A 72089-nucleotide genomic window follows, 5' to 3' on the forward strand; every position below is an offset into this window, starting at 1 on the left:
GAGTGATGAAGATGCGAAAGTTGTAGGAAAGGTATTTTCTTCAAATATCCCAACAACAAAGCCAGTTATAGTTTCTGCTGGGATGGTTACTTCAACAGTCGTTACAACGTTACCTATTACAAGACCTATTTCGAAAGGAATTGTAATTGGTAAATCTACATAGACTGGTGAGAGTGGTTCGAAACCAAAAGAAGTAATTGATACTTCAGCCTTGAAATATAAAGGGAAATCGATTGTTGTGGAAAAGTCGAAAGAAGAAAAGAAGGCTGAAGCTGAAGCTGAAATTAAAAAACTAAGGTTGATTCAAAGCATTATGGCTCAGCGTGCTGGTGATCCGAAGGGAATGGACAAAGGTGATCCATCCAAACACTAAAATTACGAAACAACTGAGGCCAAGGTAGCGTATAATCACATGTATTTGTTTGAGAAGAAACCAAAACAAAGTTGTTTGGTCACGAATAATGATGCAAGCCAGCTGGATTTTCCAATAAACGAAATGATGTTCATCATGCCTCGGTTCAAAGCAGAAGGAAATTTTAAAGAAAAGGATGAAGGTACACGCATGAAAATTCGTTTTCATGCTGTTCTTGCAAAAGCCCCTGAGGAAGTGTGGTCATTGATTAAAATCAAGAAAGTGATCAGTATGAAAAAGGATGTGGTATTCGAAAACACAGTCCAAAATTTCAAGTATGTGGTTGCTAGGGCAAATGGAAATATTTGTGAGTTTACTATTGCAGATTTTCCATTAATGAACTTGTATGATCTTATACAAGTTGCATTAATTTTAAAAGACAAATCATTTTCATACCTTCAAAACACAGAACCTGATGAATTCAAGCTTGGGGTTGCTCACATCAATATTTTCATCGAAAATTACTATGAGTGTTTGGCTCTTACAGATGTGGAGTTAGCTACGGCTAAAGGTATGGAAATTAAAGCTCCGATGGCTCCTACGAAGACTCAGGCAGAATTGAAGAAGTATGTTGATGGTGAAATTTGTCTGAAGCCTTTTGGAATGGTCTTCGCAGGAAAAGACAAGGCTGGTAAAGCAAAAAGTTTCTTGTTCCAGGCATGCGAAGTGGAAAGGTATTCAACGTCTCAATATACGAATTTAATTTTTCGTATGAATCACTGTAAGAAGAACAATGAAGGAGATAAGAAAGAACTGAAGAAGATAATCTCCTGGTACACGGAGATTTGAAGAGTAATGTTGTATTCCATCCAGCTTCTTACAAATTAAGTAGTTCGACTTTGATTACAAAGGGGGAGATTGTAAGGGTCGAATTATTGTAATAAGTCGAATTGTATTCTGAACTCTTCGAATGTCTTGTAATGTATTTTACTAAGGCGCTTTTCTTCGAAGCGTTAGTGTCTATGCCTTAGTATATTTTTTGTACGCTTTCAGTTCCCTATAAATAGGGATATTTACTAGAGTTAGATAAGAGTTTTTACAGACCTGTCTTTATTCTCTATAAACATTCGAAAGCGTAATAGAGCTGAAACAAGATCATATTTACATCTGGTGTTCAATCTCGCATTCTTAATTGATTTCATACTCTGATTTGTTTTATACTTGATTCTTTGATTCATCAATATACTTGAATCAGTTGTTAAACACCATGTTAACATCAAGAAATCTGGAACAAAATGGTGTTTACGGCCAAGGCAATCTCCCTTGGCCGTAAACCCTAGTTAGTGGTGCAATGTTGCCACAACTCCTTCCTAAGCCTTGGATCTAAGTCTAGAACACCTCAAGAAAGAACATAGGACCTTAAACACACAAATTGGTACAAAACACCATGAGTTTACGGCCATAAACTCATTGGGCCGTAAACCCATGGACCGTAAACTCATGGGGCCTTACCATTTGGACCGTAAACTCCAAGGAGAGACCCTACAACCCTTGGATGCAACCCTTTTGCACTTCTAACACTTGAAGCAAAGTGTTTTCCATGTCCTAGGGTGTCTTTTCTTGCATAATTAGTTGTTTAAACACTAAATGTAACCGTATATGTGTCTTTTCTAGGAGATACAATCTCTTACAACAAACATTTACATTGAACTATTACAAACATTTTCTTCAGACTTACAAACATTTTCGTGCAAACGATGACACTAAATACTTATGAACTCACCAGCTTTAATGCTGATAAACTCTTTCAAAATAACTTGTATTCTCAGGTCATCAGTAGACAGGTACAGTCGACCAGGTTTTGAGAAGACGGAGCGTGTTCCAGACTCGTCTGTTATTTTGATTACTTGTTTTTGATATCTTATTACTATGAAAGAACACACTTGTATTAAATTATACTATTAATGCAATGGATGATGTTGTTGTTTGTTTACTACTTTACATTGTTATGATATTGTACATGACGTCCTCCACCCCCGAACGTTTCCGCCGTTCCGGTTTTGGGGTGTGACAGATTGGTATCAGAGCATTGTTTATAATGAATCGAGTATATCAACCCATAAAAGATATACAAACTATAAACGCAACGGGATTAAAATACTCTGACCAAGAGTTTATACTTTTAAGTATTAAGGTACTTAACTAAAAGTATACCTAATTACATACCTACATACTTACTACAGAACAGTGTCATACTAGAACATAACAAAAGTATTACGATTGTTGAACAACACAAGTAGGTTTAGAGACATATAGTCAAACCTGGGGGGGGGGGATATAGCCTGATCAACTATATTTTCCAAGGAGTGACTAGCATGTGCCTAAGAATGGTTGTGGTGTTGCAACAAGTCTAAAAACTTACCAACACCACTACAATGAAAACATTAGAACAGAACATAAACTTAAAATACTACAGGAGTATTTTGTGTTACTATAAATTACTTATGTGCAAACTAAAAAGGTCTTTAGTAGTATGTCAATAGTTACGGAGTGGATACGCTAAGGTTACATGTAACTAGGGTGCTATAGACTTAGAATCTGTGACCTTTGCTTTACTTCCTGTTCCTTGTTTGGTTGTGGACTTAGAGTTTGGGTCACTTATTCGAAGGTCTATACTGTCTTGGTTACATATGACTGGTATGCACTACGCAAATGTTGGAGTAACTAGTAAGGATCATATTATAATTATCTTAATTAGTTCGTATATTAATTATTTCTCTTACCCCTCTTCTCGCTTAGATAACATGGCTGAATTCCACCTCCTCGGCAACCCTTACTTTCCCCGCCAAGAGAATGCAAGAGGGATAAATGCAGAACCAGAAGCAGAACCTGGACTCCACTTAGATGATGATCTGGCAGAAGACCTTCTAGAGGATCTTGATCCCGAGCCAGAAGTGGAGAATCTACCCCCAGTGGCTCCAATCCCAAATCCTAACCCTCGTCCGGCTTTTCAAGGCCCAACGCCTCCGTGGGTGGAAAGCTTGGAAACATGGAGCCAAGAGCAGAATCAGCCCATACCATTCAATGTAGACCAAAGCTTTTATGAGCTGAGCGAAGGAGGCTCAGCAGACTGGGTCTTGCCAATCCTGGTCCGCAGAGTTGCCCGAAACGAAATTCAGGGCAGGACAGCTCTCCATCGAATCACGGAAGTTGATGCCAATGCGAGAATGCATACAATCCGCACCATTCATCTTGAAGATGCTCGTGAGAGGTCTAGGAGAGACCACGAGGCCCTGCAACAAGAGCTTGCTGAAACTCGAGCCGAAGTCATAGAGCTCCGAGTACGCCAGAGGGTGTACGAAAGACACCTACTTGATGTGGAGCGTCAGCTGGCTGAACTAAGGGTTCATCCGAGGGATACCCGTCACTAGTAGGAGATGCCCTACCTATCTTTCTTTTGGTTTAAGGAATAGCCTTCCTATCTATTTTCTAAGTAGCACTTTCCTATGTAAATACCCATGTACTGTAAGTACTTTTCGTAGGCCATTGTTCTGTCAAAACTTTTCTACTTCGGATATGATGTAAGACCAACTCCAAGGTCAATTTTCCCTAACGTATTACATCTTAAATATCACTGATATTGACAGTCGGCTAATCCCTGTGGCAATCCTTGTTCAAATACTTTCATTCTACTATCGTTAGAATTCTATCTAAACCTCACTTCCGACAAATTATTGAGTTGTGGTAAATTAGCTCAATGATCACTTCCAATTATTGTCGAAGGTTGGATCATGTTATCCACCAACCAATGATAGCCTAGTTCGAAATAGCAATCGTCTGGTGACCATCCTACTAACTTACTTCAACTCTTTACCAGTATTGCATCATAGGGATGTAGGTCAAACCATCGAGAACAGTTTAATAAAACGAGAAATTACATTTACATGAATGAGTAGAATACATCTAGGACCGACCATAATCACTCACAAACTCCTTTCCTTGTCATATATCAGAATCATGTCGTCATCCAGAAGTGGTCAGCCGAACGACGAAACCCCGATCCTTCATATAGACGCTGCCACCTTCCAAGCCGCGGTAACAGTTGCCGTGGCAGCTGTCCTAGCACAACTCAATGCTGGTAACGCAATCGAGGCTGTAAAAGGTGTTGACAGTTCAAATTGTTGTAACAATCCGGGAAATCAACAAATGATAACTGTCACAAACACCCAAAGCCACAAATCTGAGAATAGGAAACGAAAGTGTCAAGCCCAAAAGGAGCGCAAGAAATCTCAAAGACTTGCCATGCAACAGCAACAAGTGGCAACCCCTGCCCCTTCAGCACCGATCAAACGATATGAGGGAACACTCTCAAAGTGTGAAAAGTGTAATTTTCATCATAACGGAGTTTGCCGGGATTTGGAATGGATGAATTGCAATCGAATGGGGCATACTACTCGTGTCTGTAGGGCGTCGGCACGAACCGTCTTCCAAGCCACTATAGGGCATACTACTCGTGTCTGTAGGGCGTCGGGGTCATCCCGGCTTGCTATGGTTGTGGTGAAACCAGACACTATAAAAGGAATTGTCCAAAAGAGAGGAACAGCGAAAGCGCTCGTGTCCACATAACTCCGACCCGACACATCACTTCCACTACCGACGCTGGTACAAGCCTGATATGTCATATATGTGGTGAGATAGGACACCTCAAGAAGGATTGTCCAATAACAAAGAACTCTGGCGCAGACGGGAAGATACTAAGGATCATTGCTGCAGGAGAGACTACTCCGGACCCACGTTGAAATTCTAGGGCGTTTCGTTATAGTAGACTTATAAACTATTAAAAACTAGTGCAACTCGAGTCATATCTTTTGCGAGATCCCGTCAGTCAAGGGTCTCGTGCTGCGTGTACTTGCTTTTTGTAGTATACCTTGTTCGCAGCAGTAGTCTTGTAAGATAAAACTAAAGTACTGAAACTCTGTCAAAGTTGCACCATTATGTTTTTGTAACACCTTTATGATCTAGTCTAACGCCTTTTATTCCGAGTAGTCCGACATTAGCATGAATCCTGAGTCAATTCGATCCTCACAATGCCAGTCTCGTGCGAACATTCTTTTCCCCGTAATCGCCTTTCTAGCGAAGCCATCATTCCAGAACCCCGAGATACTCATGCGTAGGGTATCTTATGTTTCGTATCCTTCCCGAAGAAACCTCCCCGGTATACCGCTCGTGCAGTACGTCAAGTTCAATCCGAAGACCCATAAGGTTAATCTATCGCTGAGGAATGTATACACAAGGGTGGTATATAATCAAGGTTCTACGGGCTTAGAATTGATGATTCCGCTTTAACTTCTTTTCCTTGTTTGGATGTGAGCTCAGAGAAGAATTATTTATTCGACGGCCTTTTCAATCTTAATTATATACGACTCGTATACGCGAAGTTGTGATTGATGAACCAAATATGACTTCTAATATGAACTTCAGGACGGAGACTGCTCAAGAATACGAGTGATCGCGCTGCTATGCGAATAAACTTAGGAGCCAAACAAATGCCTTTCCCGCCGATCGAGACAAGAGATTCAGATAGAACAGAAGTACCTATCCTTTTCCTTAATTTATGAGTAATCATACTTTCTTTTAGATCTTCACGACATCTAATCCACCACAAGGTTTTGACGTCATAACCGGTACAAATTGGTTGAGTCTACATCGAGCCGACATCATGTACTTTGAGAAAGCAATTCGTCTTAACCTCCCTAATAACGAAACTCTAGTTATCTACGGCAACAATCAAGAACGGACCTTCGTATCATCTCGAGTATTCAAGCCCAGAAATACTTGCGGAAGGAATGTCATGCATTCCTTGCTCATGTTGTCCATATGAGCCAAGAGATGAGGGACAAAAAGGACATTCCAATAGTACACGATTTTTCCAACATCTTTCCAGAAGAACTTCCAGGATTACCTTCTCAACGTCAAAGTCGAGTTCAGAATCGACTTAATTCCAGGGACTACCCCATTAGCCAAATCGCCATATCGCCTAGCACCTGCAGAGATGCAAGAACTGTCCGGTCAACTTAACGAACTACTCAGCAAGGGCTTTATAAGGCCAAGCTTCTCACCCTGGGGAGCTTCGGTCTTGTTCGTCAAGAAGAAAGACGGATCGTTTCGTATGTGCATCGACTACAGGGAGCTCAACAAGCTTACCATTAAGAATCGTTACCCTCTGCCTCGCATAGATTATGTGTTTGACCAACTTCAAGAGGCGAACTTCTTTTCAAAAATAGATCTGAGATCCGGATATCACCAGTTACGAGTGCTAGAGGAGAATGTTCTGAAAACAACCTTCCGAACTCGTTATGGACACTACGAGTTTGTAGTGATGTCATTCGGATTGACCATATGCGCCCGCAGTATTCATGGATTTAATGAATAGGGTGTGTCGTCCTTACTTGGATCAGTTCGTCATCGTCTTCATCGACGACATACTTATCTTACTCTCGTAGTAAGGAGGAGCATAGTCAACATCTTCGTCAGATCTTGGAAACATTGCGATCAAAGAAGCTCCACGCGAAGTTCTCTAGATGCGAATTTTGGATTCGAAGAGTCGAATTCCTGGGTCACGTTGTCAGCCATTGAGAACTGGTCAGCACCGAAGACGCCTACAGAAATTCGACAATTTCTAGGCCTCGCTGGCTACTATCTTAGATTCATTCAGACCTTCTCTCCAAATTGTGAAACCTCTTATGACTTTGACCCAGAAGGATGTGGCCTCTGACTGGGAAGAGAAGCAAGAGAAAGCGTCCCAAACGCTGAAGCGAGCCTTATGCACCGCACCGATACTATCCCTCCCTGAAGGGATAGAAGACTTCGTGGTCTATTGCAATGCATCAAATCAAGGGCTTGGTTGTATTCTGATGCAACGAGGTAAGGTCATTGCCTATGCCTCCCGTCAACTTAAGACACTCGAAGCCAGCTATACGACACACGATCTGGAGTTAGAGGCAGTGGTAATTGCTCCAAAGGTCCCGAATGATCTTCGGGCCTTTGAAATTCCAGGTGGGAGACCGAGTTCCTATGAAAGTCTCACCCTGGAAGGGCTTGATACGCTTCGGAAAGCGTGGAAAGCTAAATCCAAGATACGTAGGGCCCTTCGAGATTCTCGCTAGAATCGGCCCTGTAGCTTACAAACTCAACCTACCCCCACGAGCTTAGTAACGTACATCCTACTTTCCACATCTCGAACTTGAAAAAGTGCCTATTCGACGAGACTCTTGTAATCCCACTCGACGAGATCGAGATCAACGAGAGCCTCATTTTCGTGGAAGAACCTGTAGAGATCATAGACCGAGAGTTCAAGCAAACAAAGCAAAGCCGTATCCCGATAGTGAAGGTTAGCTGGAATGCCAAGCGAGGACCGGAATTCACTTGGGAGCGCGAGGATCAAATGAGATTGAAATATCCTCATCTTTTCGCTTAGTTATTTGTAATAACTTAGTTGCTTAAACTCTAATTTCGGGACGAAATTCCCTCTAACGGGGGGATGATGTGACAACCCGAAATTTCAATCTTGTACAAACCATTCAATCCAATCAAAGTTAGACTTGTTCCTGCTAACTTCTAGCAATATGTTGAGCCTATTTGAGCATTTCGAGCCTAGTATATCCAAGGAATGAGTGGTAGGAAGTGTCCATTGAAGTTGTAAACTATCAAGCAAACCATAAACCCTCTAAAGAGGTGTTTATGGCCAGGAACCATGAGTTTACGGCTGTAAACCCACGGTGGCCGTAAACACCATGCTATATATATGGCCCTTAGTCATTTTTCCTCATTTCCACCATTCCAAGCCCAAGAACTCGGAATTCTCTCTCTAGGATCTTGAGACTTTTGCTTCCAAACTTCAAAAATGTAAGTGATTCCTTCCCTCTATGTGTTAATACATCTCTTCTTCTTGATTCACTCTCGAATTCATCCACAAATCTCATCTTTTGAGTCTAGATCTTCAAGATCCTCAAGAACACCAAGAACACTTAAGTGTTTTGGGCCGAAAACACCCCCATTTTCCTTCAAAACGTAAGTACACTACCCTTAGCTTGTTATATACTTGAATCAGTTGTTAAACACCATGTTAACATCAAGAAATCTGGAACAAAAGGGTGTTTACGGCCAAGGCAATCTCCCTTGGCCGTACACCCTAGTTAGTGGTGCAATGTTGCGACAACTCCTTCCTAAGCCTTGGATCTAAGTCTAGAACACCTCAAGGAAGAACATAGGACCTTAAACACACAATTTTGTACAAAACACCATGAGTTTATGGCTGTAAACTCATTGGGTCGTAAATCCATGGGCCGTAAACTCATGGGGCCTTACCATTTGGGCCGTAAACTCCAAGGAGAGGCCCTACAACCCTTAGATGCAACCCTTTTGCACTTCTAACACTTGAAGAAAAGTGTTTTCCATGTCCTAGGGTGTCTTGTCTTGCGTAATTAGTTGTTTAAACACTAATTGTAACCATATATGTGTCATTATATGATAAATAGGATCCGAGTTTGTGCTCAAGTCTTCACTTGACACCTAGCATTCTATACCACTCGTTCATCCAAACCACTCACTACAGGTGAGTTCATACCCCTTAATCAACCTTTTAAATGATTTTAAATGCTTTTATGGGGGGGAATACAAGTTGAACTAATATAGTTATTATATCAATCACATGTGATTAATAACTACCAAACAAGTGGATTTCTTACTTTTCAAACGGTGTTATCAAACAAACTACTTCAAATCGTTTTATAAACTCTTTTACATGTTAAATACTTTCTATTAAACTTGTTCTTATATGCCAAACTGCTTTTAAATCGTCTTATAAAATGACACCAAGTCATCAATATTTATATAAGCTCTTCAAAAGGTTTTACAAAACTTCTTTCTAAACTTATATTTTGTCAAATGCGTATCTATATAAATATAGTTATATAAGTAGGATTGAAAGGACTTAGGACTGATAGCTCACCTTATTTCATGTTCCTTGTTTGGTTGTAGACTTAGGGTATCGGTTGGTTGTCCGAAGGTCGTTTGAATCTTAGTTATATATTATGTATATGTATATAGATATAAAAGTTCCTTCATTCAGTTCAAATACCTTTGGGTAGCAAAGGTATAAAAACATATTCATTCATACAAACAACATTGCTAGTAAACTATAATAGGTATAGTTTAGGAAGTTACTAATACTATTACTAGAACAATGAAACATACAAAGAGTCAGTTCATATATGATTCAATACATACTATTATGATAAACTAAGAGAACATACTATACACCATACAAGAGAATATACTATACACTAGTACAGAAAGAACATTACTACGTTATGACTTACTATACAAATACCGATATACGATAATTTAATGTGACATACTATTTAAGGATACAACACGACAGTGTTGTATCATATTGTAACCAGAGTCTCGTGGAGGGAGAGCGGGCATCTTGTGTATAGATCTATACGGGACAGACACTCCCACACCCCGACTGCTAGCTACAGTCCCAGTCGATAAGGCCAAGGGGTGACAAAATGTCACCTCACTACATATGACACCGGAGGGTCATCTTTTATTCAGTCGTCGATCAGCATGGTTACATACGAGTTCATATTTAAACCTTTAATTAACCAACTTGGTATTAAAGGCAAAAGACTCCCCTAGGGGTATTGTACATTTAATACTACCTGGAGTCTGTATTTTATCACTTTATAACCAGCAGTGTCACTGCTGAGGTAAAACATTATTTTCCCTATTACATTTACTTTGTGATCTTATCACATACTCATTAATGTATAAACTATATTTAGTTAATGATAGTCATACTTGGGAAAATACATACTTTTACAAGAAACAAACATATAGAACATTTTGATGCCTTGGTAGAAGGCTACTTTTAGTAGAAAATATAGGATTTTCTAGGAGATACAATCTCTTACAGCAAACATTAACATTGAACTATTACAAACATTTTCTTCAGACTTACAAACATTTTCGTGCAAACGATGACACTAAATACTTATGAACTCACCAGCTTTAATGCTGATAAACTCTTTCAAAATAACTTGTATTCTCAGGTCATCAGTAGACAGGTACAGTCGACCAGGTTTTGAGAAGACGGAGCATGTTCTAGACTCTTCTGTTATTTTGATTACTTGTTTTTGATATCTTATTACTATGAAAGAACACACTTGTATTAAATTATACTATTAATGCAATGGATGATGTTGTTGCTTGTTTACTACTTTGCATTGTTATGATACTGTACATGACGTCCTCCACCCCCGAACGTTTCCGCTGTTCCGGTTTTGGGGTGTGACATATATGTCAAGAGGTCAGTGGGAGTCTTAGAGATCTTGAAAAGTTTCAAGAACTGATCAAGACTAACCCCGTTGTTTAACACTAGCACGCGACTTGAGGTTTGTAACCTATCGTGTTGACTTATTCTTGTTTCTATGCCATTCCAGTTAAAGTTGACTATGCATATGAGTTCTATGAGTTCTCATCTGTTTCCATAAGGCAAAGCATCTTGATCAATGAAAGTTCATTGATCAGCATGGGTGATCTGGTTAACAACTTGGAAGACATGGTAGGCCCTTGTGCTGCCAAGTGGCAAGAAGTTAAGATTAAGCAAGTTCATTCCATATGAGTTTGGATTTGTCACTAACCTTGTCTTGTGATTATGGTTATGAAAAATTCACATGGATAGGAACACATACACCATAAAATCTATGTGTCATAAGGTTTCTCTCCACTTCATGAAAATAAGTGTGAGGAAATACTTTCACTAAGTAGATTTAAGGAGATAGAAATTGTGATATTTGCATTCTCAAATTCGATTATGATTACGGCATCCCTCTTCATAGTTCGAATTGTGAGAAATGGAAAAAGGTCTAAACATTTGAGACTTATTGCTGTAAGTTCTAAAATTGTTTAGACACACATGTGAGCTATCTAAGGAAATGTGTATGAGTTTGAGAAGCCTAGATAAAGTCTTATCAAAGCATCTTGTATCAAAAATCTGAACTTTGGTAAGAAAGTCAATAAGTATTGATTTCTAGAAGTCTAGTAGATTTATGGATACATGTCAAAGCTAGTGGGAGCATAAGTGTTATGCTATTAAAGAAATAATTGTTATGCTAGTGGGAGCATAATTATTATGGTAAGTGTTGCAAGTTAGCAATGTTAATTATAGAAAACAAAGGTTTCAATTCGCAAAGTTGCAGGGTTTGAAAAGTTGTTTTGGTATAATTAAGGGAGAGGAACTTATACTTCATTTCACTTCAATTCGACATAAGGATTTTCTATGTATGGAAATGTTATAGCAAGAGACTGGTAAAGTATCAGGTCTTCATGTAAGATATTATGAATCGTGTCCCATATGCTTCAGATATAGGATCGGTTGTATGTGCTATAATATTCTCCTGTTCTAATTTTCCAAATGCCTAGGGCATTAAGAGGGAAAAAGGACTAGAACCAGATATGACTAAAGTTGTTAAACAATTGCTAAGAAGAATCCAAGGTTCGCCAAAGATTGGTTGCTTATGGACAATTGGAAGTATAGTAATGAATGGACCATATTGATATGATTCTGAATAGATAGGATTCTATGAAGAATGGATAGTCATATGACAATTATAGAAAAGTTTCCATAATGGGAGTTGGATATCAAGAGTCTATGAGTAAGTTAGAAACTTTTATGCAAGAAGGATGTTCAAAGGAATGTTCTTTGAATATGAGACTTTGTATCTATGGAATTGTCTTGTAACAATCTCCAATGGAAAGTTTTGTAATTGGCAAAGTCGTTGTGACTTGTGTATATAGTCATTACAAAAGGATCACTGCATATAAGCTTAGAATCTAACAGATTACAGTAAGTGGGAAGGACTTGGTACTCTTACACTTACGATAAGGATTTGGAATTGTGAAATGAGTGTCATTGGAAATGTTTACAATTTATCTAATGCACAAAGTAAGGAACATAGGAAAACATAGTGTGCATGCTTGGAGCATGGGATAACTATTGTTTTAATTCAAGTATTAAGTTGATAAATCGAAACATTATACAATGAATAATGTGTAATCAATATGGTGATTAAATAAAAGGTGTTTTATTTATATTCAAAAGTTTTGATACCATATTAGATTCGATTATTCTTGTGTTTCAATTTGCATGTTTTGACTTCCCGAATAACTAGGTTATTCAAACTATCCACAATCGATCATACTTTGGAAGTAGGTATTGAGGCAAGACTGTCATGAATCCGTCTGTAGATTGTCTAAGGTGTTTTAGACATAGCACAAGTTTGTTGCAGTGTTCATGAGTACTTCTGGAATAAGATTCGAGTATTGGATTAAACCCACGCTCATTTGTATCACTTCATGGATTTTATCACGAGTGATCATGAGACGATAATATCTTATATTCTTGAAACCAAGACATGTGAGTTGTAGTTTACAAGTCGGTTGCACATTGACATATGTAAACGCACTAGTAACTTGGTGTTATAAAATATATTGTTGTGTATGATTTGATGAGTAAGTACAAGCAAGCATTTGAGTCAAAGTTTATCCATTCCTTTTACCCAATTTGGGATAAAAGCGGTATATGTGGGCCCCTCGATGATTTAGTGATAACAACCCTAAGCGCTTGGCCAAGCCTGGACTGATTTGATTTGTTCAATTAGTCGGTCATCATAAATCGGAAATCAGGAAACAACACATGAATAGATAGAATCATTATAATCCATGTCTCAGTTCATACGATATCTAGAATGGAGGAATATATGATCCCTTATATAATGGACGCGTCATTTGACAAGGTCAGAGTTCGACAGCGGATTTTGAGAGTTACGATTGCTAGTCGGGATTTTGGAGTCGTACTTGCAATAATATTTATTAGACTTATCCAAGAGGGAGACTGTTGGATTAGGTGTCTAAGCCCATAACTATAATTGGTATGTACTTGACCCGATAGTAGCATGGTCCATTTGGGTTGCCTTCACAAGGACAATTTGATAGGATGGATATTTGAGTAAGAGGTTATTTATGATTTATTAATATATTACAAGTATAATATATTAATATGAAGTCATAATATTTAATTAGTATTGATCAAGAATTAATTTGGAATTAATTTAGTGATCAAAAGAGACTAATTAAATTAACGGGGACTGATTATGTAAATCAGTGATATATATAGTGTTTGGGCTATTGATCCATGTTGGGCTAAGTTTTATGTAAGTATCCATTAAGAGTTAGCCCACATGAGATATGGATCATAACCCAAGTGTATGGATTAGGGTTTACCCATGACTCTTGGAATCCTACACTATATATGAGTCATCCCTTAGCCAAAATCGTTGACCCTAAGCATTCTAATGAGTTCTAAGAGAACTCTAGCCGATTTTGGTGGTGCTTAACCTCTCTCTCAAGTCCTCCTTTGTTCATGGTGTTTGTGAACCATTTGAGCCATCACACTTGAGGCGCTAAAGCTTTCTAAGGCCAAGAACTACAAACTACATCAAGAGGTATTCATCTAACTATGAGTTTTGTATTGTATATCCTCCATTGTATGATAGTTAGGTTGTATGCTTTGGAAAATTCAAATTGCATGTATAATTAGAGAAAACATAGATCCAAAGCATCTAGGGTTGCATGTGCACCATAGGAGTGTTATAGTGCTTAAAACCCAACACTTTTTCCTTGTATGGTTGTTTTAATCTTTCCACATTTGCAAAATGATTCTTGGTGGGTATAAAATGGTTTTATAATTATTCAAGTTTTAATGTTTCCGTTGCTTATCTCATAGTTTTTGTAGACTATTTTTTTAATAAAATACCAATAAACACCCTAATTGATAATTGTAGAATTTAGTCGAAATCTCATGTAAATTGAATTAAGTGATTTTGATTGATTAGGCTTGTTGTTCTAATGATTTGAAATCAAATCTCAAGTTAAATTAAACCTATATCACCATGAGTTTCTACAACTGAATCCATTGTGTTTCAACTTGTTCTAGGGCTTCAATCAGGATTTATGAGATTATGAAGGCGACTTCAATGTTTTATTAATAAATTAAATAAAGGAAAATATCATGAATTGAGGCACTATTTAATGAGTAAGTATTGGAATATTGATGATTGGTTTGAAGAAAATAGAGCCAAGTGTTATTTGGAGTAATACTATACAAATCAAGTTTGAGTAATTTTAAACAAAAGAATCCTCAATTCCAAGCCATGGATTCCATGGACTTGAGCAGTATAAAGGATATTAAGAGGTTTAATTGTATATTAAATATTTATTAACTTATTGGAATAGTCTATGGTAGAGTAGGAAGTTATTAAGAGTGTAACATCTCGATTTCCAAGTATTTACATTTTGACCGTTGGTATGAGAATTGTTTGCAAATTCGTCACAAATGGAATTTAAATGAAAAATCCGGATTTGATCACGTACGTTGGGCGTACGTGGCAGAGACTCAAACCCTTATTTTTAGGGTTTGGACCATATTTAATTATCCTTAACTCATTGAGACTCCTTCATTCATCAACCTCCATCTCCCAACTTGACCCTAGCTAACCCTAATCCCTTGTGTGATCATTTTCGACCTTGAGTGTGTATTTTGGTGATCTTGAAGGAGGAAGAAGGAAGAGAAATCGCCTTGGGAGATCAAAGACAAGCTAGATCTAGAAGCACATCATCATTTTTCACCACTTGGAGGTAAAAATCTTTGATATTGATCAAGCTTTTGCTTTATCTTTTTAGCCATGGATTTGTGTTCATTTTGGTCCCATAATATTGGTGTTTATGAGTATGGTTTACTCTAAATCATGTGAGTTGTCCTTTCAGACATTTTGGAGTGTTTAGATTCATAAAAATGTAATCTTGGTCCTTAGTTTCCTTCCATGCATGGGCTATGATGTCTTAATGAGTTAACAAGTTAGGGTTTTTGGTATTGGGCACTTAATAGCCATGCCAGATCATTAAGTTGGAAACTTTATGATTAAGAATGTCATTTAAGGACTAGATCTGGATTTAGGACGAAAGGGCTTAAGGTATTAAGCTCTTTGTAGAAAGGGAAGTTGGTAGACGCGTACGTTGGACGTACATGATGGTACGTTACGTGTATGTGGTCATTGGTCAACAACCTGTAACTTGGTCGAGATGCTTAGTACGCCATGCGTACAAGCTGAGTATGGATGATTCTTTTACTCGAAGGATTATCTGAGCTTTGTTGAATGTGATTGTGTTCGCGAATTAGCTAACTGCCATTATGAGGAGTTCTTCAGCAGCTAATGGAAGGGTGAGGTCGAGAACCTAAGAAAGCCTAGGAAATGCTTTAGTGGGTTTTGTTGCACTGTTTAGCAAGTGCTTGTAGTATTGGTTTGAGAAGGTGACTTGGAAGATTCAGGATGATTCTTTATGAAAGTATGGATAGGTGTGTGGAAGGTAGTATTGGGCCCGTACTACTGAAAGCACAGGATCCATACTCAAATCGGGGAGAGTCTTGGAGAATCTAGGAAGCCTGTGGGATGAAGATTCTTGGGTATGTTATGATATTTTGCATGTTTTTTCGGTATGGTGTTGGGCACTCAGGAATGGGGTTCAAGTTCTGGTTCCGGCTCAGGTGCGTGTACCAATCCAATCGATGCGCGGATGAGGGAGTTCATCTTGTTGGGGATTACGCGTGGTATTTTCGAGTAGGCCCCTGTGAACTTTGGTTCAGTCAAGGAAGGGATTTTGGAGCTCTTGGGTGGTCATCTCGGGGCCTTTCGGGCCGAGATTGTAGTGGGGCAGTTGGGGGCTCATCTGGAACGCAAATCTTGTGGATCCCTAGAATTCTTTAGGAAGGAGAATCCTATTGTTAGTTCTTGCAATTTGGGATCGGAGGTGGGTTATGCACCATGTTTTCAGGAGGGTTGATCTCATGATATGATTGTTGCGGAGGTCTCACGAGCCTTACGCGAGGAGTTACCCGACATCATTGGGCGCGTCATTGATAGATTGATCGCAAGGTTCGAGGGTCGGACCTCTGCTGTTCAGGCGGTTAAGGGGATGATCGAGGTAACCCAAGAACAGGAGATTGGTTCGGATAGGAAGCTGGGGAAGAGGAAACAGACTCATGGTCTGGCTCGACGATCAGAGCAGTTGGACGTTGCCATAGCTAGTGTTAGAAGCCCGAGGGGTCGTGGTGATTGCACGAAGTATAAAGGGGCACATGAGGATGTGCGCAACATATCTAAGTGTAGCAGGTGCTTTTGCGGATATGTCATCTTTTGCTTCGATTTGGCTAAGCGTTATCTCTGGTTTGGTTCCATGTTATTGTCTGGGTTGTAGCGTTAAGGGATGTTATATGCCATTTTGTATGCCAAGAGTCGCTAGTGGGTCGTATTTGGATGAGTGAGATTCAGTTGTTCGGGGAGTTGTTCCAGTTCTTTGTTGGGTTCAGTTCAAGAGTATTGATAGAGAGATCTTCGGTCGAGTCAACAGGATAGTTCTTCAGCGAATTCAAAGTTCAGTGTGTAGCATTTTTTTGGTATAACCAATAGTTGTCCGTGGAAGAACATTTGGGGTCAATCACTACCGTTGCTAGGGAAGGAACGGTAGCAAGTAGATGTGGGTAACAGTTACATGAGTACGTTTGGTCATTGGAATTACCGGGGGAATTCTATAATCATAAGGGTCATAGATGGTTAGAATTCAGAGACTCTTTTGAGTATGGGGAGTTGGGGTGAAGATTCCCCAATTCTGAGCAAGAGGTATGGTCTTTAGTCACCGGCATAAAGGAATTCAGGGTTTGGTGTGGTATCATGGGAATCGTCTGGGGCTATCGGGTTGTTGGGCAATCATAGAGATCGGCTAGTTATGGAACGCTAGTATTGGTAAGCTCAGGTTATAGTCTGTTCATGTTATATGAAGATAATATGCGTTGGGAATCCATCAAATTTTGTGAGATGGGAAAGCATCGACGAATCCAAGCAAGGGAGAATCGATCTGAAATTTCGGGAGTTGGATCGAGTATGGAACCAGGGAAAGTTTCACATCCCAGTAAGGAGGAGAGACGACTCTTGTGGCCGTCTGGATGGAAGTTGTATAAGTGGGAGTTCAGGAAACTTCCAACAGTTGTTCGGCGTCTTCTCTGTGATGTATGGCAAGCTTGTGGATGGATCTGGGTTGAGGGTTGTGTTAGAGCCTCACTGCCCGTTCTTGTATGATGAAGGATTTGGGGTTCGAAGCATGACCCGAACACCTGATTGGATACAAGTTTAGACTCGGGATGAGTGGGGTTGTGGTGGTTTGGCATGGTAAGGCCATGGATGGTAACCATGGTTGGTTTGAAGTGTTGTAAGACTGCGATGGGATCGTAGCATTCACCAGTTTGAGGTAGACTAGTTAGAGGTGGCCACGGGAATAAAGCGAGATCAGTTCATGCCTTGGGAACGACGGTCGGGATTTTCGGAGAGCATTTCTCTATTTTAGTTTGAGGACCATTGGGGTATGAGGCGGAGTCTGGCCTGTGCAGCTCTAGAAGGGTGGGACCTATGGGCGAGGCCTCTCCGTGGTATAGTTTGGGTGGGACCCGTGGGCGAGGCCCGTGTGTGTATGGCAATGCAAGTGGGACCTGGTAGAGACCATTGGGTCAAGGTATTGAATCTTGGGTTACAGGATTGAGTGTGTGGTCAGTGAGTGGCACAGAGGGATGTTTAGGCTGGGTAGCCTTATCATTTGGACTCTTGGGAACCTGGTGGCTGGACCAGGTGCGAGACTGGTAGTGTCAATGATGGTTTGGGAATCTTTATATCTCGGTTTGGTGAGGGGTTGCCGTGAATCAGAAGGTTTCGTGTGAAATGCAAATGTAGATCTTTGGATCTCGGATTATGAGTTAAGTACCGGGTTGGTTTTCAGGTGGGAACTCGCATTGGGAATAACGAGTGTTTATGTGCAGGATTTTATCTTCAGTAGGATATGAAATAGGGTATCTGTATGCCGAGGGAATCAGTTGAAAGGTTCAGGGGTAAAGAATGGATTCAGTTGTGATGGTAGATCAGGCCCTTGTGATTGTATCTTGGGTTGGTTCTATATGTGAGGGGCATCAAGATAAGTCAAGGCGGTATTAGTGATTTGGAACTTGCATGTGAAGTCTCTTGTTATTCGGAGAATATGCTAATTCCCTTGCAGCTTGGATTAAATAATCTCAGAGTAAATGATTTGACCCTGTTGCACAGCTCTCGTCTGATTCTAAACCGTTGCAGGGATGAGTCTTCTACTCGAAGGATTATATGAGCCTTCTGTCAAGTATAAGTGTTCTGCAGCAATAAATGGTCAGTGATTTTGTTCCCGATAGAAGCATCAGGTCAATCAAGGGTTGGAAGTGTTTTGTTTAAGCCTGGACTTCAATGAGGATTTGACCTGGTAGTGGTTAAGTATGGGCAGTCTGTCGGGGAGTTAGATCAATTTGATATTTCAGGTTGCGAGGAAAGTAGAGGTGGTTTTTTGCATGGGATTAAGGATATTTTTTCTTCTTCGGGTTGGAGAGTTCTGCTAGGGTTGGTTTTAGTTGCCTTGGGAAGGTTGTGGTATGCTCCGGGTTGTGGCCGTGTTGCTTGAGTTGTCTGGCATGCCAAGGATGGTAAGGAATGATTTCGAGGATGAAATCTAATTTAAGTGGGGGAGAGTTGTAACACCCTGTTCCGAATCGTTTCCTATTCCGGGGTGGCGATCAAAGATCAGGTATTAGCAGGCTTAGAACCTTTGAGTAATTAAGATGTGGACTCATTTTGAAGGTGGGTGATGTAATTTAGATGATCCGGGTGTTCAGTTTGTGTTTTGTAGCCAAGGGGTATTTTGGGTAAAGTGTTAGCTCGAGCTTTTATGGAAATTGTATTTTTGCTCGGTAAATAGCAAGGAATGTATGAGTTGATTAATGTGTAGAGCTTCTCGTTACCTTTTCATGGATATAAGGATCGTCGAAATCGGGTTTATAACGAACAAGTTATGGCCTTCGGATGAATTTAGGGTTTAAGGAAAAACCCTAGTACACGAGGCGTACATAGGTAGTACACGGGGCCTACTAGTGTGAAATCATTACGTGAGGCGTACATTGGTGTACGCTTAGCGTACTGCGAAGGGTGGATCGAGAGTGTGAGGCCTCGTACGCTGGGTGTACGACGATTACGCGGGGCGTACAAAAGGATTATGAAACCCTAATTTTAGGATGTTGCACCCTGTATAAAGACCATAAGTCTTTATGGATGGCCTCTTTACTAGTCTTTAAGCCTACAAAACCCTAGAAATCGACCCTTAGCCTCCTTTATGGTTTTTTTGAGTCCTTAAGAAGAATTTGTTGGTTGTTTTGCTCTTTGTGAAGGAAGTAAAGAAGATTGAAGGTGCCTTGTTTGGTGAGAAGGTTATAGATCCAAAATCATCACCCTTGTTGCAAGCTTTTTGAGGTATCAAGTTAAAACCTTTTCTTCTCCATGTTGAGATCTCTTCATATCTTATTTTTTTATGCTTTTGGTCCCTTTTTAGGTTGGTTTGATGAGTTGGCACGTTTTAAGGACTTATTCTTGTAGATCTGAGCTTATTATGGACTCCTTAAGCATAAAGGGAAAGCTTTATGGGATTTGTGGTCAGATGCATGCATTAAGTCACCTATTAAGTCCTTTTGAGCTTTAAGAGCTTCATTTATCCTTGCATGAACGTAAAGTTATCAACTTTACGTGATAACCCAACTCAGGGTAGTCAGATCTACATTTTAGAGCAATGTCTTAATGGATTAAGGGTTAAAAGTGAGTTTTTGGATGAATGGGTGAGTACGCTGGGCGTACAAGTCTGTATGCGCCACGTACAAGCCATAAAGCGTGTACGCTTAGCGTACAGCTGAGTACGCCCCGTGTACTCAGCAGGATTGGACTTCGGTGTTTGGGCTTCGGTTTGGGCCATCTTTTGGGCTTAGTTGTTTTGGGCCTTGTTGGGCCATCAGGTTTTGGGCAGATAATTATTTTGAGAGGGCCTACAATGGGAATTGGGCCCAATTTGAAAAATTGGGCCATGATTTGGGCTTTGGGTGGCTAATTAGAATTTGGGCCTTTGGATTGGTGGTTTGGGCCTAGGCCTTGGGCCATGTTGGGAAAAGGGTAAAAATGTCTTTTACCCTAAATTGGACTCTTAGTGTGAGTCAGGACTCATTTACTAATTTTGTGGTCATTTGGTATTTGATAGTGCGGGGATTTTTTAGTGGGTCTGTAGTCAGAGTTTTATCTGTAGGTTTCAGCTGTCTGAGGTGAGTTTCCTCATTGTGTTTAGCGGGTCGAAGGAACCAATGTCGGTCCATGATTTATTATGCTAGGGTGCTAGATGTTTGCGTGACTCTCGTAAGTGTATGCATTGGTATGAATACCGAGCGGGGCTCGATGTCGGGCGAGGTCCGATGGCTGTAGTGTATGCTATTATCTTTGTGATTGTTGCATGTGTAGTATGATTATGTTTATATGCTTATATGTGTATCGGGCGGGGCCCAAAGTCAGGTGGGGCCTAGTGATTGACAAATCTGTAATCCAAGTGGGGGTCAATGACGGGCGGGGCCCCAGGCCTAGTGGGGCGGGGGCCTAGTATGTGTTTACTTATGTATGGTATGTGGTATCTTGGCTAACTCACTAAGCTTTTTGCTTACGGTTTTCAGTTTATGTTTCAGGTACCTCGGTTTGCAAATAGAAGAGCTTGGGATGATTGCAGAGAACACACCACCTTGTTCCACATTTTTTTGATTTACTATGATAACGATGATGTGTTGAAAAGCTTTGATTACCTTGGTTTCATGAAAATTATATGATTTACTATTTTAGTAATTTAAAAATGAAAGTTTCCGGGTCTTATTTTTGGGACGTTACAATCCTCTTCCCCTTGAGGTAATGATTTATTGTTTTTATGAAGCTTTGAGCTTCAATGGTGAAATTGTTAGTTTGGTTGGATTGTTTGAGTTATTAGGATTATAACTCAATTTGCATGTTATTGAGAGTGTTTGGAAGATTTGAACAAGCTTTGTATGTGATTTCCACGGTGGAATCCATATATGGAAAGTTAGGGTTTGAAACCCTAAATAGTGAGGATGATGAATTGATGCAATAAAGATTAAAGTGTAATGAATAAGGTAGTATAAGATGCTTAGTTCATTGGGTAAAACAGATTTGGAGGTTGAAGATGAAATGTTATAATTATGATCAATATCATTTTGATATATAGAGTGGTTAAGATCATAATAGGCTAAGACAAGTTTCGAGGAGCTTGACATGTTGTATGAATAGGCCTTGAGCAAAGAAGATGGATCAAGATGCATCAATTGAATATTGGAAGCCAAGGGTAGTTAGTTTTCTCTAACTAACAAGGTGAGTTATAACTCTCTCTCTCTCTCTCTCTCTCTCTCTCTCTCAATAGATTATGTATGCATGTTTATATGTTACTGTCATTATGTATGCATGTTTATTTGTTATTGTCATTATGTATGCATGTTTAAATTCTAGTGGTATTTTTTGAAATACCCATAGCTCATTAGATAAAGATAATGCATGGCTATATAAATTATAACCTTACGGATGACTACGTTTGTGTGAGTAGATGTTAGTGGTATTTCGTTAAATACCCGTAATATATTAGATGAAATATAGAGTATGAAAGTGTGATTAAATGTAAATGGTATTATGTTGAATACCACAAGATGTTAGATGAAGACAAATCATGATTGTATGTTTATGCTCATGTAAATGAGTATCTAAGTATGTCTAGATAATAATGTTTTTATGTTAAATACCTACAAGCAAATGGATAAAGATAGAGTATTAAAGTGTGGTTAGATATTGATGGTATTGTGTTAAATACCCATAATAGATTAGATGAAGATATAGTATAGATGTCTGACTAGATGTTACAGGTATTGTGCTAAATACGTATATATTAGTAGAAGAAGATTTAGATTAAGTACTTAATGAATTAAGTACTAGATTTAACATTAGAATATCTCTTAATGAGATTATGAGATAGAGTGTAATGTGACATGTGACATGTAAGACTATGGGGAGACCATAGAATTCACATGAAAGAATTTGAGACAAGAATAAAGATTATTCCTTCGGGAATGAGATTATGTTTCCTTTAGGAATAAGATGATGATTCCTTCGGGAATGTAGATTATAATGATTCATGCGGGAATAAGAGTATGTGTGGTTAAAAAAGATTTAGGAAGGTTTCCATGATTGGAACAAAGGAAGAAAGGTTATTAGATAACCTTGCTAAGTAATGTGTGAGGGATTATATGTAGAGGATTTATAAGTGATCATTGCAATCCACGAGGGATGTAGGGAAAGAGATGTTGCCAAACGATCCATAAGGGATCAAAGTATAGGGACTGAGTCGGATGACTGTGCTCCGATAAGATAGAGTATACGATAGAGTTATGTTGTTCCACTATGTGACAGGTGAGGCTATCATATGTGATTAGACCGTTTGGGTCTACGTGAAAGTAGATAGGTAAATTAAGAGAAGATGAGAACAGAGATACAGGATGTGAAAAATCGATGTGAGAATAATGATGAGTTGGAAAGAAGAGAGAGAGAGAGAGAGAGAGAGAGAGAGAGAGAGAGAGAGAGAGAGAGAGAGAAGGTGTGAGATACAATGAGAAAAAGGTATGAGGTGAGAGGAAAAAGTATGAGGAGAGGTGTAGATAGAGTAGAATAAGGTTATGAGATGAGAGGAAGACAGAGTCAGAATATGAGAAGGGGAAAAGATAAATAGTGAGGAAGTATAAGACGACAGGAGAATGGGAAGAATAGAACTGATGATATGATAAGGTATGACAAGAAATGAGATAAGAGTGGACGATATGAGAAGATGAGATTAGAGTTATAGAGTATCAGACGAAAAGAAAAGATAACAGAGTATAAGAAGAAGAGAACTGGATAGTAGAGTACGAATACATGAGAATAGATAAAGTATAACTCACCAGACTTGTGGTCTGATGATGTAGTTTCTTTCATGTGTTGCAAGTTCAGGTAGTAGCCATTGTACGAGAGGAGATAGGAGCACAAGGACTTGGATTAGAAGTAGAATTTTATTTTTAGTATTTTCTTGTTGCTTTGAATTGTGGTTATGATATGTTGTAAACCCGATAATATCCTAAGATATAAAGTGTTTTTGAGATTTAGAATTCCACATTTTTATAGAAAACTATGATAATCCCTAGAAAATTTATATGGAAAAACTCGGGATATTACATGACGAGGTCGTGCTTATTAGTGGTGTTCTTCTTAGTTTATTAAATTGTTTCTTTTCACCTGATAATGAAACATTATTTATTTCATGCATTGTATAAGGATGGTTGTCAACTTTTTTTTTCTAATGAAAATGGTGACATTTCGGTTTATAAGAATGGTTCTTTTATTTTCAAAGCTAGTCCTTGCAGTGGTATTTATGAGAATGTTGTTTGTGTAAGTAAGTTCCATAATCTAATGTTAAACGTTGATTCTTCCAAAAAATGTGTTGGATAAATCATGTTTGTGGCGTTGTCATCTTGACCATATAAACAAAACGCATCGCCAAGATCCAATCGGATGGGATCTTGGAATCATTTTACTTAATTTCAGATGATATGTGTGATTCTTGCTTACTTGGCAAGATGACAAAGTCATCATTCACATGTTATTATGAAATAGACAAGGATCTGTTGGACCTCATCCACATAGATGTTTGTGGGCCGTTCAGATTCGCCACAAAACATGGTGAACGATACTATGACTTCCACTAACGATTTTAGTAGATATGGATATATCTATTTATCAAAGAATTCTTCAGAAACCTTTGACTGTACAAAGAATTTCAAAACGGAGAAGAGAATTAACTAGGCAAGAAGATCAAGACGCTTCACTCCGATAGGGGTTAGAAATATTTAAGTCTTGAATTCTACGATCATCTTAAGAACTGTTGAATAGTTTCACAATTATCTCCTCCCAGAACGCCACAACTTAATGGTGTTGTTGAGAGAAGAAATCGAACACTATTAGATATGGTTCGATCTATGATGAGTCGATCTACACTTCCGATAACTTTTTGGAATATGCCTTAGAGACAGTTGCCTACATTTTAAACCTCGTACCAATTAAGAAGTTTTCTAAAACATCCTTTGAAATATGGAGTGGGACACTTTCTTCTCTAGCACATGTAAAGTCTGCATCTGCGAAGTTTATGTTCATCGCGAGGCCAACAATAAACTCGAACCCATATTAGAGATGTCTTACTTTATTGGTTATCCACAAAAGTCTTTTAGATACTTGTTTTACAAGCCTTCTGAGAACAAGGTGTTTGTTTCTTGAAGGGGATTATTCCTTGAGGGGGATCTCATATCCAAAGAAGTCGGTGTGAATCAAATTGATCTTGAAGAAATTCAAGAGTCAAACGGAGAAGAACCTATAGTTGACACTAGCGTCTGGTCGACAAATCGAAAACAGGAAAATAGGAAATCGCAACACCGCGCCACGGTCACCAATGTACCATGCCACTAGAGTGTTGGCAGTGTGTTGTGTACCTAGGTGACTTGGTGTTCTGTTTCTGTTTCACAACATATTTTAATTAGTTATCTATTAATGATTTTTGCAATTTCACTTCTGCATAGCTAAATGTTACTTCATCAGTTTTCTCTTAGACCGTTTTAGTGTCAAAATCTTGAAGTGGGGATGTTTCTTATCTGATTTGACTTTTAAAATTGATTTCTACATCATTTTAGTCTCGAAGACTAAAGAAATTGTTGTTCCTTAGTTATCTATTAGTAATTTATTTGAAAGAATCTTGATGACAGCCAGCAAGAAGACAAAATGATTGCTCTGATTATTTGATTTGACTGCCAAGAGAGCGCATTTTTTTGTTTTTTATTAACGAACTGTTGTTCTATGCATTGTTCTATGTAGGTCTACAACCATCATTCCAGAAGTCGTGATTCTACAGAAATATGTTATGCAAGTGGATAGACAAAATACAGGATGGTATTTTTGACTCAAGGTTTTGCAATATGTCAATAAAATAGTTTCAAGTGAATTACACATTATCTTTTTATTAGCAATTTATATAGGTCAATGATTTGAATATTTGCAAATTAATAGAAAAAAATAGGATAGTAACTAAAATCATTTCCCTGACTTTTGATGTATTTTTTTATTAATTGAAAAAAAAAATATTGCTTACAAGAAAATCGAAAACATTCTATCAGCACCATCATGCACTTTTTTTTTTGGTAATTTTGATATTATATATTTTTTGCTATATAATTTGAAAACATACATCTTTGCACAACATGTTGTTGGATTTTCATGTGTCTGACCCACCAAACATTAAAAAAATATATATACGTATGATGCATGCAACGCAGAAGCCTTATGTAACTTGTTCGTGTTACAGGGATCATTTATATAATTTTGTCTATTATTTATTATTGTTTTTATTTAATTTATTTGTGTGATTATGATTAGGTTTTTTTTTGATGTTTTGTTCGAATATATTCTTTAATTTTTTTCTTTTTACATTTTTCCGCTTACATTTTTTGACGTTTTGTTTGAATATTTTCTTCTAATTTATTTGGCATTTGTTTCAAATGCATTTATTAACTTTTCTAGACATTCTGTTCAAATAATTTCTTCTAATTTTTTTGACGTTTTGTTCGATTACATTTTTTAATGTTTCTTTTACCTTTTGTTTGTTTATATTTGTTAAAGATTTCATGGTCGCTATAGTCATAATTCATAACTTAATTCAATTACAATCGTGTTTTTTTTGTTCTTTTTAAATTATTATGTTTAATTCAATCATTTAACTGTATAACACATTAAAGGTTGTATAATTGTTATTTTTGTCAAACTTTTTATAAACATTTTTTGTGTAAAAAAAATGTAAAAATGTTAGTTAAACGTGAATACGATTAATATAGATAGGCTAATCGGAATCCAAAACGGATGTCAAGTTATACATAGGCTAATCAGAATCCGTATAACTCGGAACGAACAAAATGTCTAAAAAAAATAACTCGAAAACACTACAATTAAGTCCAACGTGAAATGACATGGTCGCTCTCACAAGGTTGCGAGACAGTCTTAGGTTAGCCTATGTGTACTTAATCTATATTAATCATATTTACGTTTAACAAACCTTCTTACATTTTTTTTTCAAAATATGTTTATGAAAAGTTTCACAAAAATAATAATTATACAACCTTATATGTGTTATATAGTTAAATATTTGAATTATATATATATATATATATATATATATATATATATATATATATATATATATATATATATATTAAAAGTATAAAAAAACCATTGTTGAAAATGAATTACTTAGGAAGTATGATTACAGTGGCTGTGAAATCTTTAACAAATATAAACAAATTAAACGTAAAAAAAAGACATCAAAACATATATTCAAACAAAACGTCATAAAAATTATAATTAAATATTCTAACAATACATAAAAAAAATATTAATAAATGTATTCGAACAAAACATCAAAAAATGTAAGCTAAAAAATATTAACAAAAACATTAAACAATATATTCGAATGTCAAAAAAATCTAAATCATATAAAATATAAATAACTCGAGTAAAAACAATAATAAATAATAGAAAAAGTTATATAAATAGCCGGACAGGGACAAATTACTTAAATAGTCCCTATGACAGTGAAAAGTTACATAAATGGTCCCTGTGACAAGGAGGACACATATGCCATCTCACATGAGACGTAACTGAAAATGTAAGAAAAAAAAAAACTGTTTTTGTAAGATTTTGAAACCACAGGACCGTCTATGCAAATAAATTCATTATAAGGGTTAGAATTGATCGATTTTGTCAACCACAAGGATCAGTTATGTAATTTTGTCATAAAAAAAAGTTAAAAGAGTTTAGGATTTGAGTCTCAAAGTCTCCACAACTACGGTGTAAAAATTTTAAATCAATTTCCGATCCAGCTTTCTGCTGGACACTTTTGCTATCCTAACGAGTCTGCTGTGCACCCGATTCATATATAATACGATGCAAATAGAATATATAATATGTAGTTACCGGAAAATAACCTTTTTCTTCATGAATAAGGTCATGGTGTAATTTAATTTTATAAAATGAGCCAATAAACATAAGGAAACAACAAATTCTTAATCATTCGGGTTATGCATCTTCTACCTCATGCCAGAAAAGTGAATAAACTTTCACAAGAAAGCAAAGAACACAGCACCAATTGACACTTTTTCATCAAACTTTTGAAAAGATTCAATCTTTCTCACAAATGTAAATTGGGTCTTCAATCATCTAACAAAATGATTGGAAAAAAAAAATAGAATGTAAAGAAATTCAAATAAAATATCATAATTTCTACTCAATATTTAATGTGCATCTTCAAGAACTGTTCACTGCCATGCTTAAGTTGCTAACTTCAATCTTTAAAACAAACACACACACACACATTATATTTTAGAATTCCCACTTCCAAGAGTGAGTTCAAGATCATCCACTCCAACATCATGAATCCTCTCGCCTTCCCATGCCTTCACTCCTCCATTCTCAAACTCAAATTCCATCCCTTTACCTTTCTCCGAGCTCGCATCCATGGCAGCAGTGGCTCTAGCCACCGGTTTCACCAAGTTATAAGTCGGGGAGTTGGGGTTTGTCATCACCATCGGTTCATAGTTCTTGAATCGCAACCATTGGCATGAATCAATGGTGGAGCAATCAGATTCATCACACTCCGGGATAGTTGCAGGTGTGAAGCGGTGGGACCTGGTAGGGCTTGTAGGCGCAGACGACGCAAAAAATGGCAAATTGAATGAGGAAATCGATTGTTTTGTGAACGATTCCCAGTTGAGATTGTTGGGTTTAGGAAACTTTGAAGTTGGAGATGAGAGAGGTGGAGTTACAGGGGCACTGTTTGAGATCCGGAGAGGTGGGAGAGAAGATGGAATGGTGTTTCGAAGAAATGCAAATGGGTTACTTGATGGACTTGGGAACGATGAAGATGATGGGCTGCATTGATATGAAGGGATCGGACTCGGAAACGATGAAGACGGCGGACTCGGTTTCTGGGAAGAACACGGCGTCGTAGTGGTGGATGTGCCGCCGGTTTCGATGGAAGGTAGTGGTGGCTTCGAACCCTGTTTCAAATCAAGAATCAAAACTCGTAAAAATGATGATAATGTACAGATCTACAGCTTATAAACCCCAAAATCTATTTCCATAATTCAAGATAAAGCTTCTCAATTCATGAAAACCCATCAAATTTCCCAAATCAAAACAAACGAAATCTCAATTACTTGATCGGAGTGGCAAACCGCAAACCGCTAGATCTAGCTACTGACGACGAAACAGAGATGAATCGATCGAATTGGGGACGAGGGTTTTGCTTAATCCGGGTTAATTTTAAACATAATTCAGTAAAATTAACAAAAAACAAGATTATAATTTATACCTTGCGAAAGGTGGTGCCATCAGGAAGAACAACCCAACCAGCTTCTTGACAAAGTGCTTTCAAAACCTCATTGTTATCACAATGTTTAGGCAAATTGTAGTTCCCCTGTGCTCTCAACCCATTATATATATTCGCCGCAATCGCTCTCCGCCGTCGCTCCCTCCTCCGATTATTCTCTTTCTCTCTCCACGACGGCTTCCTCCTCCCTCCTCCTTCCCCCGCTGCCGTCAACGACGATGATCCCCCTTCCTGCATCATTTCGCTCACTCCCTATCTCTGTAAAAGAAAAAACACCTAGCCCAGATAAAAACTGTCTCTCTTTTTCTCAGGTCTTATATATATATGTGAGTGTGTGTTTGTGGGGATGAAGGGGAGAATTACGTTGCTCTGTGTGTGTGTGTGTGTGTAATTCACACAGTGATGAGTGATCACAAGAAATTTGCTTCTCCCCAACCCTGTGTCTCGAAGTATCTCTGTGTTACTTTGTTTCTATGTGTGTGAATTGTTGGGTTCGTGTTCTTGAGGGGGTGTGTGGGTGTGTGTGTGTGTGTGTGTGTTTGACGTAAAAGTGGTGAAATGGAGAAGAGGGGCAAGACTCATGTGTGGAGGAACCAGGAGGAGTAGCATGTGTTTGCAATCATTTTAAACAAGGCTGGCCTTTGGATGTGTCTTAGATGGAGATGGATGATAATCAATGTGTTAACTCTTCTTGCTATCATTATTTCATTTGTGTGTTTTCATGTGTCATTGTTAATTTGATAATTAAAATTAAATAATTATATTTTTATCAGTAATGTCCGACTAAGGTAGAGCATTCTATAAATAGTAGTTTATTGGGGAGTTTTTTTTGTCGAATAGGTTATTATGAGAGTTTTATTTAATTACTTAACTTATTTAATTTTTTGTAGATTATAATTTATGATATTAAATTATTTTTTTCACAATTCTAAAAATAATAAATGGATATTGAATAATCTAACCATCTTGTATTGGTTTTTTAAAAAACTAACCATTTATTTGTTTATTTATTTATTTTGAGAAAGTAATATCTAATCCAGAGTGATAAGGATAAATTACATAACCCATTCTAACATGCAAACCAGGATATTATTATATTTCAGATTTGGTGGGCAAAAGGAAATATAACATTTGATTCCGATGAGTTTGAGGTTGTATGGGTGAGTTAATAACTCCTTTACTTCTTGTTTAATTTTCTAACTAAAAGTTTAAAATGATTGGAACATGAAAAACAAGTCCAGAATGTTATGTTAGTTATTAGAAGGTGTCTTAATTATGTAAAATTTTAGTATCACAAAAGATCCAAAGTATTAGAGAAATAATTATATTGACAATAGCATGTGAATTTCGTATTCCGGAACATGTCCGGGTTACAAAGAATTTGTCTGGGATAGTTGAACTAGTCCGAAATGTGTAGAACAATACGTTTCGGAGCACCATTTACAATCTGAAATTAACCTGAAAGTATTTTTTTTTTTGTATATGACAATTTTTTTATGATTCTCTTACAATGTCTTTCAAACTTGTCATTGTTGCGGATATTCTTGCAAAATTCACGAACCGACCATTCAGACGTGTTTTGGTAGGTGTTTAGATGTTCCTGTCAAAGTAAAAGGGGATCATTTGCTTTTACATTACGTATTCTGCAAAAAAGTTGTGACACACCCTCGAAACTAAGTACAGGAAATGGTTTTTGAGATCGATGAGTACGAGTTGACGCTTGGGAATAGGAAACTTTTCCTTGTCACCGGCTTCCAATTTGGTGAATTTTTGCAGCTTGGGATTCCGTTCACGCCTTCCGATTACGTGTGTTTTCTACGGTCAAGCTGACTGAGTCGGTAAAATTGGAACATATTATAAACGTATTTGAAACATATCTTCTTGAGTTATAGGACGAGATGCAGTCCTGGTGTGTATATAATATTTGTTGGAGAAGGGGTTTAATGGTCAGTTGACTCCTCAACCGCTGAAGGTTAAGTATTTGGGTTTTGTATTTAACTTTGATGATTTCAACAAGTATCATGCCATTAATTTATGAATATCATTAGTAATGTCTTGAGCTCATTTTTGGGTGATTTTAGCCAAGGTTAAGAAGAGGAAGAGCATCTAGCCCATCATTTCTACATTCAAGTCTTTCCATCAAGCATCCTCTCACATTTTCGAGCCTTTGTGAGTTTCAAGTTCATTGCCTTTTGAGTCTATAAGTTTAGATCTAGGTTTTTATGCTTAAATCCTTCATTCCCATGATGAAATAATGGTTAGAATCCATAAAGTTAGCAACTTTATGGATCTCTCGTGCCTCTTGAGTATTATAAGTTCTAGATTTGGTGGAGTTTTATGACGCTTGCATGAAGATTTGGTATCATTTTTCTCATTTTCACTTAAGTAGTGTTTGGGACGTGCATTGGATATGCATGTCCAAAAAGTCACGATTTTAATGATGCTCTGGAGTGGCTAAGACCCTAGGAAAGATTTGGTTGTTTGGAAAAAATGAATAAGAACTTCATTAAGAACTTCTGTCCAGGGACGTTCTCACAATGTGATACCCTGGATGTCATGACGTGAGGATGGCGGTCCTCGTCTATTTTGGACTTATTGGGTCACGACGTGACCATTAGAGGTCACGGCGTGACCAGCGAATCATGGACTTGACCAAGTTTAACTCAAGGGTATTTTGGGAAATTGATACTAATTTAGATTGGGAAATGTTTTGTTCACTAGGAGGAGAGTAGTGCCGGTTTTCGGAGAAGAGATTCATTCAGAATGTGTTCGGATTGAGAGGTAAGTTTTCCGCATTATACTTACGGGTCGAAGGCACCAAGGTCGGCCCACTTGATTGATATCTTGGTTTTTACCATATGTTGTTATGTCATAGTGATCTGTTAGATCTGTATCCTGGTATATAGGATGTTGCTATGTTATGGTCATCTATTAGATATGTATGACCACTTGTATATGCTAGCTATTGATTGATATTGTATATGTTGATATGTGATGGTGTACCGGGTTGAGGCGGTCATGCTTTGTGCTGAAGGCCAAGATACCTAGGGGGTCCGGGTAGACTGAAGGCCTGTGAGGCGGACCAGTTAGTCCGAAGGCCCGAAGAGCGGTCCAGATAGGCTGAAGGCCCAACGAGGCGGTCCAGTCATGCTGAAGGCTCTGTATGCATGATGTTGTTTGTTATGTTTATGTGGTGGTACTTTGGGGGAACTCACTAAGCTTTGGCTTACGGTTTTAGTTTATTGTTTCAGGTGCTTCTGATGATCGCAGAAAGGCGAAGGCGTGGCCGTACACATCCTCCTACTTTATGGTCTTATGATTTTGGGATACTCTAATATTGATAAACACTTTGGAAACAATGATTTTGTAAATATTTTATGATTTTGGTTTGTTTTGGAAAAGATTAAAATCGTTGTGATTTTGAGTCGTTACACAAGATAATTTGGGATCAATTGTACGGTCAGCTAGAGACAGTACTCAATAAGCTTCATAGGCTAGTTCATGTTGTCAAAGAAAAAACAAACAAAACCTTAAAAATTGACGTACAACCTAAGTGGGTTTTATATGCTTTTAATGTAAAATACATTATTGGTTTTTCAGATAACTTTTATGTTTGCTAATATCCCGATACATGATTATTTCAGATATGGATTATGGAGAGTTTTTTGGTCAGCAATATGTAGGGGTGTAAACGAATCGAACGTTCAGTGAACTATTCGTGAATTTTTTGGCGGGAAATTCGTTTATGTTCGTTTATTTAATAAATGAACAAACATGAACACAAATTCTTGTTCGTTTATTTAAACGAATGAACCTGAATAATGGTCTCGTTTGTGCATTTATGTTTGTGAAAGTTCGTTTATGGTCATCTGTTTAAGTTTATTTATGTTCAATTTCTTTTTTATTGCATTACTAGATTATATGTTCATTTATGTTCATATATGTTTAATTGTGTTTGTTTTTCTCCATTCATTCATGTTCGTTTAGCATGTTCACGAACATGAACAAAGTAATTTGTTAAACGAACGAACATGAACAAGAAAACTTGTTCATTTATCAGTTCGTGATCGTTCGTTTTTTCGGATAACTTAAACGATCAAACATGAACAAGATTTGTTCATATTTTTACGGTTCGATTATAGCCCTGACAATCTGTTTGGTACCCGACAAACAAATGTGATCCCTCGGGCTATTAGATGGTCCAAGCTTAGGAAGTTATAGAAGCAGCAATGTGAAACGTTTTTTTTATGTTGAGAGGGTATTATTATTTATATAAATTGCACATTTTTACCCATATTTATAATTATGTTTACAAGTGATGTATAATTATGTTAGAGGATAATAAACTTATAGAGAAGTTATAGCCGGCAGTGGATGAGAGTCGTGTTTACTAGTGGTCTTTTAGCTCTTTATGGATTGAATCGTGATGTTTTACCTAATACAAACGATCATATGGCACCATCTCTAACAATATCACCTGTCAGGTCACCTAATTATGAGCCTCCAGAGAATCAGGCACATCGAGATGTTGGCAAAGGTTCATATTGATCTGAACCACCACCAACACCACTACTAACTTTACCAACATTAGATCAAGGGAAAAATCATATTGGAGTTTCAAAATCAGCTTCAAGACTGTCAAAGGAAGTTGTTGGAATACGGTATGCATATGTCTCGTCATGTCAAGGTTGTGTTAGGGTTACATGCAAATCCTAAAGATAGGGGTAACATACAAGATAACAGTACCTCACTGGGGTTGGAGATATGTTCCTATTTAACTCATTAGTATACATGTTATTGCATCGTTGATTATTTAATAGTATGGAACCATTACATATTTACATTATCGTAGGGTGACAAGGTTTCCTTCATACAACCATTTATCATTGAGGTTCCCCAGCCAAATTACCAAATTCCACCGTTTGGCACAGTGCCTACGATACATATAGACAATCTACATATGCATGCATCCAAAGAGCTTCCATAGATCATTGAGGTTCCCCAGCCAAATTACCAAATTCCACCATTAGCTCATATGCGTACACGGCGGGAGACACATGTTTATGTATGGTTAAAGTCTTCGTGGATACAGATGAAAAATAAATTCATTCCACGCATACGCTCATTACCATTAGACAGTTATATAAACTACAAAATTCACAGTTTATACGAAAACAAGGATGCATCTATATAATTTCTTCACCGATTTATCATTTATAAAATGGGGATGGAGTTTTGGATACATCTATATCGAGACTTTGACTTGGTCTGGTTGGAATATGATGTAAGTTTTCTATTTATGTTATCATTCAACACTAAACATTCAATTAAGTTACTTACTCCGCTATATACATGTGTTGATTGACAACACATCATGCTCTGGATTTCCTTGCTTATAGAGAAAATGTCAGATGATGCTCAATGGACTCTTGTACCAATTGTTTTCAACATAAATTTACAAGATAGGAATGACATGGTTGATGGGTTCGTTTACCCAGCTTAGTCTAAGCGTGATATTGTATACTTGCGTTTCAATTATATTATCTAAGTAATAGTCACTTATATGAAAATTTTATCTAATGATTACTTAATTCCAACCTTTGGTGTAGCTATATACCCCCATTAATATACCTTATGCCCATAGGTTTTGGGGGTTTCAAATTTCCATATATTCACTCTCACCATGTACGATAGTTACTAGGATGACGACTGTTTTTCAGAATCTCCATCTTTGTTTATAGCTATGTGAACCCGTATCCACAAAATCCTAGTGCCTAGCAAGTATACGGGTACCAAGCCTAGTAATGTAATCCCCATTGAGAGTTTCAAAATCACCCTTGTAAAAGGCACAAAAGTACCACAACAGTGTGACGATAATTGGGGTTATGAGCATAGAGAGTAGCACTAAGACCTGTGTCAAGTCATATCGAAAGCAACTTGCACAAATTACATGTGGTACAAGGAATAATTTGGGGGCCATTTGCACGTTGTATTATTATCTAAACATATTTAAGTTTTTTTTGTAATTATACATCTTTTTTCATAAATCATATAAACATCCACTTAACCATAATTAAACATATAAATATACACACTACAAATGACCAATTATTAACTTAAAATTAACACACTCCAAAAATGAACACTCTATAAAAATGAGCACACTACAACATAAACACACTAGAAAAAAAAACATATGGAATGGTTTATCCGGAATTTCAGACTGGAATCCAGAATAGGCTATTCCGGAATATTGGACTAGACTCTAGAATACGTAATTCCAAACGTTATAATAATTTTACCAAGCCAAAAAAGTTATTTTTGTCGAAACGGATATTATATTGATTATATTACTCAATTTCCCAACAATAAATCTATTTCATAGCTTTTTATTCTAGTAGTATCGATAAATTTGCAGTATGACAAAAAATTACTATAGTAGAGATATTTGAAATCTTTACAATGCTACTGACGTTAAAATACTTTAAGAATATATATATATATATATATATATATATATATATATATATATATATATATATATATATATATATATATATATATATATATATATATATATCAAAGATCAGTTGACAACTTTAAGATTCATGAAAACCCCATAACTTTTTCCAAAACTATATTCCATAACTTTTTTCCCAAATTTTTTTACTAATCATTAAGTCGCTCATTAATACTTCGCTGAAAATATAATTTGAAAAAATAGCCTCTTTTTAATAAATGTACATATATGCAAATTTCTAATGTTCACATATGCACATTTTTCAAATAAACTTTTTTTTTAATTTTTGTAAAGTGCTTAAAAACTAGCGACTAAGGCTTAGAAAACGTTTTTTGAAAGAAAAAAGTCACACAAACAAAATTTTTAGGTTTTCATAAATCTTTGAGTTCTCAAATGATCCGTAGATAAATATGAATTTTTTTTACCGTTTCCTTATGGTGAATAAGCTAAAAAGTAGTCTTCAAATGAGGCGTGATAAATGTTAGATTAAGGTGTCTAAGCTCATAACTAAATTGATATATTATTGTAATTAAAAGCAAAATCCTTTTTGAGTTGTCTTCATAATTAGAAATAACTAGAAATGATATTAGGAGAGAGAAGAAAAATGTTTGTTAATATATTATATGATTAATATATTAATTGGAAATAGATAATTGATTTGTTAACTTATTATGTGATTAATAAATTAATATGAGATCAATAGTTAAATAATTGATTTTTTAATTTATATGATTAATAAGTTAATAAGAAATCAATTAGAAGTAATTTAGAATTAATCAGATTTAATTGGAATTAATTTATGGATTAATTTGAATTAATTATGAAATGGGTGAATTATAATTGTTCAATAGTTCAACAAAATAAACAATTTTAGAACCATCCATGGTATGGACAGTTTTGGAGGAGGTTCAAGGGTTTCTAGAAGTCTCCTGGTTGTAGATAGAAAAGAGTTGAACTAAGATTAAATCTATTATTTAATTAATTCAAATCTAGATTCATCTACAAGTTACCTAAACTACAAATAAGACTCCTTGTTTTGTAATTTTTGTTCATGACATTCCCAAGAAGCATATGAACGAAATTTCCTTTTCCTTTCTCTCTCTCCTCTTTATTCTAGGGTTTCTAGGTTTTGGTGTGAGCCATTAGAGGCATCATACTTTTGGTTCTTGTTTTCTAAAGATCTGAAAGGAAAGGATTCAAAGTTTTGTTTGCTATAACAATACAAAGGTATGTAACCATAATCTTATCATTTTCGAATATGACCTAGGTGATGGGGTTTGAGCATTCTAACACTCCTAAGGTGTACATGCAACCCTAGAAACCTTGGATCTATGTTTTACTAAGATACATGCAAATTTGATTTTTCCAAGGTTCTTAACCTAAATAGCATGGCATGGGGAACTTAAAACATAAAAGCTAGTAGAAGAATATACCTTTCTTGTTGCTTGGATTCCTTAAGAACTTTGTGAGCCTAGCACCCCAAATGTGATGCCTCAAATGTTTCACACAACACCACAACTATTGGAATAACTTTGAGAGAAGTACACTACCACTCAAAATCGACTAGCCCTCCTTGTTCTTCTCTAAGTGCCGATTTTGCTAGCCTATGGGGTCATTATATAGTGTGTCAAAAGTAGGGTTACACCATGTAAACCCTAATTGACATGGCTTTTCATTTCCTCCATGATCCATGGGTTTTATCCTCCATGGAGCATCCATGGAGCACCCTATGGATTTAGCCTAATCCAATAAATCATGGATCATTAGCCCACTATATAAGAATGGATGATTTACACAATCAACCCCATATATTTAATTAGTCTCAATTTTGATCACAAAATTAATTCCAAATTAATTCTTGATCAATACTAATTAAATAATATGATTTCATATTAATATATTATAACTTATAATATATTAACAAATCATAAGTGTCCTTCTTCTCATTTTGTCCATCCAATTATCATGATGCCATGCAACCCAAATCGACCATGCCAATCGGGTCAAGTACATACCAGAAATAGTTATGGACTTAGACACCTTATCCAACAGTCTCCCACTTGGATAAGTCTAATAACTATAACTGCAAGTATGTCTTCAGGAACCGATCATCAATCGTAGCTCTTTCAAAGTCTCGCGGAACTAAGATGACCTGCCATTTAAGATAAGTGATCATATAATCCTCTGCTCTCAAGATATCAGTCGGACAAATACATGGAACAATGTCGTACTTATTGTCCAGCAGTTTGTTTCCCAATTTTCGATTTGTTTGACATAGAACTTAATCGAACACATCAATTTAGTTCTGATAGTGCCCGATAGATAGGTCAAAACAAAATCATCGAGGGGCCCAGATATCGCTTTTAATCCTCCAAGGACTAAAAGTAACATATAAACTTTCAATCATATGCTTGTTCTACTACTTGTTGAATTATACACAAAGGAACGTTTTATAACATCGAGTTACCAATGCGGTTTCGTACAATAAATATATAACCAACTCATAGTCAACAACTCATATCTCTAGGTTTGAAGACTTATATGATATTACCGTATCGCGATCACTCGAGATAAATTCCATGAAGTGATACAAGTGAGCGTGGGTTGAATCCAATACTCGAATCCCCATTCCAGGAGTACTCATGAACACTGCAGTCCCTTTGTCCCAGACAAACTACAGACCCTTCATGACAGTCTTACCTCATTACCTACTTCCAAAGTATGATTGACTGTGGATGGTTTGAATAATATGATATATCATAACATAATTATTTAGGAAGTCAAAACATGCAAAAATTGAAATAATAGTAAACGATTGACAGAAGATAGCAACACTTTACTTATAAATAAACAACAACTTTTATTTATCATCAGACATCAATTACACTTTACAAATTTCAAAGCTATCTAACTACTAAAACTAATATCGTCTTTCAGCCCTATGCATCTCGCATGTTGGAGATGTTTAACCCTACCCAGTCCCTTCGTGAGGGGATCTGCAGGGTTCTCATCCGATGATACCCTTTTTGCCATGAGGAGTCCTTCTTCTATTCGATGTATGATGAAATGGCTTCCGTGTAGCTGTTAGGTTCATCCAAACTTACCAGTGTACTATCACTGATAAGTGTATCACGTTTTGCAGTAATATGGAAACCATAGTAATGCTCAGGTGCATTCCTAAATCTCGGGGAACGTCTCAGAGGTACAGACTCCTCAGTTGGATCAACAGGAGTTTCCTCCTCGGGTTGATTGCTGGGGTTTGAGGTTCCGTCACCACTTGACTCTTGAATTTCTTCAAGGTCAATTTGCCTCCCACTGTTTCATTGGTTTATGAACTCTCTCTCTCTCTCGAAAGACTCCTCTCCTTGCCACAAAGACCACATTATCACTGGGTCTATAGAAGAGGTAACCAAAGGATTTATGTGGGTAGCCGATGAAAATACACCGCTCACTTCAAGGTTCGAGCTTATCGTGAGTCTCGCGCCTCACGAAAGCCTCGCAACCCCAAATATTGATGTGGTGCAAATTGGGAACTTTCCCAGTCCACATCTCGTGACGTGTTTTGGCAACCATTTTGGTAGGGACTAGATTAAGGATATGGGCGGCAATCTCTAAGGCATACCCCCAAAACGAGATTGGTAGCGAAGCTCGACTCATCATGTAACGAACCATGTCCAACAAGGTTCGATTACGCCTCTCAGCCACACCATTAAGCTGTGGTGTTCTGGGAGGTGTCAATTGTGAGACAATCCCACATTCGTTAAGATAGTCAAGGAACTCTGTACTAAGATACTCATCACCTCGATCGGATTGAAGCATCTTAATGTTCCTGCCCAGCTGATTCTCCACTTCCTGGTTAAACTCTTTGAACTTTTCAAAGGTTTCTGACTTATGCTTGATTAAGTAGACATAGCCATATCTACTAAAATCATCAGTAAAAGTCACATAGAAGCGATTAGCATCCCTTGTGGCGGTTCTGAAGGGTCCACACACATCTGTGTGTATGAGATCCAACAAACCTTCACCCCTAGCACAAGTACCAGTGAAGGGTGACTTTGTCATTTTTGAAAGTAAACAAGATTCACAACTATCATCCGACTTTAGGTCAAATGACTCCACGACTCCATCCTTTTGGAGTTGGCCTATGCGTTTCTTGCTAACATGTCCAAGACGACAATGCCATAATGATGCTTTATCCATGCTAGTGGAAGAATCAATACACAACACATTATTTCCTAGGTTATCTACAACCGACACAGTTTCATATACACCATCACAAGGTAATGATTTAAAATAAAGAACATTATCATAAAAAACATTAATGCCACCACATTCATTATCAAATGAAAAAGTAAATCCTTGTTTGTACAAATCGTGAAAGGAAATAATATTTCTCTCCATTTCAGACGAGTAACAACATTTATTCAAATCTAACACTAACCCACTACTTAGCAACAAAGAATAAACTCCAATCTTGGTGACAGATGTAACTTTCCTATTCCCCATGATCAACTTTATCTTCCCATGCTCCACATTCTCACTTCTTCTTAGTCCCTGCAAATCAGAACATATGTGAATACCACAACCTGTATCAAGGACCCAAGAATTAGAATATGGTGAGTTATTAGACAATATAGTGTAAATACCTGCATGGTTGGGTTTTACTTTCCCATCCTTAACATCTTGCAAGTACTTTGGGCAGTTTTGCTTCCAGTGCGCCTTTTCATGGCAATAGAAGCATTCAGCCTCTTTAGGGTTGGTAGAAGGAGTGACAGAACCACTTTTGGTTCTACTTGAAGAGGAGCCATCAAGAGACTTTCCCTTGGTACCCTTGGAAGGGCTCTTCCTCTTCTTCCCTTTACCTTTCCCGATAGCCAGAACAGGGGCGGTGGTAGGAGTTGGAGTGGTAACAACCGATTTACCTTTTAGACCACTTTCGGCGGTCTTCAGAAGTCCTTGAAGTTTGATGAGTGTGACTTCTTCCTTGTTCATATGATAGGTCATTCGGAATTTATCATAACAAGAAGGTAAGGAGTGCAATATGATATCAATTGCCAACTCCTCGGGGAAGTTCACATTCAACTTCAGCAAACGGTCCACAAACCTTTGCATTTTCTGCATGTGGCCCGTGATAGGTTCACCATCTTTCATTCGGGTTGTTATCATGGAGGATATTATTTCATATCGCTCTTGACGAGCACTCTGATGGTATCTTTCCATCAGATCCTGGTGCATCTCAAAAGGATAAAAGTCCTCATAGGACTTTTGGAGCTCGGCTGTCATCGTGGCCAGCATGATACATGCCACTTTAGTGGAATCTCTCTCATGAGTCCTGAAGTCAGCGATCTCCTCTGGAGTAGCAGAAGACTCATCAAGTTCCTTTAGTTCCTTGTCGAGGACATATTCCTAGTCCTCATAGTGAGTGACCATCCTTATGTTCCTAATCCAGTCATTGAAATTAGTCCCATCAAATATGACTCTCCCACAAAGGTTCATGAGAGAGAAGGAGCCGGTAGGGTTTGAGACAGAAACAATATTGTTGGAAGACATCTGAAAAAGAAGAAAGACAAGTTTAGATTAGATATCAAGATAGTCCTTAATAAGACACCCAAATGTAATATTAGGGCTAAGACCCAACACAATATTTTATAACTTAGAAGAGGGATGTTGTAATCCAAGCTATAAAATATTTGAAGGTAGGTGAATAACGATTCACCAATTTCCACCATGAAAACGAAATGTATTATTAGGTTTTAAATGGTTTTTGAAACTCCTAGATTCTTTTGAGATTCATTGAACTTTTCAATGGCATGTTCCAATCTCGATTGTGCCCTTCAAGTTTTGTGACTGGGATGCCGAGGATCACAAAACAAGGTGTGAATAACCATGCAAATTTACTTGGTACTCTTAATGTTTATCACCTAATCGATGTGCCGGTTAACCACACGCGCTCCACCGATCTATGATAAACCTTATGCCACCATTTTCCAACCTTGTTAAATCCAAGTTAGTGTGCCGGTTAACCACACACGCTCCACTCACAACTTAAGCAAGGTGCAATGTGTAATTTCATGGGTTAGCACCAAATTCACATTTTCCTAAAGTAACTAAGATTGGGAATTTATAAAACATTTAGTTACTTTATAATAATCGTTATACTTTTAATGAGAATTAAAGTCATTGTCCTACCCGTTCGGCTAACGACCCTCCACCAGTCAAGGAAGTGGTGGGTGAGAGTGGACACCCATTAAGCTGCCATTTTATAGGCAACAACCTTATACCCCCCTTATAGACCGACTTCGTGAATGAGGCCTACTAACGGTAAAACGACTTGATCTTATACATATATATATATATATATATATATATATATATATATATTATTAACTTATAATACTATAAGTATAAGGGTTGAGTTTTAACTTTTAAAATTATAGGGGTTGGAACTAAAGTTTTCTAAAGTGACTTTACATGTTCCAAAACTTGAGGGCAAGTTTTGTAACTATTCAAAACTTTTCAACTTCATAACTTATGAGTTAATGGTTTATTAAAATGAAGACTCTTCATTTTATGTAACCTATGTGTTCTTTAATGGACTTTAAAAGAAAAGACTTTTTGTAATCCATAACTTGAGGACAAATTATGGATTCCATTAAAACACTTAGATCAAGAATTAAACTAACAACAAGTTTGCACATAATTCCTATGATCTACCGAACTCATATGTATATGAACATTTATATCAACAATTTCAAGAATCATATAAACACATATAAAACTTGAAATTTTGATAATAACCATTGAAAATGGATTAGCATAGTCATTACCACACCAAAAACAGGTTTTACAAGTCCAAAACAGTTTAGGGTAGTGATTCTAGTCCATTTCCAGCAGCACAACTCGAAAATCTGCACACAGGGCCTTCTACTCGTTGAGTGCAAGAACCTACTCGACGAGTAGGATGCTTTTACACTTGGACTCGTCGAGTCCCCCCATGGACTTGGCGAGTTCACTCAGCAGAATGCAGATTTTTCGATTTTCTTCAACAATTTGCATCAAGTATCAAGTAAACAAGCCTTGGCTCTAATACCGCTGATGGGTTTTGAGCATTCTAACACTCCTAAGGTATACATGCAACCCTAGAAACCTTGGATCTATTTTTTACTAAGATACATGCAAATTTGATTTTTCCAAGGTTATTAACCTAACTAGCATGGCATGAGGAACTTAAAACATAAAAGCTAATAGAAGAACATACGTTTCTTGTTGCTTGGATTCCTTAAGAACTTTGTGAGCCTAGCACCCCAAATGTGATGCCTCAAATGTTTCACACAACACCACAACTCTTGGAATAACTTTGAGAGAAGTACACTACCACTCAAAATCGGCTAGCCCTCCTTGTTCTTCTCTAAGTGTCGATTTTGCTAGCCTATGGGGTCTTTATATAGTGTGTCAAAAGTAGGGTTACACCATGTAAACCCTAATTGACATGGATTTTCATTTCCTCCATGATCCATGGGTTTTAGCCTCCATGGAGCATCCATGGAGCACCCTATGCATTTAGCCCAATCTAATAAACCATGGATCATTAGCCAACTATATAAGAATGGATGATTTACACAATCAACCCCATATATTTAATTAGTCTCAATTTTGATCACAAAAATAATTCCAAATTAAATCTTGATCAATACTAATTAAATAATATGATTTCATATTAATATATTATAACTTATAATATATTAACAAATCATAAGTGTCCTTCTTCTCATTTTGTCTATCCAATTATCATGATGCCATGCAACCCAAATGGACCATGCTAATCGGGTCAAGTACATACCAGAAATAGTTATGGACTTAGACACCTTATCTAACACTAGGGTCCTAGAAGATTCATAGCATGTTGTTATTAATTTTAAAGACATAGATCCTTAGGTTGAATGTACCCTTAAGTGTTAAGAGAATTTCCGCAAGTACATAGAATTTGTAACATTAAAACTCCATCATTGGTATCAGAGCTTTGTTCTTACAATTGATTGTGATGAGATGAAACAAAACAAAAAAAAATATTCAAAAAAAGCACGTCGCACTCACTAAAGAATTCGCTTTTTCTTTTTTGGCTTACCTGATTCGATTAGTAGGATTATTTCTAGTAATTATCAACTTTTAACTGTTAAAATCTAAACCATATAATTATAGGTGAATTCTAAACCCTAATTCGAATTTTGAGGAATTATATAAGGAAACCTAAAATTTAGTTTCAAGATAACTAATTGAATTATCCTTTATGGATTTTAATATATAAATTTAATTAAATGATTAATTAAACGATAAATATTAAATCTATAATTTGTTTAAATGATTTAATTAATTTAATTAATAGTTTAATTAAAATATAAAGATAAATCATTAATTGGTTTTAAAGATTAATTAATTGATAGTTAATTTAAAATTATTTTTATTCCTTGAATATTTTAAATGTTTAAAATACACCATATACATATGTATAAGAACTTTAATATTATATGTATAACAAAAGTCAGTCGAATCAATAGTAAGCCTCGTTCACGAAGCCACACTCAAAGAGAGGTATAAGGAAACTGCCTACAAAATAACCATTGAATGGGTGTCCTTTTCACCCACCGATTCTTTGTGTGATGGAGTGTCGTTATCCGAACGGGTTTGATTGGAAATAATCTGATTAAAAGTATAATGTTATAAAGTATTAGAACCTTCTAAAATCCCGTTCTTTGTGGTATAAGGAAATGGCCTATAAAATGACCATTGAATGGGTGTCCTTTTCACCCACCGATTCTTTGTGTGATGGAGTGTCGTTATCCGAACGGGTTTGATTGGAAATAATCTCATTAAAAGTATAATGTTATAAAGTATTAGAACCTTCTAAAATCCCAATCTAGATACTTAGGAAAGAATGTGAAAATTTATGCTAATCCTTGTAAACATATATCATTTCTTTATGAGTCGTTAGCGGAGTGTGCGTGGTTAACCGACACACTAATGTGAGACTATAAAGATGAAATGATGAAACAACTCGTGTTTATGATTGTTTATGGAGCATGTGTGGTTAACTAGAACATCAATGGGAGATCATAAATCGATCAAGGGTGTTTGAGAAGGTTTGTATGGTTATTCACATCTTAATTACGATCCTCGACATCCCAGTCATAATTGGTAAGATCATAACATGCCATTTATGTTTCCATGAAAATCTCAGAAGTTCTGGGAGTTTCTGATGGATTTTGAGCATTCTAACACTCCTAAGGTGTACATGCAACCCTAGAAACCTTGGATCTATGTTTTCTCTAAGATACATGCAAATAATAAATTTCCAAGGTTTACATCCTAACTAGCATGGCATGGGGAACTTGAATCATAAAATGCTAGAAGAATTACATACCTTTTAGTAGTGGTTGATTCCTTGGAGTTTGAGAGTCTAGCACCAATAATGTGGATGCCTCAAATGGAAGTCACAAATCACCACAAAATTTGGAAAACTATGAGAATGTATGTGCACACTCTAGAATTCGGGTACCTCCTTTCTCACACACAACTAGTGCCAAATCAAGTGCCAAAGACTCCTTTATATAGTGTGGGGGACTAGGGTTACATCCATGTAAACCCTAATACCCATGACTCTTCCTTTCCAAGGATCCATGGGTTAAAAGCTCCATGGAGTATCCATGGACTTCCATGCAAGCCTAGCCCATTCCAAATGAGTATTAGCCCACACTATACAAATACAAGAGCCCATATTTAATTAGTCACCTTTTTTATCACCAAATTCATTCTAAATTAATTTAAGATCAATACTAATTAAATAATATGATTTCATATTAATATATTATAACTTATAATATATTAATAAATCATAAACATACTATTCTCAAAAGATTATCCATACAAATTGTTCGGGTGAAGTGCAACCCAAATGGACCATGCCAGGTCGGGTCAAGTATATACCAAATAAAGTTATGGACTTAGACACCTTATCCAACAGTCTCCCACTTGGATAAGTCTGATAACTATATTTGCCTATATGACTTCAGGAACCAACCGACAATCGTAGCTCTTAAAACACTGTTGAACTATGAAGCGCCATTTTAGATAAGTGATCATATAATCCTCTGTTCTCAAGATATCGGCCGAACAAATACATGGAACAATGTCGTACTTATTGTCCAGCAGTTTGTTTCCCGATTTCCGATTTGTTTGACATAGAACTAAATTGAACACATCAATTAGGTTCTGACCGGGCCCGATACATAGTTCAAAACAAAATCATCGAGGGGCCCAGATATCACTTCTAATCCTCCAAGGACTAGAAGAAACAGATAAACTTCGACTCATATGCTTGTTCTACTACTTGTTGAATTATACACAAATGCACGTTTTATAACATCAAGTTACTGATGCGTTTTCGTGTAATCAATGCACAACCAACTCATAGGAAACAACTCATATCTCTAGGTTTGAAGACTTATATGATATTACCATCTCACGATCACTCGAGATAAATTCAATGAAGTGATACCAGTGAGCGTGGGGTTATTCTAATACTCAGAACTTATGAGCACTCATGAATGTTGTAGCAATCATTGCTATGTCTAAACACCTTTAGCCATCTAGAAGCCCAATTCATGACAGTCTTAATTCATACCTACTTCCGACGTATGACTGAATGTGGAGAGTTTGAATTAAATAATTATTCTGGAAGTCAAAACATGCAAAGCTGAAACAATAGTAAATAATTGACAAAAGATAGCAACACCTTACTCATAAATAAACAACTTTTATTCATCATCAAATGTCGATTACGTTTTACAAGTTTCAGAAAAAGCTATCTAATCTGTAAAACTAATATCATCCTTCAGCCCGATGCGCCTCGCATGCTGCAAATGCCTAACCCTCGTCAGTCCTTTCGTAAGGGGATCTGCAGGATTCTCTTCTGATGATACCCTCTTTTCCACGAGGAGTCCTTCTTCTATCTTGTGTCTTATGAAGTAATATTTTCTGTCAATGTGTCTGGATCTCCCATGATCTCTCGGTTCCTTGGCTAAGGCAACTGCACTATTGCTGTCACAGAAAATCTCCATAGGCTCCTTAATAGCTGGTACAACTCCAAGGTCTTCGATGAAGTTCTTCAGCCATATCGCCTCCTTCGCCGCTTCACTCGCTGCTATGTACTCTGATTCACAGGTCGAATCAGCTACCGTCTCCAGCTTGGAACTCTTCCAAGTGATTGCCCCCCATTTAGGATAAAGACCCAGCCCGACTGAGAGCGGAAGTTATTCCTATCAGTCTGAAAGCTAGCATCACTATACCCTGCTACTCTCAAGTCGTCACTCCCACCAAGGGTAAGGATCCAATCCTTAGTCCTCCGTAGGTACATGAGAATATTCTTTACCGCAGTCCAGTGAGCCTTGCCAGGGTTCCCCTGATATCTGTTGACCATGCTCAAAGCAAAGGCCACATCAGGACGAGTACAAGTCATAGCATACATGATCGAGCCAACAACGGAAGCATATGGTAATCGACTCATCTCAGCTATCTCACCCTCTGTACTCGGACTCTGAGTCTTACTCAGTTTGGCATTGCTTTGGATCGGTAATTCTCCTTTCTTGGAATTCTACATGTTGAACCTCTTCAACACCTTGTCCAAGTAGGTACTCTGACTAAGTCCAATTAATCCTTTACTCATGTCTCTTAATATCTTTATCCTCAGGATATAGGCAGCTTCTCCAAGGTCCTTCATAGCAAAACACTTCCCAAGCCAGGACATAACCTCCTGCAAGGTTGGGATGTCATTTCGTATGAGTAGTATGTCATCCACATACAGTTCCAAAAAGCTAACTATACTCCCACTAGCTCTGACATATACACAGGAATCATCTTCGCTTCTCGAAAAATCAAACTCTTTGACTTTCTCATCGAAACAAAGAGTCCAACTACGAGATACTTGTTTCAATCCATAAATGGATTTCTCAAGCTTGCACACTCTATTAGGTTACTCTCCATTGACAAAACCCTTTGGCTGACTCATGTAAACATCCTCAGCCAACTTTCCATTAAGGAAAGCGGTTTTGACATCCATTTGCCATATTTCATAATCATGAAATGCAACAATGGCTAGGTAGTTTGACTAAGTACTATTAGCCTTTTACTCCTATCTCTCAATATCCTTATCCCTAGAATATAAACAACTTCTCCGAGGTCCTTCATAGCGAAACACTTCCCAAGCCAGGACTTAACCTCCTGCAAGGTTAGGATGTCGTTTCCTATAAGCAGTATGTCATCTACATTCAATACCAGAAAGCTCACTATACTCCCACTAGCCTTGACATATACACAGGACTCATCCTCGCTTCTCGAAAAACCAAACTCTTTGACTTTCTCATCAAAACAAAGATTCCATCAGCGAGATGCTTGTTTTAATCCATAAATGGATTTCTCAAGCTTACACACTCTATTAGGGTACTTTGCATTGACAAAATCCTCTGGTTGACTCATGTAAACATCGTCAGCCAACTTTCCATTAAGGAAAGTGGTTTTGACATTCATTTGCCATATTTCATAGTCATGAAATGCAGCTATGGATATCATAACCTTTATAGAATTTATATTCGCTACTGGTGAGAAGGTTTCATCATAATCAATACCCTGAGTTTGAGTGAAATCCTTCGCAACCAGACGCGCTTTATAAGTGTGCACCTTTCCATACATGTCGGTCTTCTTGTTGAAGATTCATTTGCACCGGACTGTCTTACGGCCCGGTACATTGTCAAACAAGTTCCAAACTTGATTGTGATACATGGACTGAATCTCGCTGTCCATAGCCTCCTTCCATTTAGCAGACTCCGGGCCTGCCATGGCTTCCCTATAGTTGTTAGGTTCATCCAAATTTACCAGGGTACTATCACTGATAAATGTATCACCTTCCGTAGTAATATGGAAACCATAATAAAACTCAGGTGCATTCCTAACCCTAGTGGAACGCCTTGGAGGTACTGACTCGTCAGTTGGTCCAACAGGAGTTTCCTCTTCAGGTTGGTTGCTAGTGTCTGAGGTTCCTTCACCACTTGACTCTTGAAGCTCTTCAAGGTCAATTTGCCTCCCACTGTTTCCTTGGCTTATGAATTCTCTCTCGCGAAAGACCCCTCTCCTTGCCACAAAGACCACATTCTCACTGGGTCTATAGAAGAGGTAACCAAAGGATTTTTGTGGGTAGCCGATGAAAATACACCTCTCACTTCGAGGTTCGAGCTTATAGTGAGTCTCGCGCCTCACAAAAGCCTCGCAACCCTAAATCTTGATGTGGTCCAAAGTGGGAACCTTCCCAGTCCACATCTCATGAGGTGTTGTGGCAACCTTCTTTGTAGGGACTAGATTAAGGATATGGGCGGCAGTCTCTAAGGTATAACCCCAAAAAGAGACTGGTAGCGAAGCTTGAACCCATTCAGCCGTGATGTCTTGGGAGGTGTAAATTGTGAGACAATCCCACATTCCTTAAGATAGTCAAGGAACTTTGTACTAAGATACTCACCACCTCGATCCGATCGAAGCATCTTAATGTTCCTGCCCAACTGATTCTCCACTTCCTGTTTAAACTTCTTGAACCTTTCAAAAGTTTCTGACTTATGCTTGATTAGGTAGACATAACCATATCTACTATAATCATCAGTAAAAGTCGCATAATATCAATTAACATCCCTTGTGGCGGTTTTGAAGGGTCCACATACATCAGTATGTATAAGGTCCAACAAACCCTCACCCCTAGCACATGTACCAGTGTAGGGTGATTTTGTCATTTTCCCAAGCAAACAAGATTCACAACTATCATCCGACTTTAGGTCAAATGACTCCAAGACTCCATCTTTTTAGAGTTGGCCTATGCGTTTCTTGTTTACATGTCCAAGACGACAATGCCACAATGATGCTTTATCCAAGCTAGTAGAAGAATCAATACACAACACATTATTTCCTAGGTTATCTACAACCGACACAGTTTCATACACACCATCACAATGTAATGCTTTAAAATAAAGAACATTATTATAGAAAGCATTAATACCACCACATTCATTATCAAAATAAAAGGTAAACCCTTGTTTGTACAAACTGTGAAAAGATGTAATATTCCTCGCCATTTCAGACGAGTAACAACATTTATTCAAATCTAACTTTAACCCACTACTTAGCAAAAAATTATAAACTCCAATCTTGGTAACAGGTGAAGCCTTCCTATTCCCCAAGATCAGGTTTATCTTCCCGTGCTCCACATCCTCACTTCTTTTTAGGCCCTGCAAATCAGAACATATGTGAATACCACAACCTGTATCAAGGACCCAAGAGTTAGAATATGGTGAGTTATTAGACAATATAGTGTAAATACATGCATGTGATGGTTTTACTTTCCCATCCTTGACATCCTGCAAGTACTTTGGGTAGTTTTGCTTCCAGTGCCCCTTATTCTGGCAATAGAAGCAATCACCATCCTTAGGGTTGGCAGAAGGAGTAAGAGAACCACCTTTGGTTCCACTTGATGAGGAGCCATCAAGAGACTTTCCCTTGGTACCCTTCGAAGGGGTCTTCCTCTTCTTCCCTTTGCCTTACCCGATGGCCAGAACAGGGGTTGTTGTAGGAGTAGGAGTGGCAACAACGGACTTACCTTTAAGACCACTTTCGGCGGTCTTCAAAAGTCCCTGAAGCTTGCTGAGTGTGACCTCTTCCTTGTTCATGTGGTAGGTCATTCGGAATTGGTCATAACAAGGAGGTAAGGAGTGAAAAATGATGTCAATTGCCAACTCCTCGGGAAAGTTCACATTCAATATCACAAAACGGTCCACAAACCTTTGCATCTTCTGCATGTGGCCCGTGATGGGTTCACCATCCTTCATTCGGGTTGTTATCATGGAGGAGATTGTTTCATACCGCTCTTGACGAGCACTCTGATGGTACCTGTCCATCAAGTCTTGGTGCATCTCAAAAGGGTAAAAGTCGTCATAGGACTTTTAGAACTCGGCTGTCATCGTGGCCATCATGATACATGCCACTTTAGTGGCATCTCTCTCATGAGTCCTGAATTCAGTGATCTCCTCTGGAGTAGCAGTAGACTCATCAAGTTACTTAAGCTCCTTGTGGAGGACATATTCCCCGTCCTCATAATGAGTGACCATCCTGATGTTCCGGATCCAGTCATTGAAGTTGGAACCATCGAAGATGACTCTCCCACAAAGGTTCATGAGAGAGAAGGAGCCGGTAGGGTTAGAGCCCGAAGCATTGTTGGAAGACATTTGAAAAGAAGAAAAAACAAGTTTAGATTAGATATATAGAGTCCTTAATAAGACACCCAAATGTAATATTAAGGCTAGGACCCAACACAATACTTTATAACTTGGAAGAAGGATGCCGTAATCCAAGCTATAAAATATTTGAAGGTAGATAAATGACGATTCACCAATTTCCACCATGAAAAATGAAATAAATTATTAGGTTTTAATTGGTTTTGAAACTCCTAGATTCTTTTGAGATTCATTGAACTTTTCAAGGGCATGTTTCAATCTCGATTGTGCCCTTCAGGTTTTGTGACTGGGATGTCGAGGATCACAAAACAAGGTGTGAATAACCATGCAAATTCACTTGGTACCCTTAATATTATCACCTAATCAATGTGTCGGTTAACCACACGCGCTCCACCGATCTATGATAAACATTAAGTCACCCTTTGCCATCCTTACTAGTGCAAGTTAGTGTGCCGGTTAACCACACACGCTCCACCAACGACTTGGTAAGGTACAAAGTGTAAATTTCATGGGTTAGCACCAAATTCATATTTTCCTAAAGTAACTAATATAGGGAATTTATAAAAAAACATTTAGTTACTTTTATAATAATCTTTATACTTTTAATGAGAATTAAAGTCATTGTCCTACCCGTTCGGCTAACGACCCTCCACCAGTCAAGGAAGCGGTGGGTGAGAGTGGACACTCATTAAGTTGTCATTTTATATGCAACAACCTTATACCCCCTTATAGATCGGCTTCGTGAATGAGTCCTACTAATGGTAAAATGACTTGATCTTATACATATATATATATATATATATATATATATATATATATATATATATAAATATTAACCATTAATCTTATAATAGTATAAGGGTTGAATTTTAACTTTTAAAACTCTAAGGGTTGGAATTAAAGTATTTAATAAATGTGTGAGACTTTACAAATTCCAAAACTTGAGGGCAAGATTTGAACAATTCAAAAACTTTTCATTTCATAATTTATGAGTTAATGGTTCATAAAAAGAAGACTCTTCATTTTATGTAACTTATGTGTTCTTAAATGGACTTTAAAAGAAGTGACTCTTGGTAATCCATAACTTGAGGACAAATTATGGATTCCATTCAAACACATAATGATACAGAATTAACTAACAAACAATTTGCAAATAATTCTATGATTTAACAAAACTCATAAGTACATGAACATTCATATCAACAATTTTAAGAATCATATGAACACCTATAAAACTTGGAATTTTGATATTAGCCTTTGAAATTGGATTACCATAATCATTACAACATCAAAAACAAGTTTTGTAAGTCAAAAACAGTTTAGTGTAATGATTCTAGTCCAATTCCAGCATAAAAATTCGAAAAATTGCATTTTGGGCCTCCTACTCGTCCAGTGCATGGACCTACTCGACGAGTAGGATGAAGATGTACATGGACTCGTCGAGTCCCCCCATGGACTCGGCGAGTTCACTGTGTAGACAGCAAGTTTTTTGATTTTTCAACAAGTTTGCATCAAGTATCAAGAAAACAAGCCTAGGCTCTGATACCACTGATGGGTTTTGAGCATTCTAACACTCCTAAGGTGTACATGCAACCCTAGAAACCTTGGATCTATGTTTTCTCTAAGATACATGCAAATAATAAATTTCCAAGGTTTACATCCTAACTAGCATGGCATGGGGAACTTGAATCATAAAATGCTAGAAGAATTACATACCTTTTAGTAGTGGTTGATTCCTTGGAGTTTGAGAGACTAGCACCAATAATGTGGATGCCTCAAATGGAAGTCACAAATCACCACAAACTTTGGAAAACTATGAGAATGTATGTGCACACTCTAGAATTCGGCTACCTCCTTTCTCACACACAACTAGTGCCAAATCAAGTGCCAAAGACTCCTTTATATAGTGTGGAGGATTAGGGTTACATCCATGTAAACCCTAATACCCATGACTCTTCCTTTCCAAGGATCCATGGGTTAAAAGCTCCATGGAGTATCCATGGACTTCCATGCAAGCCTAGCCCATTCCAAATGAGTATTAGCCCACACTATACAAATACAAGAGCCCATATTTAATTAGTCACCTTTTTTATCACCAAATTAATTCTAAATTAATTTAAGATCAATACTAATTAAATAATATGATTTCATATTAATATATTATAACTTATAATATATTAATAAATCATAAACATACTATTCTCAAAAGATTATCCATATAAATTGTTCGGGTGAAGTGCAACCCAAATGGACCATGCCTGGTCGGGTCAAGTATATACCAAATAAAGTTATGGACTTAGACACCTTATCCAACAATTTCATGTGACTGAAATTGGTGAAATGCTTCTACCTACCTAAAATAGTTTTGTGATATGACTACGACATCCCTCTTCATATTACGGAATGAAAATATGGATCCTAGCCTCAATTTTAATTTTGGGTTAATAATTAGGGATTAAAATCAACTAACTTGAATTCTCTTTTTTCCCACTTTTTAGATGTTTAATCAAGATAGAAATGGTCTTACTCGTTCTTATGGAAATGTTTTTCCTCGTTCTTCTGGAGATGGTCTTCCACATTTTGATCAAGGTGAAAATGTCTTCCCTTCTTTGGTCAATGGTAGAACTGGACGTCATCTCTCTTCAATTCTTCCACCTCCTCCTTCTGTGACTCTCCCGAGGTCATGTTTTCCTCAAGTTAAAAGATATGAGACTACTCAAGCCCGAATTTGTAAACACCAAGATGGAGACTATGTGTATGCGCATGTTCTGAAAATGAAATCGTACATTGACAAACTGGGAAGAATGGGTGACGTATTCCCGAAAGAGCAGGCCAATGATTTGGTTCTTTTGTTGCTTCCATAGTCATATGGTCATTTCATTAAGAACTTTCGTATCAGGAATCTCGACGTGACCCTAACTGATCTGACCTATATGTTGATAGTTTTTGAAGCATAAATGCTTAACAACACAACCGAAGCAGAAATGCTTATAGGGTCTAATTCCAAGAGTTCCATGGACATTGACAGTGATAATATTGGCAATCTAGAAAATATTTCTCTTCCCAATCAAAAGGGATCGGCCAAGGCCAAACCGTTTGATTGTATGGTAAAGAGAAAGGTTCATTCTAAGATTATTCCGTATGTTGATCCCAATGAGTACATTTCTTTCTACTACCAATTGAAACGACATTAGAAGAAAAGTTGCCCAAGATATCTAAAGGGTCTTAAAGATGGTAAAGTCAATTCGTGTGACTCTACTTCAGGTACATCCATTATCTAACTCCATTATTTTAACAAGTTCCTATACATAGACTGTTAATACATAATGTGATGATCATATTTTGATGGTATTGCATGATATTAAAGAAAGAAGGAAGCTTGAAAAGTGAGTTGAATCTGATCGTGGGAAATGTACTTTAGTCACATGGTTGAATGGTCGGAATTTGGAGCTACTACTAAGGAGTTTGGATAGTTTTAATAGTTTGCTATTACTTATCAGAGATATCTAGAAACATAGTTTTCTTTTATGCATTGTAAGTACAAGTTCCAATTTTCTATTTGAATAAAAATGAAGTTTTGTTACCCTATTTTATATTTCCTTGCAATGACATTTTTTAGTGGATTTCTAATAAATGTAACATTAATACTGGATACTGACTCTTCTAGAACATGCTTATGGCATTGTCATTTTGACCAAATGAAAAGAAATCTTATCACTAAGTTTCAATTGGAAAGAAACTTGGAGTCATACAATTCGAATTGCATGATGCATGAAAATCTTGTTCATTGGAAAATTATGAGAAAGTCATTGTTCACATAATTATGTGAGGAAAGTGAAGGATTGATGGATCTAGTGCATGTTGATGGACTTTTCAGATCCACCACAAGGGACGATAACTCTGTTCGTCATGATTTACTGATGCTTCAGTGAATATGATTGTGTTTATAAGATTAAGAAGGATTATAATACTTTTGAAAAAGGTTCAAAGAGTAGCAGAACGGAGAGAATAATCTATTAGGCAGAAAGATAAAAGATTCTCCAATCTGAAAGGAAAGGATAGTACTTTAGTATCATGTTTTATGATCATCTTAGTAATTGTAGAATTGTATCAAAATTGATCATCAATGAACATCTTAGTGAAAATGTATGAGTAAGAAGAGGAATCGAACATTATTGGAAATGATTCGATCATAGATGAGCCATACTTTGTTCCAATCAAGTTTATAGTTATGCTCTAGTCACTTTAAATTGTACCTTGAAACTTATTTCAAACTATGAAGGTTGATAACACCTCGTAATATGTGGAGTAATAATTCTTTCCTTACTCTAGCAAATTTAGAATTGGAGTTGTGATGTTTTTGTTGATCGAGAAACAAAAGATAAACTGAGTCCAATTCTATGAAGTGTTTTCTTGTTAGGAATTCGCACGAACTTTTGAATATTTGTTTTAGCTCATCAAGGAATGTTCCTTGAGAGAAAAATCATATGCCAAGAAGTCGGTGGGAGTCGTTTTGATATTGAGAAATGCAAGAGTCAACCGACAATGATCCTTTTAGTTATCACTAGCACGCAACCTGAGGTTGAATAACCTATTGTGTTTTTTTAATTGACACATTCTTATTTCTGTGCACTTCCAGTTAAGTTGACAATGCTTATGAGTTCTGTGTTTTTCATTTAACTACAGAAGAAAAGTGCATTGGTCAGTGAAAGTACACTGATCAATATAGGTTTGATGCTAACGACACAAAAGCACTAGTAGGCCTTGAGTTGCCGGAAAGCAAGAAAGTAAGAATAGCGAAGTTCACTCCATGGGGAAAACTAAGTCTGTATTTTGTTTGTCCTAATTCTTGTCTTATGACAATAGGTTGAAAATGAAAGATTCACATGGATAGGAACATATGCACCTTCAAATCTAAGTGACAAAATATATCTCTCTAATTCATGAAAATGATTATGAGGAAATACTTTCGATGACAGATTTTAAAGATCTGATAAAGATCAATATGGATATTGGTTGTCTTGATTGCATTCTCTTATTCATAATATGATTATAGCATCCCTCTTCATATTTCGATTTGTGAGGAATGGTAAGGAATTGTTTGAACTTTCAAGAGACATATCTATCAAGTCTTGAAGGGTTTAAACACACACATATTATCCAAGGTGTATAAGCTTGAGAAGTCTAGTTAGAGACTTAATGAAGCATCACGTAACATAAATATGCACTTCTTTAAGAAAGTCAAAGGGTATTGATTTCTAAAAGTCCATTTGATTTATGGGTACATGTCAAAGCTAGTGGGAGCGTAACTGTTTTGCTGGTATTGCATGATGACAACTTTTTCATGGGAAACATTGTCTCTCGGGAAATGTTTCGCTATGATAAACCTGAAGGAGAGGGCACTCATACTTCGTTTCAAATCTAAAGGTTTAGATTGTATAGTTTAATGGAGCTTGGTAAAATCATATATGAATAGCATGTTGAAATGTTTCAACATAGGAGATTCTATATAGAAATATTATAGAAAGAAATTGAACAAATATTAAATCCGTGTACAAGTAATAATGAGTCGAGTCTCTTATGCTGTGGTTATAGGATCGATCACATATGCTATAATATTCGCCTATTCTAACTTTTTTAAATGCCTTGAGCATTGTGGGAAAATGATTAGAATTTTGTGTGACTAAAGTTGTTAGATAACTATCAAGAACATTCTAAGGTTTTACCAAAGATTGCTTGCTTGTGGACAGTTGGAAGTGTGATATTATTTGGGACGGACCATAGTGACACGTTTTGGATTGAGATGACTCTTGGTTAGAATTGATGGTCATATGGGAATATGGAAATGTTTAGATAATGGGAGATGGTTGTATAGTGTACATGTGAGTTGGAAATTTTAATGCAAGAGAAGTGTTCAAGGATTGTACCTTGATTTTGAGACTTCATAACCATGAAATTGTTCCGAGTAACAAGTTCCAGTGAAACATTCTATAATATCGAAGGCTCGATCTTTGTGACTTTAGAACCTTGACATCACAGAAGGTCAATGCGTGTAAAGATGAAATCCCACTACATCTTAGATAATAATAAGAATTTAGAATTGTGACATGAGCATCATCGGAGTAATGTCTAGTCAATCTGTTCATAAAGGAAGGACCATCGAGAGGCATAATATGCATGTTTATAACATGGCATGACTGATGTTATTTAATTCAAGTGGTTAGTTGATTACTCGAAACAATATACAATGAATAAATTTGTAATTGTTATGGTGATTAAATAATATAGATTTATTTATATCCAATGGGTTTGATACCATAGTTAATTAGTTTATTATTGTGTTTCACTTTGCATGTTTACTTCCCTGAGTAATTTAAATATGATTCAAAATTCCACAGTCGGTCACACTTTTGGGAGTGGGTAGTGAATCAAGATTGTCATGAATCGTTTATAGATTGTCCATAGGGATTGGACATTGCATACAGATTGCTGCAATATTCACGAGTACTTGGAAAATAGGGATTTTAAGTATTAGATAAACCCACTCTTAAAGATTACTTCATGGATTCAATCACAAGTAATTCTAAGATGATAATATCTACTATTCATTAAATGGAGATACATAAGTTGTAATTTTCAAGTCAATTGTGCATTGGTATTGTGTAAACGCATCAGTAACTTGATGTTATAAAACATAGCGTCATGTGCAATTTGATAAGTAAAGGTTATAATTATGTAGTCAAAGTTTATTTGTTCCCTTTTCCTTAACAGGAAAAGTGATATCTTTTGGGCCCCTCGGTGATTTGAGTTGATCTATTTGAACCAGTCATGGTCCGAACTAAACTGATGTGTTTGATTTTGTAGTCTGAATTTGATCATAAACTCAAAGACCGAGAAACAAACAAATGAACATGAGGTTGATCATTTAATCCATGACTTTGTTCATACTATATCTTGTATAACGAAGGAATAGTTGATCACTTATCTTAGGCCCAACATTTGATTTGAATCAGAGTTCAGCATTGGCTTTGGAAAACACACTTTGTTGTTTGGTTCAAGGTTATACTTGCAGTTGTAGTTAAAGATGTTGGGTTTTGAGCACTATAACACTCCTATGGTGCACATGCAACCTAAATGCTTTAGATCTATGTTTTATCTAATTATACATGCATATTTTTCAATTTTCCAAAGCATTGTCCTAACTAGCATACAAATTGCCAAATGAATAATACATCTAGTTAGATGACATACCTTTTTGAAGGACTAGTAGTTCTTGACCTTTGAAAGCTTGAGCACCCCAAGTGTGATGCCTCTAATGGTTCACAAACACCAATATGCAAAAGGTGGCTTAAGAGAATAAGTTACTTAGCTCAAAAAGAAGGTGCAACTGATTTTGGTTCATGAGGGTTCTATTTATAGTGTTGCACATGCTAGGGTTACACTTTGTAAACCCTAATGACCCATGAATTTCCACATTTTCATGCTCCATGGATTTAACCTCCATGGATTATCTCATTGGATTAGCCCATCTAAATAATCATGGATCATTGGCCCACACTACAAGAATCATTGCTTTACATAATCAATCCCCATATATTTAATTAGTCTCTTTTGACCACAAAATTAATTCCAAATTAATTCTTGATCAATACTAATTAAATAATTTCATACTAATATATTATACTTGTAATATATTAATAATTCATAAATAACCTTATTCTCAAAAGTCGATCCTATCAAATTGCACTGGTGAAGGCAACCCAAAAGGACCATGCTACAATCGGGTCAAGTACATCCCAGTTATAGTTATGGGCTTAGACACCAAATCCAACAGTCTCCCACTTGGATAAGTCTAATAACTATTGCTACCAATGTGACTTCCGGATCCGACTTAGCAATCGTAAGCTTTCAAAAGTCGTTGTCGAACTCTGACCTAGTCAGTGATGCATCCTTCAGAATAACGGATCATATACTCCTCTGTTCTCAAGATATCTATGCGGACAAATACATGGAACATAGTCAGACATATTGTCCTACAATTTGTTTCCCGGTTTCCGATTCGTCTGACATAGAACATAACTGAACACATCAATTTAGTTGTGACCGGGCCCGACACATAGTCAAAACAGAATCATCGAGGGGCCCAAGATATCGCTTTTAATCCTCTTAGGATAAAAGAAACAGATAAATTTCGACATTATAAGGTTGTACTAACTACTCATCAAATCATGCACAACGACACGTTTTATAACATCAAGTTACTGATGCGTTTTCATGCCATCAATGCACAACCAACTCGTAGTCAACAACTCATATATCTTGGTTTGAAGATTATATGATATTATCGTCTCACAATTACTCGTGATAAATTCCATGAAGTAATTCAGGTGAGCACGGGTTGAATCCAATACTCAAATCTTATTTCAGGAGCACTCATGAATGGTGTAGCAAACTTTTGCTATGTCTAACTCCTTAGACAATCTGCAGGCCAACTCATGACAGTCTTCTTTCATACTTACTTCCAACGTATGATCGACTGTGGATAGTTTGAATAATAATAATAATTATTATTCTCGAAGTCAAAACATGCAAAGTGAAACAATAGTAAATAATTGACACAAGACAGTAAGTTTACTTATAAATAAAACTCCTTTTATTCAATCATCAAATGTCAATTACAATTTAGATATTAAAGGTTTCTATTTATCTAACTACTAAAACTAATAGCGTCCGTTAGCCCAATGCCCCTTGCATGCTGCAAGTGCTTAACCCTAGTCAGTCCCTTTGTAAGGGGATCTGATGGGTTGTCCTCTGACGATATCCCCTTTACCACGAGGTGCCCTTCTTCTACTTGATGTCTTATGAAGTGGTATTTCCTATCGATATTTTTAGATCTACCATGATCTCTCGGTTCCTTGGTTAAGGCAACCGCCCATTCATTATCGTAGAAAATCTCCATAGGCTCCTTTATGGATGGAATGACTCCAAGGTCTCCGGTGAAGTTTTCCAACCATATCGCCGCCTTCGATGCTTCGCTTGCTGCTATGTACTCTAATTCGCACGTTGAATCAGCTACAGTCTCCTGCTTGGATCTTTTCCATGTCACTGCTCCTCCATTCAGGGTAAACACCCAGCCTGAATGAGAGCGGAAATTATCTATGTTGGTTTGAAAGTTGGCGTCACTATACCCTGTCACTCTCAAGTCATCACTCCCACCGAGGGTAAGGACCCAATCCTTAGTCCTCCGCATGTACTTAAGAATGTTCTTAACCGCAGTCCAATGAGCTTTACCAGGATTCCCTTGATATCTGCTGACCATGCTCAAAGCAAAGGCCACATCAGGGCGAGTACAAGTCATAACATACATGATCGAGCCAACTATGGAATCATATGGTATTCGACTCATTTCTGCTATCTCAGCCTCTGTACTCGGACTCTGAGTCTTACTCAGATTGGTATTGCTTTGGATAGGTAAGTCACCTTTCTTGGACTCCTCCATGCTGAAACATTTCAACACCTTGTCCAACTAGGTAGTTTGACTAAGTACTATTAGCCTTTTACTCCTATCTCTCAATATCCTTATCCCTAGAATATAAACAACTTCTCCGAGGTCCTTCATAGCGAAACACTTCCCAAGCCAGGACTTAACCTCCTGCAAGGTTAGGATGTCGTTTCCTATAAGCAGTATGTCATCTACATTCAATACCAGAAAGCTCACTATACTCCCACTAGCCTTGACATATACACAGGACTCATCCTCGCTTCTCGAAAAACCAAACTCTTTGACTTTCTCATCAAAACAAAGATTCCATCAGCGAGATGCTTGTTTTAATCCATAAATGGATTTCTCAAGCTTACACACTCTATTAGGGTACTTTGCATTGACAAAATCCTCTGGTTGACTCATGTAAACATCGTCAGCCAACTTTCCATTAAGGAAAGTGGTTTTGACATTCATTTGCCATATTTCATAGTCATGAAATGCAGCTATGGATATCATAACCTTTATAGAATTAATATTCGCTACTGGTGAGAAGGTATCATCATAGTCAACTCCCGGAATTTGAGTAAAGCACTTCGTAACCAGTCACGCCTTATATGTGTGTACTTTCCCATCCATGCCGGTCTTCTTCTTGAAGATCCATTTTGCACCCGACTGTCTTACGACCCGGTACATTGTCAACCAAGTTCCAAACTTGATTGTCATACCTGGAATGAATCTCGCTGTCCATAGCCTCTTTCCACTTCGCAGACTCGTGGCATGCCATGGCTTCCTTGTCGTTGTTAGGTTCATACAGATTTACCAGTGTGCTATCACTGATAAACGTATCACCTTCTGTAGTAATATGGAAACCATAAAACTCAGGTGTATTTCTAACTCTATTGGAACGCCTCAGAGGTAAGGACTCGTCAATTGGATCAACTGGAGTTTCCTCTTCAGGTTGATTGCTTGTGTTTGAGGTTCCTTCACCGCTTGAATCTTGAAGCTCTTCAAGGTCAATTTGCCTCCCACAGTTTCCTTGGCCTATGATTTCTCTCTCACGAAAGACTCCTCTCCTCGCAACGAAGACAACATTGTCACTCGGTCTGTAGAAGAGATATCTAAAGGAATTCTGTAGGTAGCCGATGAAAATACATCGCTCACTCCGAGGTTCGAGCTTGTCGTGAGTTTCTTTTCTCACAAAAGCCTCGCAACCCCAAACTTTTATGTGGTCTAATGTGGGAACTTTACCTGTCCACATCTCGTGTGGTGTTTTGGAAACCTTTTTGGTAGGGACCATATTAAGGATATGGGTGGCAGTCTCTAAGGCATACCCCCAGAATAAGATAGGTAACGAAGCTCGACTCATCATGGAACGAACCATGTCTAGCAAGGTTCTATTGTGCCTCTCAGCCACACCATTAAGCTGTGGTGTCCTTGGTGGTGTCAATTGTGAAAAAATTCCACATTCCTTAAGATAGTCTAGGAACTCGATACTAAGATACTCTCTTCCACGATCGGATTGTAGCATCTTTACCTTCCTGCCCAATTGATTCTCCACTTCCTGCTTAAACTCTTTGAACTTTTCAAAGGTTTCTGAATTATGCTTGATTAAGTAAATATACCAATATATACTATAATCATCAGTAAAAGTCACATAGAAGCGGTTAGCATCCCTTATGGCGGTTCTGAATGGTCCACACACATCAGTGTGTATGAGATCCAACAGACCTTAACCCCTTTCACAAGTACCAATGAAGGGTGACTTGGTCATCTTTCCAAGTAAACAAGATTCGCAAGTGTCATCCGACTTCAAGTCGAAAGACACCAAGACTCCATCCTTTTGGATTTGGGCTATGCGTTTCTTGTTGACATGTCCAAGACGACAATGCCGCAAGCATGCTTTGTCCAAATCATTGGACGAATCAATATTCAACACATTATCCTAAGTTATCTACAATCATCACAGTTTCATATATACCATTGCAAGGTAACACTTCAAAATAAAAAACACCATTACAATAAGCATAAATACCACCATTTTCATCATTAAAAGAAAAGGTAAAACCTTGTTTATACAAACTGTGAAAGGAAATAACATTTCTCGCCAGATCAGCCGAGTAACAACAATTATTCAAATCTAAATTTAAACCATTACTAAGCAAAAAAGAATAAACTCCAATCTTGGTCACAAGCGACAATTTCCTATTTCCCATGATTAAGTTTATCTTCTCGTGCTCCACATCCCTACTTCTTTTTAGTCCCTGAAAATCAGAACAAATGTGAATACCACAACCTGTATCAAGGACCCAAGAATTAGCATGTGATGAGTTATTAGATTGAATAGTGTAAATACCTGCAAAGGAGGGCTTGATCTTGTCATCCTTTATGCCCTGCAAGTACTTGGGGCAGCTTCATTTCCAATGCCCTTTTTTATAACAGTAGAAGCACTCTGCTTCCTTCGGATTGGAAGAGGGATTAGTAGAACCAACTTTGGTGCCACTTGAAGAGGATCCATCAAGAGACTTTCCCTTGCGGCTCTTGTAGGGAGCCTTCCTCTTCTTTCCCATCCCATGTCCGATTGCCAGAACATGGGCATAAGTAGTAGTAGGAGTAGACACAACCGACTTGCCTTTCAGGTACTTTCTGCAGTCCTAAGAAGGCCTTGAAGCTTTCTAAGAGTGACCTCCTCCTTGTTCATATGATAAGTCATACGAAACTGATCATAACAAGAAGGTAAAGAGTGTAGAATGATATCTATGGCCAACTCTTCATCAAAAGTGACATTCAATTTAAGCAAGCGGTCCACAAATCTCTACATCTTTTGCAAGTGGACCGTGATGGGTTCACTATCCTTCATTTTGGTTGTGATCATGAAGGCAATGATCTTATACCTCTCCTGCCGAGCTCTTTGATGGTATCTTTCCATCAAATCTTGATACATTTCATAAGGATAGTAGTCCTCATAGGACTTCTGCAGCTCAACAGTCATGGTAGCAATCATTAGACACGACACCTTTGTCCCATCCCTCTCATGAGTAGTATGTTCAGCGATTTGTTCAGGAGTAGCAGTGGTGACATCAATCTCCTTAAGCTCTTTATATAGGACATATTCTTTGTCCTCATAACGAATAGCCATTCGGATGTTTCGAATCCAGTCATTGAAGTTCGAGCCATCGAAAATGACCCTCCCACATAGGTTCATGAGGGAGAAAGAGCCTGAAGGGATTGGGTTGGAAGCATTGTTTGGGACAGACATCTGAAAAAGAAGAAGAACAAAGTTTAGGTTAGATGATAATCCTTAATATTACACCCAAATGAAATATTAAGGCTAGGACCCAACACAATATTCTACAATTGCGAAAAGGGATGCCGTAATCCAATTGTAAAATATTTGAAGGTAGGTAAATGACGATTTACCAATTTCCACCATGAAAAACGAAATAGATTATTAAGTTTAAATTGGATTGAAATTCCTAGATCCTTTGAGACTCATTGAACTTTTCAATGGCATGTTTAAATCTTGATTGTGCCCTTCTAGTTTGTGACTGGGATGTCGAGGATCACAAACAAGGTGTGAATAACCATGCAAATTAGCTTGGTACACCTAATGTTACAAATCACCTAATCATTGTGCCGGTTAACCACACACGCTCCATTGATCTATGATTAACATCAAGTTACCCTTTGCCACACATTGTCAGTCCCAGATTCGTGTGCCGGTTAACCACACACGCTCCACTAACGACTTAACAAGGTGCAAAGTGTAATTTCATGGATTAGCACCTTTTTCACATTTTCCTAAAGTAACTAAGACTGAGAATTTAATAAAAGTTTAGTTACTTTATTTTTTATCATTATACTTTTAATGAGGGAGAATTAATGTCATATCCTACCCTTTCGGCTAGCGACTCTCCACCAGTCAAGGAAGCGGTGGGTGAGAGTGGACACCCATTAAACTACCATTTTATAGGCAGTAACCTTATACCCCCCCTTATAGACTGGCTTCGTGAATGAGTCCTACTAACGGTAAGACCGACTTTGTCTTATATATATATATATATATATATATATATATATATATGAAACTTATAATATTATAAAGTATAAGGGTTGAATTTTAACTTTTAAAACTCTAGGGTTTGGAAATAAAGTTTCACTAGTGTGACTTTACAAATTCCAAAACTTGAGGGCAAGTTTTGAAACTTGTCAAAACTCTTCACATTCATAACTTATGAGTTTAATTGGATTTTAATGTATGAGACCTTTCATTTTCCATAACTTGAGGACAAGTTATGAAGGTCATTAAAATTCATTTAGACATTTTCTAACAACTAAAATATCACATAATTCATGGATGATCTAACCAAACTCATAAACAAGATAAATCTAAATCAACAATTTGCAAGCAACTTTGTTTATCATATAAACCAACAATTATTTTTAAAACTTTGACAATTATTTTGTGGTTGGATGAGTACAAGCACTACCATATCATAAAAACCATTTCCAATCATTCAAAACAGTTTGTGGTAGTGTTCGCAATCCAAACCAGGCCAAGAAAACCGAAATTATGCAAACAGAGCCTTCAAATCGTCGAGTGTATGAACTGACTCGCCGAGTTGCTCTGTTACTGAGTGGAATTGTCGAGTCAGTTCATGTACTCGGCGAGTTCACTAGTCAGGTGCAGGAAAAATGACTTTTTCAGCTTTGAAAAATTTGCAAGCATCAAATATAATAAAAAACAACCCTAGGCTCTGATACCACTGTTGGGTTTTGAGCACTATAACACTCCTATGGTGCACATGCACCCCTAAATTCTTTATATCTATGTTTTCTCTAATTATACATGCATATTTTTCAATTTTCCAAAGCATTGTCCTAACTAGCATACAAATTGCCAAATGAATAATACATCTAGTCAGATGACATACCTTTTAGAAGGACTAGTAGTTCTTGACCTTTGAAAGATTGAGCACCCCAAGTGTGATGCCTCTAATGGTTCACAAACACCAATATGAAAAAGGTGGCTTAAGAGAATATGTTACTTAGCTCAAAAAGAAGGTGCAACCGATTGTGGTTCATGAGGGTTCTATTTATAGTGTTGCACATGCTAGTGTTACACTTTGTAAACCCTAATGACCCATGACTTTCCACATTCTGATGCTCCATGGATTTAACCTCCATGGACTATCCATGGATTATCTCACTGGATTAGCCCATCTAAATAATCATGGATCATTGGCCCACACTACAAGAATCATTGATTTACATAATCAATCCCCATATATTTAATTAGTCTCTTTTGACCACAAAATTAATTCCAAATTAATTCTTGATCAATACTAATTAAATAATTTCATATTAATATATTATACTTGTAATATGTTAATAAATCATAAATAACCTTATTCTCAAAAGTCCATCCTATCAAATTGCACTGGTGAAGGCAACCCAAAAGGACCATGCTACAATCGGGTCAAGTAAATCCCAGTTATACTTATGGGCCTAAACACCAAATCCAACAAAAGAATTATCCAAGTAGGAGACTGTTGGATTAAGGTGTCTAAGCTCATAACTAAATTGGTATATTCTTGTAATTAAAAGCAAAGTCCTTTTTGGGTTGCCCTCATAACGAGAAATAACTAGAAATGATATTATGAGAGAGAAGAAAAATGTTTGTTAATATATTATATGATTAATATATTAATTGGAAATAGATAATTGATTTGTTAATTTATTATGTGATTAATAAATTGATATGAGATCAATAGTTAAATAATTGATTTGTTAATTTATATGATTAATAAATTAATAAGATAACTAGCATCCTACATATATCTATCGGGGCCAGAACGTGGTCTTACGTTCAATTTCTAGGAACCACCACCTGGTCATTCATACATATGCCAGGGGCCACCACCTAGTCTTCCATGCAAGTATCATACAGACAACTAGCATCCTACATAGTATAGTGAGAAGACTCACCTTGCCGACGCATTCGACAACTAACAGCTCTTACAGCCAACAAATGGGTGCTAAACACCTCCTAATAACCACACAAGTAAAACCTTAAGTCTATCTTATAAAAGATAGAAATTTGACCAAAAGTGAAACAATGCCAAAAGTCAACGGTCAAAGTCAAAGTCAAGGTCAATAATTATCATCAGCAAGCCTCCACGTCGTGAACTCCCTGTGGCCACGTCGTGAGCACAAAAGGCCAAAACAGTCGGGATGATCCCCAGTCGCCACATCGTGGCAGCGAGAAGGCCACACTGTGGGAACTGGGACTAAACAACTTATTGGATTAAGTTGTTTTCCATCATCCTTAGGAGATCTAAAGCTCATATCCGATACCCCAAGGTCTTGATGGATTAAGTTTCCAACTTTATCAATTAATACATCCCCATAAGCCAATATCTTGAAACCTAGGCCCTTAATGGCAACTTAAGGCATAAAACCAACCATTAAGCACTAAATCCTTAAGATCTCAAGTCCATAATTTCTAGAAGGGTTTTCTACTCTTAAACCACGATAAAAATCATTGCTTTATGGACATGTATGTCTCTTCCCAAATTAGGTCAAAATCATGAAGAAATGAGCTCAACCTTGAGTATGAGTCCAAAAACACCAAGGAACCATAGATCTAGAACATATAATTCCAAAAGGACCTCAAGGATCCAAAAAGTTTCCAACTTTATGGGATCCATTCCTTCAAACTCCCACATCATGAAAAAAGGGACAAAGAACTTAGATCTAGAAACATGTAACAAAAAAGCTTGAATCTTGGACACTTATAAAGGCTAAGAATATGCACAAGAGGATGATGATGAAGTTTCTTTGCTGGATCAACACACTAGAACACCATCTTTTTCTTCTTCAAGCTTCCAAAACACCAAAATGAGCCAAGAATCACCAATGGGGATTAGGATTAGGGTTTCTAAGGTTTGAGAGTGATGGAGGTTGAGGAGGATACCATAATCCTCTGGATAAGATGCTTAAATATGAGAGCAAAACTAAAATCATGGGCTTGGGCCAGAACAGCTGCCACGTCATGGCCACCTTATTGCCACGTCGTGGTACTCGTTAGATAAACGTGCTGCATATTGGCTCGTCACGTTGCGAGCTACCTATGGTCTCGTCGTGACACATGATTTTTTTCCAAAATCCATGCCTTTGACTCCTTTATGCCCTATACTTATCCAATCTGAAAAAACGGGTGTCACAACTCTTCCCCACTTAAATTGGATTTCGTCATTGAAATTATTCCTTACAACCTACTCTGCTACACGAGCCGGCCCCATCTGAAATTTCCTGAATGCAAAAATAGAACTGAGAAATCATCTCACACAGACGACCACCTTCCGATACAGCTACCGAAACCCAATATTAGCGGAAATCACATGCACCGATGAAGAACAAACCTTAACTCGCCACCACTTTAACCAACAAAGAGACAGTTCTATTACTATGCCCGCATCTGATAACCTTATACCATGCCTAACTTCCATACATACAAAATCGTTCAAACCACAACCAAAATGACTCTAATCCGCAACCTGAACCGACCAAAGACCCCTCCGACCCTGAATTATCACACTGATAATGGGAAATCAGAATACCTAACCATTCGCCGATGTCGATAACCTTGCTCTCGAATACGAAAGCGGCTCCCAACACGAGTTTCAATCATCGGTGCCATACCAATAAATACCTCGCATCCTACTAACCAAAAATTTTCATATTTGATCTATCCAAGATCTCCTAATTCCAAGTTATCCTACAAATAAACTAGGATGCAGAATCCCCGACCGATTATTGAAACTGTCAACCTCACACGCGGCCGCACCACGAGACTTCAACCAAGAGTCTAATTGCCAAAGGCGATCCTATCCTTTCCTCCAACACGGCTCCAATAGTCCTTCAATCCAACAAAGGACGACTTAACCAACCAACCCACGAACAATAACCAATATGTTACACTTCAGGTGAATGCTACAGGACAAGCCGTAGTCTTACACCGCACTCGTCCTGAAATCGGCCTACAATCCACCTCAATTCTATGAATGTTGTGGCCCTACCACGGTTTGACAACCATACCCACAATGGCCTATCTTGATCTAATGATTTCTATGTCCAGACCGAAGTCTACCAACACTCCCACCACCGCTTACCTAAACCTAGTGAATGCTACGAGCCAACCCGTATTCTTACAACACTTCCACAACTGACTATCAACCTGGTGAATCCTACAAGTAACCCTGCAGTTTTACAACACATCCACCACTGTCATGGGCCCAACCTGTGGTCTTTCCAACTATCCACAAGAATATCCATCCAAAATCAACATGATCCGAAACTCCAACCTGCTAAACCCCAGCAGGCATTCGGGTCGTGCTTCGAACCCCAAATCCTTCATCAGACAAGAACATGCAGAGAGATCCTCACACAACCCTCAAGCTGGAACTAGTCACAAACCCAAAATACGTCACTGTAGATGCTTCACACCCTAGGACGAGATAACCTGGATCCTCAACATTTGTTTCCCTGATTAAAATTGACCAATGAACAGTATTCCTTGCATAATATTCGACTCAACTCATAGCCAGAACTGGCTCTCCTTTTTCCCGTCGACTCAACCCAATCTTGCAAGAAGTAATATTCCATAACCAAACAATCTTGGGTATACACACCCCAAAGAAGGGTATACACTTCACTATACTCGACGAAAGATCGACACATCCAAAGCACTGTCCACTAATACATCTTCGAGGTCTTCAAACAAACTCAACTGATGACAAAGAACGAATAAACCTCTATCGAAAATGGATAGATGAAAAATAAACAGGTCCACTTACTACTAAACAAAACCCATGTGGATACACATCAACCGCACCCTGAAGGAATGAACCTAACAACAACTAATCCTATACTCATGGTCTGACCAATCCCTCATTATCGTGAAATCATGAAAGATCTATACAAATTCTGAATACAATAACCCAATATCCTTGCACTGTAACTTCCTCGGACCCATTGCACCGAAACCATCAAAATATAACCGGATGTTGACCCTCAAAGAAGAACTCCCAGTTCTCCCCTCACGTAAGGCTCACTCTATCATTGGTCGATGTCTCCCATGTCGACGCCTAAGACCGGTCCAACCAGATACACTCTAAACATGACTCTTGGTATGAAAAATGGAATATGATAATCCCTCAAAATATAATAACCATACAATCATAAAAGAATCCCTGAACCTTAAGTGGAGACTTAAACACCTCGAACATTACATCTCACACAAAATCACATATCATAACATAAATGATAAAAAAAATAAGAAGGAAATGAATACGATACGCACCACCAACAACATCTAGCAGAGCTTAGGCTTCCTTGACCTGCAATAATTACACTCAGCTCCTCCCCGCTAGAGCCTCCATTCTGCCATCACGACCTTCAGTAATCCTCAGAGTAGCTGGAGTAGGTGCCCCTACCGCTCCACTCATCAATCTCGAACATTCGGCCTTCTTTTGTCCCACCTGGTTTAGTGAAAACAAATCGGGCTCGACCCATGTGAACAATCCCTGCTGACATGACCAATCCTACCGCACTTGAAGCAGCCCATACCCTTAGATCGATACACCCCATTATGTGGTTTCCCGCACTTTCCACAATAGCCGTGACCCTGCTGGCCTCTAGCTTGTGAATCAAAAGTCTTGGGCTTCTTCACAGAGCCCTCCGCTGTCTGCACCGAAACTGGCTTCATCTTCGTCCGGAGCTCTAAATCAATCTCCCGCTCTCGGGCTCTGGCAATCATATCCTCCAAGGTCTTGCAGCTCGATAGGCTCACAAACTCTCGGATGTCATCCCTCAGCATATCATGGTACTTTGTCTTCTTCATTTCCTCATCCACAACATACTGTGGGACCAACAAAGCCCTCTCCTTGAACTTGGCGGTGATCTCTGTCACATTCTCTATCGTCTGGAAAAGGTCCTGAAACTCCCTCGCCAACTATTTCACCTCAATTGCAGGTGAAAACTCTACACGAAACCTCGTCACAAAATCAGTCCATGACATGGCCGCAATGACCTCATCTCCGAAAGAGTGACTAACCTCCTCCCACCAGTCTCGGGCTCCATCCCTCAGAAGACAAGATGCAAATCCCACCTTCGATCCCTCAAGGCAAAAACTAGTTCGCTGAGCATTCTCCATATCAGCAATCCACCACCTACTAGCAATATGGTCCTTTTTCCCCCAAGAACTTTGGGGCTCCGCAAGCCATTAACTCCGGAAAAGAGAGAGTTCCTACCCCAATCTGACCCGCCGTAATCATCGCACGAAAAGCCCCAAGTCGCTCATCCAGCGGCTCCATAAAACACGTCCTTGACGGAAAGATTCACCTCCAAAATACTAAGAGCGATCTCATACGTAAAAAACTTGTGTATCCTCTCATCAATCGGCTCAACACCAGAACCAGAACCTCCTCCACAAGTGCCCATCACCATACTGAAAAGAAACCATGCAAATGATCAAAAATTATCCAAAGAATCCTCATTCTACCGGCTTCTTAGAGTCCGCGTGACTTTCCTTGATTCGAGTATGGATCTTGTGCTTTCGGTAGTATGGGCCAAATACTACCTTCCACACCTATCCATACTTTCTTCAAGAATCATCCTGAAACCCCTAAGTCACCTCCTCATAATGATACTCCCAAAACCCACTAAACAATGCACCATTCACACTAAGTCACTTCCTAGGATCTCATAGGATTCCCACCTCACCTTGCCATCAGATGCTGAAAGACTCCTTCTAATGTAAACTAACTACTTCATGAATACAATTACATGCAACAAAACTTAAATAACCTGTGACTAAAAGACCCAACATTATAACAGTTAGACTCGGACGAGAGCTGCGTATTATGGCCAAATCAATCATTCTAAAATTATTTAACCTTTGCAACATGTAACTTAGCATATTCATTTAACAGTTAATTCACATCAATAGGATTCCTACAAAGCACAAAGTAAGCAACATTCGAGCAGAAAAACTCTATAGGCCACAAAACATCAAATTGCATCCTTCCTAATAGGCATCTCTCCTAATAGGCATTCTAGCATGCGACCCTGAACATATCATTATGCTAACTTCTAGCATGAAAAACATTCCATAACACATATAACATATCAACATGTATGGGTATTCTAGGAATCACTTACTTGAGCTCGACTAATTGCACGCATCGCACCCCTTTCTTTTTAAAAATCTTTTAGAAGTTTTATTTTCTTTTAAAAAATATTATCAATTCCCCAGATTAAGTTCAGACACACCCGAGAGTGTGCCCGAATCCCTCAAACCAAGGCTTTGATACCAACTTGTAACATCCCGAAAATACCAACAAAAATTTTTCATTTTTAGAAACCATTTGTTCAAAACCAATCAAATCCGTACTACCATTTGTTCAAAACCATCAAATAAAAGTAATACCCAGTGCAGAAAAGTCATCAGTGGATGTTGTATAGTAAACTCTGCACTTCCCTTTGGAATTGGAAGTACCTGAAAATGTTTAAACCACAAAATCGTAAGCACAAAGCTTAGTGAGTTCCCCAAAATACCACATACCATACATAGGATAGAGAATGTTATGGGCCACCCATAGTCTTACTGTCACCATCATCCATGAGCCAATCATGCTCTTTTCTTGCCACGCTAGGAGCCAAATACTGGCCTTACATATAAATTCCAAGAGCCATCTCCTGTTCTTCCATGCAATCATCACAAAGACGACTAGCATCCTACATATATCTATCAGGGCCAGACCTTAGTCTTGCATATAATTTCAGGTTCCACCATCC

At 37.6% G+C, this 72089-nt stretch overlaps 1 protein-coding gene across 1 annotated transcript; it reads right to left on the reverse strand.

Annotated features, from left to right (window-relative positions):
* Positions 1-27779: 27779 nt before the first annotated feature.
* BZR1 (Brassinosteroid signaling positive regulator (BZR1) family protein) lies at positions 27780-29577 on the reverse strand. The gene is made up of 3 exons (XM_079045429.1): positions 29273-29577; positions 28892-29167; positions 27780-28577 (listed from the first exon to the last, which is right to left on the reverse strand). The coding sequence occupies exons 2-3, from the start codon at positions 29147-29149 to the stop codon at positions 27894-27896; spliced, it is 942 nt and encodes a 313-aa protein (XP_078901555.1). The 5' UTR covers positions 29150-29167; positions 29273-29577; the 3' UTR covers positions 27780-27893.
* Positions 29578-72089: the final 42512 nt, after the last annotated feature.

The sequence above is a fragment of the Lactuca virosa genome, chromosome 4 (assembly GCF_052849685.1).
Source record: "Lactuca virosa cultivar CGN04683 chromosome 4, Lactuca_virosa_CGN04683_v6, whole genome shotgun sequence".
In the NCBI taxonomy this organism is placed as follows: domain Eukaryota; kingdom Viridiplantae; phylum Streptophyta; class Magnoliopsida; order Asterales; family Asteraceae; genus Lactuca; species Lactuca virosa.

Bases quoted from the DNA above. Each gene is read 5' to 3' on its own strand.
- BZR1 (XM_079045429.1), bottom strand. From the start codon at position 29,149: ATGATGCAGGAAGGGGGATCATCGTCGTTGACGGCAGCGGGGGAAGGA. The intron at 28,578-28,891 runs GTATAAATTATA...GATTTGAAACAG, and splicing joins ATGGCACCACCTTTCGCAAG to GGTTCGAAGCCACCACTACC.